This window comes from Sparus aurata, chromosome 11 (genome assembly GCF_900880675.1).
Source record: "Sparus aurata chromosome 11, fSpaAur1.1, whole genome shotgun sequence".
NCBI lineage: Eukaryota > Metazoa > Chordata > Actinopteri > Spariformes > Sparidae > Sparus > Sparus aurata.
This window is the reverse complement of record NC_044197.1, coordinates 3,802,828-3,863,775: the sequence shown is the minus strand read 5'-3', so window position 1 is coordinate 3,863,775 and position 60,948 is coordinate 3,802,828. Positions and strand designations below refer to the sequence as shown.

Sequence of the window (60,948 nt, the reverse complement as noted above, 5' to 3'; positions counted from 1 at the left end):
TAGCTAGCACACCGACAGCTAAAATCTCACCTCCAGTTTCTCGTTGAAGACAACCCACATTTTCTCATCCGGACTCTTCTGCGTTTGTGTTTTTCTAACCCTGAAGTTTGTAACTTTCCTACTGCAGGTTGTTGGCGCTGTAGCCTCCAATTTGTTTACATCTGCTTACCCACGAGATCACATGATGTAGTGCATCGTCCCCTTCTGGCCCAAAAACCTCCATAACATCTTGTAGTGTGCCATTATTTTCCAAACTCCTTCAGTTTGAGACCAGAACTGGAGGATTTCATGGCATTCAGCAGCATGCAACCAACAAAATACCCCTCGCCTCACCTGCCGGTGGTTAAAAACATGAAAGACTATTATAGAGACGGTGTTTGTCTGATCTGTTTGTTGTGCTTCATGGAAGAGGACCCAAAAAAAAGTCTCATTCTAAGGAAACAAAAACATGATTTCTAGTTTCAGGTGATTTGAAATTGGAGCTATAAATCCACAGGCTGCGTGAGGACCATCACAGCTTGTAATTACATGGGCGAGGACCCTTGAAAGTAACCGAAATACAGTAAATCACTCACTCTCTGATTGGTAATGACAACGATGTGATGAAGGGAGCAGATGATTTGAACATGTGTGCTGTGAAGAGACTTTATTCAAAATGAAAAGGAGTCGGTGGACAATTTAAAATGAATTGCGCTCTTTCTTCTTGTAAGTGCTGATTTTCTGTCTCTGATCAGGACTTCATGGAGCGATGAAAGCAGATGGTGAGCTCTCGGCCGGGCGCTCCTGTAATGACATAATTAGTGTGATTTAGATTAACAACTGAAGCACAAACGAGTCTCGGTAAAAAAAAAAACGCTAACCTACATTGCCGTGATGTAAATTAGATAAACTCAGACTCACTTCGGTGAATCCAGGCGTGTCCTGTACGATCACCACCTCGTCGCTCTCCTGCCGTCTCCTCCTCATCCTCAGGATGACCAGCATGGTGGCCACCAGCATGGCCGCCGCCACGGACCCCGCCACAGCTGTGATCACTACGGGGTTATTAGCAGCTTCCTGTGGAGCGCTTTGTACGCCGGCCTTCATTAAGCCGTCATCGGCGCTTGCAGTAGATTTGGGAAGAGGCTGCGGTACCAGCAGGTTAGAAATATCTGAGGACAAGCACACAGCGATCATGATGTTTCATAAACAGGACGATCTGAGTTTTGTTGTTGTGTGTGTTACATCCTGAACGACTCCACACCTTCCAGACTGAAGAGGAAGAAGGCGTCGTCTCCTTTGATGTAGCTCCTGCTCTTCAGCCTGCTGTGGGTGATGAAGACGCTTGTTCCTGTGCCGGAGCCTCTGTAGTAAGAGCTGCCATCGGGCTCGGTCACTTTAGAGCCCACCTTGCTGGGGTTGTCCCAGTAGAACTCAGTACCTGGAAGCAAAAAACAGATGAACGACGTCCCACTGATATAAACAGCAGAACGAGTGGACAGTCGAGCTTCAACTCCACTCTCACCATCAGACGACATCTTGTTGGGGTCAGTGGTGACCATCCGGTGCATGTTCATCTGCTGTCTGACGTCAGACTTCTGATCCATCAGCGCCATCGTCGCCATCTGCCACGGACACGGCCATTTGAGCAGGTGGTCGTTGGGGCCTGAGGTCAGGTGGAAGTAGGCGGCCACGTACCCGGGGCGGTCGCTTCTTCCATTCAGGTACACACCTACCTACAGATAACAGAGCGGTGTGAAGTACTTGTTACTTTTTCAGTCACACCAGCTAACTTAAAGGTCCAGTGTGCAGGATTAAGGGTAGATAAACTCTTCGCCCACTGAAACAGCAGTTGAACAAACAGGCTTCTGGTCCAGTGAGACATATTTCAGACTATTGGTGTTTCAGAACAATATGTCGTCAGAACAATGGACACTCATTCCCCATTCATGGAGCTACCATGAGCTCAGTTTTTTAGCTACCACCAGATAATAAAATGTTCCAGCTGCAATAATAGTTTGAGTAGGGCCCTATGATCACGGAATCGCAGAATTGGCCGATTAAAACGGAATCTACTTTATAACGCGGAATATCGCAGAATTTGACATAATTTCACTGAAATGCTGTTTTCGTGTGGAAGAGGAACGTATGTCTGGGGAAAACTGCACGGAGGGAAGCAAATCTGGGTGGCACAACAAGTCGCTGCCGCCCCCCTCCCCCACAGACTGAGCTCCCCCGTCAAACAATGTAAGCATGGCAAAGCAGTTCCCGTACGACTTGTATGCGTCAGGTGAACTGTTGTTTTGGTATGCCAACATTTACTGGATCTGCCTGAGAGCTGACATGCATGTTTTTATTCAATGAAACCCATAAAAACACAAAGTATACTGCTGTATGAAGACATGATGAAGTCAAAATGTTTTTGATGCACTTTAATGTACTGTACAGTACAGTATTGAGGAAATTTGTTTGTCACCTCAATAAATTTAAGGTAATTTCTATTTAATTTATGCACATTTTAGTCATTTACATTAAAAACACACAGTTTTTGGTAGTATACTAAAAGTAAAAGGTAAAAAAAAAAACGTGATTCCCAAAAATTAAAATGGAAAAAACAGTATTTGGGAAAAAATAAAGCAGATTTATAGGGCCCTATTTTAGCCACCGAAATCAACAGTTGCAGACTAGAAATGAAATGAAATGGATGTATTTGTATTATTCGTATGAAGGCCTCTACCTGGAAGGAGTAACCTGCCGGTGACAGGAAGCGAGGGCTGTAGGTTTTCCTTCCCACAGGCGTGGTGGCCATCAGGCCGGTGATGTTGCGGATGTGCCAGATGTGCTGCGGACACTTCATGGACGACACGTTGATGTCGTCCAGAGAGAAACCTCCGGTGGATGGACTCTTTCCCCTCACGGCCACGAACACCACGCGGGCCTTCTTCGTCACATCCAGGTTGACGTTGTGCAGTTCCCAGGAGCCCGTGACATCTCCTGTAACGTGAACAGAGAATATAAATCAATAACTTGCTTTGAGGTCTTGAGGAAATGGGTCCAACCAGAGGGTCAGAAACAGAATGTTATTTTTAATCCGCTACCTGAAATACTTTTGACGAGCGTCAGTTTCCCTTCAGAATCTCGCACCAAAATGTTGAGAACATCGTCGGCGGCCCCGCTGTTATGGAGGAAGAACTGCAGACACTGGGCTCCGGGTTTGGGGTAAAGCCAGCGACTCTCCAGGAACGCCTGGTCGCCGGGCGCAGCCGAGGCTGAGCTGAAGTGCATGAAGAAGCCTTTACCTGATGGAGAACAGAGGTTAGCGTCGGTGCTACTGTTAGCGGGGTTTAGGAGAATGTATCAGCTCAGTGTGCTGAATGTTTTGTTAAAGGCTAAGAGATAATTTTCACATCATTGTGAAAATACTGATGATGAGGCGCTTCGATTTTAATAACCAGCACAGCGGTGGATAACTTTTTCGCTGATTTATCTCTCGACAATAAAAGAAACCCTCGTTCAATTCTGTCTTATAAATCACTAAGACTTTATTATGATTCATCTTGAGAGCTCAACAATAATTTTACTGCCAGCCTGTACTTTGTACAGATTACGTCACCACAGGCGTCTTTGTTTTTATCTCGACTGATCACCGAGGTCAGTGATTAACTTTTAATTTTGAATAGCAGCTAACTTGACAATCACTCTGGAGTACACGGAGTCAGATATAAGATATAAGATAATGATGTTTATTAATGTATCTGTAGCTAAACTAGAATCTCCAAATACAAGACGACTTAAATTGAGTTTCTAACATGATGATATTTAGATATAAACGTCTTACACAATGTTTAGCATCATCACACGTGTTTGTGATGATGATGGACCGGTACCTTTGCATTGTCCCATGTTGGAGAAGTCGCTCTGAGGTCCTCCGCTCACAGAACTCAGCTGTTCCCACTTCCTGTTGCCGGGACCCTGAATCATCCCGCAGATGTTCTCCTCCTCGAAGTTACAGCTCTCCACAAAGGTAGAAGACTTGGCTGCGGAGAGAAGACACGACTGACCATCACGTTCTCTTAATTTGTTTGACTGGAGCTGCTAATTCAGTAAATATAAATAATCCCCAGGATCTTTGTCAGCATGATGTTCTGTAAAATATTCATTCATATATTCACATTATCCAAATGAAAGACTTTTGCACTTCATCCAACAGATTAAGAGTGATTCAAAGTTTAAAAAGTCCTCCTTGTAACCAGGAAGTTGACTTTTTTCCTAATATTTGGACACATTTCTGTGTAATCTATCAAAAACATGCAGCTGAAAACATCAATCTGAAGTGGAATCAACTGCAATAGATTCGATGTTCTTGGAGGAATCTTCATCTTGAATAGTTCAACTCTGCTCATGAGTCAAAGTGTTGATTGGGGCCATCTGATCAGAAGTCAGTCTCAATAGTTATTTGATATAAAACTTCTTATGTAAGAGTTTTTGAATGACATGGAAAAGAGCTGGGACACTTCAAGGCCTCGTGGCTGCCTGACACATGTTACAACAAGCTAATAAATAATGATTTATATCAGTATATGATATTGATAACCAATATATATTAGCATCAGTCTATGCCAGAAAAACTCTGACCCTTCCTGTAACTCTGCTCGGTTATTACGGGTCAAAAATCATTCCTGATTTATTACAATTTAGTTTGTAATGTATTTTCTGGAAACCGTGCAGTGTTGTTACTGACACACAACCAGGAAGGTAACCTGTCTCACTTCTTGTCTGATGGAGAGCTTGAGATCGACTCACTGCAGTTGTAGAGACGGTTGAGCTTTGTAAGGTCGCTCTCACTGAAGCCCATCCGCTGACCAATCACATCCATGAACTGGGGGATCTTGGTGACGATGGTGGGCTCGGAGGCGATGTTGAAGGACGTCTTGCTGTAGTGCATCACCGAGCCGTAGTCGTAGGGAACGCCCAGAGCGCTGGACGTTTTGTCATCGTACGTCCTGAAGTTGTGCTCTTTACCTGAGGAAGACAGAACGCCAGGACACATTCAGCACTTTGGATGCAACGACAGGATGTGCAAGCAACTCATTGGGTGTTACAGGTCAACGTTACCTTGTTCAATTTGATCCCATATGATGTTGACGTAGTCGTCGCGGTCAGCTCGGGACTGCTCGTGCCAGAAGCCCAAAGCGTGCAGGAACTCGTGCTCAACGGTTCCCAGACGATCGCAGTTATTACCGATGGACAGCCGCTGACTCCCCACATGCTGGTTACCTACAGAGGAGAAGCATCTACAGAGAGATACACAGATCAGTCTGATATTCCCTGAAGTAGCTCAACTGTATAGTCAATATTTACTCTCTTTGGCTCAGTTTGCCCTCAATCATCTCCAAAGAGAAATGTCTGGCTGATAAATCCTCAACTATGGCCACCTGGTAGTCGCTAACTTCTGCCTTTTGGTCAGTTCTTTTTTAGAGCTTTTTCATCAAAACCTGCAGCCGTCTGTGGCTGAGACCTCTGACCCTCAACTCTGTGATTTACGGAGTTTCCTGAAAGCATCCTGTGAATGCTAAGTAGCCTACCGTAGCTACAAGTTAGCTCTGTAAGCGGACTTGTTTGCACTGCTATGTTGACGGACAGTGATGTGCACAAGGGGGGGTCCTTGCACAGTCGCCCCCCCCTCGTGGCCCAATTGTTGAAAAACGCGCGCTAAAGTGCCCTCCTGAGAGCCAAAACGCACGCTAAAGTGCCCTCCTGAGAGCCAAAACGCGCGCTAAAGTACCCTCCTGAGAGCCAATACGCGCGCTAAAGTGCCCTCCTGAGAGCCAAAAAAGCATGCTAAAGTGCCCTCTTGATTGGCAAAACACACTAAACTGCCCCCTTGGCTGGTTAAAATATGATAAACTGCCCTCTTGGGAGCCAAAACACGCGCTAAAGTGCCCTCTTGAGAGCCAAAACGTAAGTGCCCTTCTTTTCGCCCCTGCCATTCAAAAAGTCTGCGCACGCCACTGTTGACGGAGGAAGCTAAACAGAGAAAAAAAAGGAGACGGTGACCAAGCAAGAGTCAAGAGACAACACTTGTCGGCCCGGCATGCTAAATTATAAGTCTTGCGTTGTTTGCTTGATGTTTGGCTGCGTTAGAAAAGTTTAAGCCCATTTTTATAGTCTGTGGTTGATTTTGCAAAATTTGTCTGACATGGCAAGAAAAACAAAAATGCATGAACATGCGTGTTTACGTCAAGATTCAAGACATCAAACTGTTGTGGCGAGTTCTGTTTGTAGTTAGCACATCACGCTGCGTTACATCTGACAAATTGTGAGAGAAACCTTGGATTTGTTTTTACAGCAGTTGTGTTGCACTCTGAGACACTTTCAACCAAAAAGCATTTAATAAGCACTTGACACATTTCGTCTATGTCCAGTTTAAAGTTTGAAGCTCACCCGCTGCCTTTGAACACGGAGATGTAGTTGGCCTCTCCGTTCCACGGCGTGAAGTCGATGCAGGTCTTCAGTCTGTACTGGTCAAAGGCCTTCAGGATCACCCCCTTTGCATTCATGTCTACAAATTGTGAGACAAACAGATGAATCATATCCATAATAACACTGTGCGTAATGTGACTGTGAGTTTCTGTGACACAGTGTCTTACCCAGGTTGTCCTCCAGGTAGTAGGGGATGGTTGTGGGCCAGCGATACTGATCTCCTATGATGGAGTTTCTGCTGGACGACTGACGGGAACAAGAAAAATCACAGGAATATAATTACAGATGGATGAAGGAGTTTTTAGTTCTGTAAAACCTAAGACTTGATAAGTTATCTCTGAATGCTAATCTGCGCAGTTAATTTCTGACTGTCTGACATCTTTCGGTAGTAGGATCGGGCGAGTAGGGAGGCACTTTCTTTTAAATATAATATATTTGTTGCATCGAGCAGACAGAATTTAGAGACAAATAACAGGTCTGAATCTTCAGATTAGCTGCAGCATTTAGTCTTTGGAGAGTTTAGTGTCTGTGCACAGAAACTTACCTCATCCTGTTCAATATCTCCCTCCAGCAGGTCCAGACCAGCCGCTGCAAAACCAAATTATATTCATTGATAAAAAAATTCTCAGAGGAGGAAATATTAAACAACAAAGCAACATAAACAATGAGCCCACAAACCTTCATTGATGTTGAAGATGTCCCAGTCAACGCCTCCGTCAACGTCCGTTTCTGCAGATGCAGAATCAATCATTTGTAATGAGATTACATTAAGTATAAAATAATCTCATTAACATAACTGATTATGACTGATTAATGAGTGCTTGTAAGTTTACAGACGCTTTGGAAAAAGTTTATTTTAATTAAAAACACATTTAGTTTAAACTCACAGACCTTTACCTAACTCATTTTCACTTTTAAACCTTTACTAAGCTTTAGCACAAACTTTATTTTACATTCATTAGCAGTTAATTATACAGTTATTAACCGTTAACTATGTTTTTTTTTTGTAGCTAATGAATCTAAAGTGAGAACGAGGCCCTTTTAAGATTAATGAATCCTTTATTATTCACGTATTATTACTTAGAAATGTTTGACCGTGTCTCATAATCTGACAACAAATGTGTTCATCATGCTATTTTTAACACTCTTAGTAATGTTAATTAACATCTTATAAGGTACTTCTTACCTGTTAACTAATATTTAATGAAGGACCTTCATATAAAGCATTTATTCCTACATTTAGATTTGGACTATTCCTAACTTTCGAGTTGTTTTGAGTGGCAGGCCTTTATTCCAAAGCTCCAGCACATTTAGCTCAATACAAACACTAATATCAAGAAATCTGAATCATGCATTCGATGCCCAAAGATCAAGTCAAAGGTGAGGAGGGGGTCTTTTAAACCCTGCACGAGTTCTACACAGGTTTTTGTGGATCTTGTGTCAGAAATTCACATGAAAAACAGAATATGTGACTCACCTGTGTCACCTGTCAGCTTGGCTGCTGCCTAGTTAACACAGCAGAAAGCACATTAATCAAACAGTGAGAACAAATATTTAAAAATGATTCACTGAAGACTGAAATAAGACTCACCAGGCTCAGGCCCAACAACACAATGATACACCTGAGCTCCATGACTCCCGTCTGCCGTCTGAGGGGACGTCGTCGCTCTGTTTTGGTTAAAGGACGGCGCTGCAGACACGCAACATTCACATGATCGTCTTTTTTATGACCCCGGTTGAGAGAGATTACACGTCGTCAAATTAATCATTAATCTAGTATTGATTAGATTATCTGAGTATTGTTACCACACTAGTAAACACACTGGTGCAGGTGCAGGTAAACACATTGTCATGACCACATTCAGGATGTACGCGTCTGTAGCCGCTACTGATGACCAGTGATGTGCACAAGGGGGGGGCAGGGGGGGCAGTCGCCCCCCCTCGTGGCCCAATTGTGGAAAAACGCGCGCTAAAGTGCCCTCCTGAGAGCCAAAACACGCGCTAAAGTGCCCTCCTGAGAGCCAAAATGCACGCTAAAGTGCCCTCCTGAGAGCCAAAATGCACGCTAAAGTGCCCTCCTGAGAGCCAAAAAAGCATGCCAAAGTGCCCTCTTGGTTGGCAAAACACACTAAACTGCCCCCTTGGCTGGTTAGAACATGATAAACTGCCTTCTTGGGAGCCAAAACACGCGCTAAAGTGCCCTCTTGGGAGCCAAATGCGTGCTAAAGTGAAAAAAAGTGGTATAAAGTCTTTTATTATCTGCATATAATCTGATAAATTGCCTCCAGTGATGTCACTCAGTTGCTAAATTGCATTGTGGGTAATGTAGTCACCAGGTTTAAAAAAAAAGGCTCTGCTGTATCGAATTTGATCAAACTGTCCAAAATGAGTCCAACAGTGTTTTAGGTGTTCAGTGTTACAGCAGCGGACTGAATTTACAACCTGGTGCCTACATTTCCCACAATGCAACACAGTGAGCCACTGAATGATATGTAGACCATTCGGCCAATCGCAGGACTAATTAAACAGCCAATCATTGTGAGACAGTGGACATAATCCCTGTGACGCCATCTTTAAAACATCAGTATCAAGACGTTACAGGCACGTTGTGTTTATTTGGTAGTAAAATCGTTCACGTAACAAAACATCTTTGGATAGAAAACTTCAAATCAAAAGTACGCACTGCTCAACCTGACTGAGTCCAGCAGAATAGGTACTTAAAACCATCAAGTCACATTTTATGTCACTGAAATATTACTGACTGGCCAACCAAAATAATGGAAATGATAGTGTCAGAGCTTCAACCACCAGCAGGTCGAACCAGCATCCGTTTGTCTTCTTTATCTTTCGACCATTTCTCAAAAATACATGTTTGTCTCTAGAGCTGTTTTTAGATTGTCTTTAAGATCTTCCCCGTCCTCCAGCTGTCACAGGCGGATAACGTGTCCGCTGTCCCTCGTCTTTGTCCTCCAGTCTTAGCCGTCTGAAGATGCCTCAGGTGTCCCCGTGTCCATTTAGAGGGAACTTCCCTTCCGAAGCTGTGACCTTCCCAGCGTTCACGTCTTAATGCGGTTCAGTCGCTCGCTCATGATGGACAGATACTGGGTCAGCTTCACCATGGCGATGATGACGGTTCCCCCGATCAAAGTGCAGCTCGGCCAGAAGAGGGAGTGGAAGACGGCGACCTGGCCGTAGATCTGCGTCATAATGGCGCTGTCCGTTCTGTCTTTGGGGTCCACGAAACACTGGACCGTGTGCTGAGACCTGAGGCGCTCAGAGATGTTCTGAACTATTGCATGTGTGGCCGCGTAGTCCTTATGGCACTTTGGGATGTAGAAGCACTGAAGGAGAGACGAGACAAGAAGAAAACAGAGATGTTGTTATATTTGTGAATAGCCGGTTGGTTCTGCAGTCGTCCAGATATAATGTTTTAGAAATCAACTTCCTTTTTCTTGCAGTGTAGTTGCCAAAGATTGCATATTACAGTTCAGTCGCTTCGGTAAGAAGATGCGTTCAAAGATTGCAGGAGGGAACAGTTGCGGAGTACCTCAGGGTTGCTGTCCTGCGTCTCCTCGTTGTGAAACAGTCGGATGACCTTCCCCGAGGAGTTGAGGCTGACGTAGACCTGCAGACACGGGTAACGGGAACCCTTCCAGCACTCTGCTCCACAGCTGTACGAACAGTTCACATCCCACACGATGGTGCAGTTCACGATGGTGCAGCTCGTCTCGTCCGTCCAGACGCTGTGCAGAAAAACACATTTGAACACGAGCATCCAACAGGAAAAAGATCATTCCTGTTATCTGAACTGTCAGTTGCTGTTGTGGCCGGTTGTTACCTGTCGGAGTAGGAGCGCAGGATGGTGATTCCCAGGACGAAGTACATCATGACGGACAGGAAGACCATGCTGAGGCCCAGCAGGATGGCTCTGTCCTCCCCTGCCCTCAGAGCTGTCACCGTCTTCCTCCTGTCCAGGACCTCATACTCTCGGATCTTCTGGTAGATGGATCTAAAAAAAAAAAAAGAACAACAGTTTGAAATGTGTTCCCTATTTCGGTCCACAGCCTGCTAATGTCTGTACTGTGTGAGTCTGTGTGTGTGTCCTTATTTTCCCAGGTGATTATATGTCCGTCTGTTTTTCTCACCACCATAACAAAATGAAAGTGGAGTGTTGAAAGATGTCGTGGCAGGTGTGACCTCATCCCAAGACCGTCTCTCGTTTTCATTCTTCAACCGAGAGATGAACTGTTGTCACTTCTCACACGCCAACGGACACGTCAGCTATTTAAAGTCCCACACACACACTTCATCTATCTGCGGCACAACTGCTTTTGTCGCCACACTTAAAATGATAAAGTGCGTCCTTTAATCTCCTCTCCTTCTTCCAGCCTCCATACGTCAACTGCAAACTCATTTTCTGCTTTCAACTGGCAGATAAAATAGTACAAATGACATTCGAGGTTCAGCTATGACTACTTATACATCTCCCACTGATCTCCTGAACAAGGTGCATTTTTACCTGTTTTATACATTTGCACATTTATCAACACATTTTTGCCGTGCGAGCCAGCATTCAGTACCTTTGGTCACTTCGGCCATCTGTGGCTTTACTTCCTGCCCACAGGAACATCGTATGTGAGGAATGAGGGAACTGCTGTCCACCGTTGCTGCCGGAGGGGATGACCCACCTGCAAAATATACAAGTCTGTTATTAAAAAAGCCTGCTGAGTCTAAAGGATCGGACTTCTGCTGTCCTGGCAGTTCAGGAGACATCGGCCAGAAATACCACAATGAAGCCCCAAATGATTTGAGGGGGTTTAAAAGGTAAACATGCTTTAAAGTAAGAGGCCGACCAGGTCTGTTGAACAAACTAGATTAACCCTCCTGTTGTCTTCAGGTCAAAAATGACCCTAAACTGTGTTGAACAGCAGAGAAAACGCCTTAAATGTTGTTTCATCTTGAAATGTTATGACTTTTCTTAAAGTGACCTCAACATTAGAAAAAGGGAAATATTGCCTTTATTCATATTTTCATGGAAGCTGTACACCACTTGGGTGCAAAGATTGTCTTCAGGTCAGTGGTGGTTCTAGACCAGTTTTAATAGGGGGGCCAGGTTGGGGCCGGCTTTTTTGTAAGGGGGCACATACAACCCGGAAAAAAGGATAAATCCCTAATTCAGACAAAGCAGTGTTTACAATTTCAGCAATTTTGATTGGGTAGTAAACTGCTGAGACACTTTATTTCTGCCTTTCCCTTCAGAACAAAATCATTGCAAGAAATCTGTCATTGTGTTATTAATGCAGACTCCCTGTCAGGGGGGCCACAGGGGGGTCCAGACTCAGAGTTACGGGGGCACTGGCCCCTGTTGCCCCCCCCTAGAACCGCCCCTGCTTCGGGTCATTTTTGACCCAGCAGTTAAAACCACAGTCAGAGTACAAAACACACACACACACACACACACACACACACACACACACACATAAACACACACACAGCGCTGACTGATCTCAGACAGAACTAAAACTCTGTGGTGCAGGTGTAGCGTCACCTTTCCACGACCCCATACACAACTTTCAAAGATCAGAGTTCAAACAGTTTCAGACACAACCATCAAAGTGTTGTTCACTAACACTTCTACATTCAGAGTGTAAACGTGCTGCAGGTGACAGAACCCTGCAGAACACAGGTCTGGGACCAGCGGGTGAAGCGGCTGCTGGTTGTTCTGTAGTGGTCGTGGTCGCCCTCTCAGGTTGCCTTGTTGCTTTATGTTTGCGATTCTTTGCACAGCTTGTTAAAGGAAGTAATGATAATCGTACCAGTTTTCTATCTTAACCATACAGTACAGTAGGTGTTTGCTGTTGATCTCACAGTCCAACATTCAGACTATGCTACTCAATCAGACAACTGCAATTGTCCGAGTATACATGCCGGTGAGAAAATCGGATTATTGGCGGGAGCATGTCATACCCGGTACGATAGGTGGCGCTGTACCCATTTCAACTAGTGGAGACAGAGCCACCTCCGGCTGACCTCTTTACATCACCAGCAACAACAAACTGCCTCGGCATTTGAGAAAGATGGCGTACGAAGAGCGAGACGAAGCTACATCTGTGTACATTTTGTATATGGTGTACATGATAATTACACAAACTAGATGCACAATGGCGCTCTTTCTTGCGGTGATTTCGGAGGAAAGACGCCGTCGCTGTCCTTCTACTTCCGGCTCACAGCCCCCGGGGAAAAAAATGGCGAGCCTGCGCAGAACGCAAAATCCGATCTGATCTGATAGAACGTATACATGCAGGAGTAATGCGACTATCAATCGAATAATCTGGGTGTTTTAATCCAAATATAAGAAATCGGATCCAGTCCGATTTTAGCCAGACTAAGGTGTATACATGCATCTTAAAAATCCGATCATGGTCGGACTAACCCAGTAATTCGGTTTTCTTGAGTGTCATGTAAACGCACTGACTGCAGAGTTTGCTCTCCTCTGTTGTGTTCAGACTGTAGAAAACATCAAAGAGGCAGAAACAACCCGGCCTGTTGTGAAGACACATGTTCAGATGTCGTCACTGCGCTGACCCAGCATGCCTCACAATTATTTACAACCGAGGCTTAACAGCTCTCTTTCATCAGTCAGCGCAGCTCTGAGAGGTTCTGGTGTCGTCAGCTCTGTTATTTGTGTGTTGCAGACAGTTGTAGGTTACTCTGTGGGCAGAGAGACAGAGCTCCCCAGTGATCCTATGATATCTGTTGAGCCGCATTATGGGAAATGTAGGCTCAAGAGTTTTTGGTGTTTGATACTAAGGACTATCTCTGCCTCTGCAGTGTTTATCATGTGTCCCTGGTTAGTCTCCTTACTACCGCAACACATACAAACGTTCCTTAATACATTAATTTTTACAGTTTTTATAATCACACATTGTACAGCGAATTAAAATAAAGAAGGTCAGCCTGGCTTTGCATTGATTAGGGAGGCACAATATATATTAGGCTTATAAATAGCGCCAATAATACAAACTCTCATTCTTAATTTCTTCCTGCATTGGTCATTTGAGAGTTTGGGGTCGTTTTAACATGTCAACTTTGTTTTCAGACGTATGGAAAGAAAACACATGTATCTATTTATTCAAAATTCCGTTGTAGACATTTATGCATATTAATGAGCAAGAATTTAATCAGATTGCATAATTTGCGTATTAAACCGTATTAGTATATCTACCAAAAAAACATCCGTAACACTATTACAGACAACTGATAAACGGGTTCATTTATTCTTTGATAATCCAGAGCAGTCTTTGGTTCTATGAAGTATCTGCACAGAAACTAATTCGTTGTGACGGTGCGTCAGCATGTCTCCCTGTTAGTGTGGAAAAACATGTGCACGTGTGTGTGCACGTGTCTTCTCTGATTTATGTGCGATGAGTGTGTTGACTGACCGCATGCCTCCATGTGCATCTTTGAGCGTTATATTTGTCTAAAGAGAGTTATCTTTGTGTCTAATGGAAAGTCTCGAGCGGCGCGCGCGCACACACACACACACACACACACACACACACACACACAGGTGAAATGCTATGTGGGCACTCTGTCTTAAACACATAACTGTCATTGCATTACAGTTTAAGACCTCCTGCACACATGGAAACCATGCTATCTCATAAAAGCTGACGTCGTCAAGGTCAGACAACACTGTGACTGAGAGCACACAGAGAAACCTACGTCATATTATACGAACTGTTGTCATACGCAATGTTTATAGGCTTGTAAAGCAGAAAAACAAAACAAACACACCTCTGACTTCTCCTTGCAGCATCCAATCAAAGCCGTGACCTTGGCAAAACTACAAAGACAGACCAAAACAAGTCTGAGGTATCTGTACTCTGCCTGAGTCCCACAGACACTTTATACTTCTACTCAACTACATTTCAGATAGCCTGCTTCTCATTTTTTAACACAATGTTCTACAGAGGACTTCACATGAAAAACAGCCTCTTCTGGCAATTTTAACTCATGAATCACCATGGTTTTTTTTTTTAATAATTTGCCCCGTCCCTTAAATAAATGTAAATAAAACTAAACTGAGTTACATAGGAAAAACTACTACATTATGTAAAAGTATATAAAAATTGAGTTTCATTACTTGCAGCTCAATAAAACAGCCAAAAATCTGAACATATAGAGTATATAAATTCATATCCCATGATGCACTGCGGCCCCAAAATACTTTTTCCCCATAAGCTAACATTGCGAAAGAAGCAGCTGTAAAATGGTGGATAAATTATTTTTAGAGTCACAACTTCGCAAAATGACTTGTTTCACTGTCATAACTTGAGCCATTCGGTCCAATAACATTTGGCAAGTCCAGTAGAGCCGCACGATTAAATTATTTTATCGCTATTCAAGCTAGCCGGGCGCTAAACCGGAAGTTAGCCGGCTCGGCGGAAGTCTCTCTAGTGCGCACGCTCTTGCTCCGGTAGTGATCGTGTAACGAAGAAGACTTTATATTTTTAAATTAGCAACCAAAGTAATATACAGTTAGTGATTAACATGTATAATCTGCAACAAAAACGTAGATTAAAAATGTTATACGTTGTGTAAAGTTACTGGGAGGTGACGTATTTCCGGTCGCGGCCGCAGCACCTCGTTATAAATTGCACATGCGCACTTCGCTCGCAGATTTTCACCGCCCCATGCCGGAAATGGACCGAAATTGAGAAAGGAGAGAAGCGCTGAGAGTGAAAGAGCAGGAACAGAACCAGCACCGATCCAGTCAGGTATGAACGATTTAAAGCACTTGAGAGGACATGAACAAGCTGTCAATCAATAAATAAAACTATTGTTTGTTCGATTGGTTTGATTTTCTTCATGCTAACTTGTTGATATCAGTCAAAATTGTGATTGTGTTTTTATTCTGAAGCCCTGAAATGCAGTGCTAATGAGAAACAGTTAACTGGTGTCTTTTAGGTTTAGCAGCAGCTGCAGCTACATCACATACAGGAAGTTCTACTTAACTGTACATTCAAGAGTCCAGCTGATGGTGCTGTTGGTTGTTCTGTTGGACTCAGAGTGAGTGAAACTGAATGGCAGACAGTCACTGTATGTTAAAATGAATGTGCTTTTGATCAGATCATTCTCTCCTGTGTTTTTCATCACCAATACCGCAACATAAAGAGAAAGTTGTTTTAGTGTATGTGGAGTGTACGGTACCATTGTCACAGTGTAAAATCCTCAAGTCCTGGACTTAATATCCTGCTAAAGTAAAAGTACAAACATATATTGTAAGGATAAAAATACTTAAGGTATCAAAGATGAAAGTACTTGTTCTACAGTTCGTCCAAATTGTACGAAATTCAACACTGCACTTCCTTTGGTCCGCAGCAACAAACCTGCCAAGTGTAACGTAGATTGGATAAACAGTTCTCGGTACTGGAGGAGGACAGACAGACAGAGAGACAGACAGAAAGAAAGATAGAGATTTGTTGACTTATAGTTAGCTTTCTTTGCCGTCTGCTGCATACATGGCATCATCAAAACAGTCATGTAGAAGCCACAATGCGTGTTCATAGCCTGCTGCTGTATTTACTGACACATAGATGCTAATTCACACTCAGGAAACCAATCTAAAGAACACTAAGATTAATAACGCACGTTTTATCTTTAGATTAGCGCTCTTGATGAGGTCACGTTTTCAAATAAACAGAACAGAAGTGGGTGAGTTCAACACTAGCGAGAGGAACCGGACGACCAAAACATGAGGAAGCTGTCGGCAGCTGGCTACTAAAACAGGAGCAGTCAACATGACGGGACTAAATATTGACCGAGGCATGCTACACTACACACAGACAGACTTAGTCTATTAAAGAAATAAGGCCATGAATGATGGAGCACCTGATGGGGTGCCTGAGTCAATATTAGCTTATCCTGTACATGTATGCTGTCTGCTGGGTGGTTGTTTCAGAGGCCGCAGAGCGCTCAGCTGCAGCTTAGCAACAGCTTTTAGCTCTTTGAAACCTGCACAGGTGATAAGATGGTCGCCGGTGGGAAATGTCAACACGGGGATTGAAGAATTAAACTTAATCGGAAATACAAACTCTATTCTGAACCAGTGGCTCCTAACAGGGGGACCAAGGAAGGAAAATCTCGGCTTTCGCTTCATACATTCTGTCAATTCTACATCTTTATATCACTCTTGAATGTTATGATTTGATTTTAATATTGTTGATTTATGTCAGCTATAACACTTAAAGTCTATCAAACGGCAAAAAAGCGACTGTTTAATCTGATTATATAAATGCAGAAACAAGATAATTGACTTGTACAATCACATGCTGTTGAATGTTATATAGATGCCACACAAACGGGTAGTTGAAGTTAAATTAAAAGTAAAGTAGTGAACTGAAATGGTCGTTCAGGAAAAGCAAAGAATACAAAATCTTCCAGAAATTGTTCTGCCCTGCTGAGATGTTGGTTCTCATAGAAATGGCAACAAATGAGTAACTACAAAATAAAATCCAACTGAACTGAACAATAACAAACGTGTATAAATGTTGTATCTAGTGTCGTAGAGGCAGACAATGGATTCAACCCAAAAGCATCATCAGCTGTGGTTCAAACCAAATATGAGGACAGAACAATAAACAAAGTTACCGCAGTGAAAACATCTGACGCTCTCCTGTAAGAGCGGAGGGATGATAAAATAGAGCTCACCTGATTTCTGACGGTGGTGTCGGACAGAAGTCGACGGTCAGACTGTCGGAGCAGTTGTCCCCTAACATAGCACCTTGCACTTTACAACACCTCCACCCATGCGCTCGTGTTTATCTTTATCCAGACTGTTGCTTCCATTTAATGCACATTGTGTTGCCTCGGCGCTTGAAGCAGCTGAAGCTTGGCAACAGAAAGATAAAGAAATCAGTCTGGACTGTTTTCTTTTTGCTTCCTGCGTCACAAACTGTCCAAATTTGAGGACGTTATGATTAAAAGAGAAAAAAAGAAATGAGACAAACTTCAGATTCAAAGTATCTAATGACAAAATTTGCTAATGGATTCTGTCTAATGAAAACGGAGGAAATGACAGGAAGCGGTCAGTAATGATTCATCGTCCGGAGCCATTCTCCGAATAATAACCCACAAGTCTTCGTGGCTAAGGTGAAAAAGCCCTGACGGAGGTGTCGGGTCTCCACAACAATGTAGATTACGTCAGCCTCATCAGCATCGGTCAGTGTGGATGTGGGAGGTGGCTGCACTCGTGTGGATGTGTTCGTGTGTTGAACATGACAATACTGATGTTCCCCAAACGCAACACTACAGTCTGGAATCCTCTCCAGCGATATCAAAAACTCCTCACATCGACTGATACAACTCAGGACAACAGTAGCTGCTAAATGAAACTTGGTAAAGCGATGACAGGCAGAGTAATGAATACTGCTATTTATAATTATCTGTAGAATGACATGACATGGCACCGATGCTGCTGTTAACTTTAAACTGGTTATGAAATACTGATGCCTTTCCTTTTCTATTCTTTCACTGGTCCAGATTAAGAAAATAGAGTCTCACAGCCTGAGGAAGGAAGCTGCTCTGTAGTCTGGTGGTGCAGCAGCAGAAGAGCTGGCTTATAATTTATCTATTTATCTTGGTTTTGCTATCGAGTCGAATGTTAATAGTTGATCAGTCGTGTGTTTCATTTTACTCAACTTTTCTTTACAGTATAATAACCTTACTGCAACTTAGTTTCATGATATAATTACTGTATGTAATGGATGAAAGGATTTGTCTTCCCTTTTCTCTGCCTGATTTGTCATTACGCTGCAGAAAAATATGTCAAAGTGAAGTTGATTACAGTTGTGGTGTGAACAGAAGAATACTGCAAATTTCCAATATCCAGTAAATCACTGCAAAATATGCAAAAACATTATAAATAATACCCAGACTGCACTGCATATTACAGTAGTGAACTTGAAAACAAAGGTATTTCTTGCAGGAAGGAACTCTAAAAATTACAGAAGTCTAACAAAGCTTTGTGTCAACATCATCTTTTGCATTACATTAATTATCTGATATGAAATAGAACTCAGTCAAAGCTCATTGTCAAAAAGAAAAATAGTATATATGTATATATATTAGGGCCGGGACTTTAACGCGTTAATTATGATTAATTAATTACACAAAAATTAACGCGTTTAAATAATTAACGCATTTTAATCGCACTTATTTTTGCACTTCGGAACGTTTCTCACTGGAAGAGTTTCAGGCGTACCAATTATACTGGAGCACCAACTAATGTTCATGACTTCAGACAACAACAATGAACGAAGAAGCAGATGAGACTGCTTTGGTTGGCCCCGTGGATGGGAAATTTTGTTTTCAAAAGCGGACGGATGGCAGCGTAGATAAGAGCATGCTATTGCTGCACTTTATGGCAAAAATTGCACTGGTCGGGGCAGCGTTTAGCTCAGTGGGTAGAGCGAGCGTCCCATGTGCCGAGGCTCTGCAGCGGACCTGGGTTTGACTCCCGGCCTGGGTCCGTTTGCTGCGTGTCACTCCCCCCCTCTCTCTCCCTGTTTCCTGTCATATCTTCAGCTGCTCTGTCAATAAAGCCATAAAAGGCCAAAAAAAATATTAAAAAATTGCACTGGTCTGTTGGTCTTGACAAAACAATGTTTTGTTGCTTAAGTTTCTGTATTCAGTCATTATTCAATGGTATACTAAAATCCATGTGAAAAAAATTGCTTCTCACTGTTCTCAGGTCAAATATTTATATGCGATAAAAATGCGATTAATTTCAATTAATTAATTACAAAGCCTCTGATTAATTCGATTAATTTTTTTAATCGAGTCCCGGCCCTAATATATATATTATAATAATAATAATAATAATATAAGTAATATGTTGTTTTACTTTCTCTTGCTTCCAAAACAAATGCACACGTTGTGCAGATCTTGACAATAGGAGGTGATCTTACAGTAGTCCTAGTTTTATGGGGCAAACTATGTCCTTTTATGTACTATGGAGATTTACTGGACTAAATCACTGTCCAGGACACTTTTCTTGCCGTGTCTGCAGTAAGAGAAGCAGCTATTATAAGACAAAACATGATTTCCTAACCCCAACAAAGTGGATTGTGTGCCTAACCCTAACCAGACAATAAGCACAGCTCTGTCGGAACTAAACTCAAAAACTGAACCTAAAGAAATCTTATAAGGTGTCCCACAAAGAAATGTACATTTTCAAAATATCCATGGATTACAGAAACACACATTGCCAGCATTAATTCTGATGATTGGCTCTGGTGTGTAGAGAAGGTTGTCAACAAACTGGTGCAGAAAGTTAGACATCCCGCAGCGGCAGATATTTTCCTCAGCAGCAGGAACTCATTCTATCTTTAGGGCGTTGACAGAAGCGAGCCAAAAGGAGTGTTTTCCAAATTTAAATTTGGTGCCTGTGATATGCAACTGCAAGCTGACAAATAAGATACATGGTCATTTTACAACGTGCAACACTTGGAGTACGAGCCGCTGCTGCTACTTTTTTCAGTGGACAGGCCAGAATCCAGATCGCACTGCCAGCCGTTATCTAATGTCTGGCAGCGTGTTCCTGAGGTCTGAAACACACACCGCCTCCGACCTTTACGATTGACGACAGACATCTCAAATAATAGCTTTGTCTGTATGAGAGTGCGGTGATTTCAGTGTTGATTGCCAACAGTTATAGCGTACTGGGTAACAACAGAGGCGTGAAAGGTGAGAAGGCAAAACAACAAGAAGTAATGACTTGATGTAAATGTGTTTTCTCGTCGACACCAGCTGTAACTTTAGCACGACTTCAGGATTCATATATATAACATGAAAGTCTACGTGTGCTTTATAAAAAGCAGATCAGACGGTGACAGGAATCACGTTCATACATGTGTTGATATTCCGTACGGACGTACACAAGTGTTGAAAAGGTCATGTGCGGCACGTCTTGTGCTGTTAAAAGAGGAACGTTCTCTGATGTGGTCATACATCCTATACCGCACACACATGCTGGCACATACTGTCCACATAACTGCAGGCTGCTGTGCATCCATTGACATCAACACACACACACACACACACACACACACACACACACGCACGCTGGCTTCACGTCAAGCAGTTCATAAGCTAAGCCACTTGTCTCTCTTTGACACATAAACTTCGCGGCTTTCCTGGAAGGCGGGACCGTCAGGTGGCGTGCTGACGGCACAGGTGCTGCCATTCTCTGAGACAGGGTTGGATTGCCACACACACACACACACACACACACACACACATGCATGGTGTATCTCAGCAGTGATGTCATGGTTCTGTTTCTGGAAGGGTATTTGGGTGGCATGTGTTTCAGTGTGCGCAGCCTGCAGTTGTCTGTTGCCACCTGACTGCGTGCCGTACAGACAGCGACTCTGAGGCAGCTGTTCAGTAGAAGTACAGCTAATAAAATGAGGCTGCAGTAAAATGAACTAACTGCAAAATCAAAACATGTGGGGTTAAACAAACTTTAACCCTCAAGACTTACTTCAACATGAGCTTCCGAGCTACGTTCAGACTTGATGTAAATTCAAATGTAACCTTGTTTTATTCTCTAAATCTCACTCTGGAGTGTTTTTGCTGTATTCTTTGCCATAAACAGCCAGTTTACCAGTTGGTGACATACGCTGAGTTAACCTTTACGCTAAAGTTAAGCGATTTCTGTCGTGCATCACATAGAGCACAAACATTTATTATGGTGTTGCACATTGATTCAATTTCATAATTGACAGAAAAATACATTTTATGACACCTTTTATTGACTTTGTCAATATTTCTGTTGAATTGTTAGCATGGGGGAGAAGTGAGGCTAAAGAGAGGGAAGGCTAATATCTGACCAATGATCGTACTTGTTTTGGAGGACACCTTTGTCGTGTTTATAACTAAATTATCACCACAACCAGAGCATTCACGATACTCAAAACAACTGCAGCAAAACAAAAAGCTAAAGTTATAAACTTGACGGGAGAGGAAACATAAACAGGCTCTGATGGAGCTCTGGATTCATCAGGGAGGTGGCAACATAATGTACCTCACCTGTGCAGGGATGCACATCGTGTCTGCTTGTGGGAGATCACTGCAGGTATTTTAATTAACATTTTCCTTATTAAAGACATATTATTTCACCAGCAACCCAGCCACTATTAATAATAATACTTTTTATGACCAGGCCACTTGATCTGTGGATTATTCTGTAGATATTTGCGATCTGCACATCAGTACATATGTATGAATAATAGACTAAGACAGTTAATTTAGGTAAGGCTCATCCCTCTCAGGTCTACATTACCTGCCACCCCTAATTATTAGAGATAGCAAAGACATCTGTATGGCCAATTTAGCTTATTAACCTCAACTTCTAAACTAATTTTGGTGCCTTCCCGTATTACAATACTGAGGTGGTAATATGAGTTCCAGTGTAGCGTCTCATTGGCTAGCAGATCAGATGTGGTTGTACTATAGCGGGAAGCCTCGAGGTGTAAATGTATGTAACTGGATGTTCCTGTGTGTCATCACTACATCTTCCAAAATCGCGGGCCTTTGGCAACCACATACAAGCAGCACATTCTTCAGGAAGCCAGTAAAATTCAAAATTCATCACCCAACACATCTTATCTTCAGTCTTTATAGTCTAAATGTCGGTCTTAGTGCTTCCCTGGACTGTACTTCTGTGCAGAGCTGTGGTGAAGGGCTTATAACAAAATGATTGATGAGGAGTACTGCCTGTACCAGAATGTGTAAATGGCAAATGGACTAAATTATATAAATAACATTTCTATAGCGTTATTCCAGTCTACTGAACACTCAAAGCGCTTTACAACACTTGTCCCATTCACCCGTAAACACACACATTTATACACTGATGGTGGAGGTTGCCATACAAAGTGCTGAGCAATTTTGGGTTCGGTGTCTTGCTCAAGGATTCTTCAGCAAGCAGTCAGGGGAGGCGGGAATCAAACCAGCAACCTTCAGATTACTGGACCTACCTCCTGAGACATCCACTTAAAATACCAGGTTTGTTTACCAGGCAAATTTGGCAACTGCAACCCACTGGTTCACTGTTTGTGGACTGCCTGACATAAACTGCACTTTCCCCCTTCTTGTTGAGGGTTCTTGTATAAAAAATAACTTTGATCACATTTCTAAATACTTTAAAGTTGTGTAATTGATTCCAAATGGCGATGGTTATAAAATAGAAATATCAGAGAGAATGAATTCAGTTACTCAAAAATGGAAATCTGTCTGAAATAACAAAAGAAAGAATGGCGGACTGGTAATTTTATCCATCCTTGTGACCGCTACCACTGTTGCACAAGAACCCATGACCTCCACTGCGGCTGCCAGTAGGTGATTCACTCCATCTCTATTGTAGCTCGTATGCCAAAGTGGGCATGATTGACACATAAACAACATAAATATAAACCCAGACATAGAGAAAGATGTAGTAATGTACAGTAGATGGGATTAGAGTTGGCTTCTCTCAGACATATTCTGCTGTGAGTGTTAGAATGAGTGTTAATGGAAGAGACGAGGAGACAGCTGCTGTTAATGGTTCAGACCAGACTTGGTGGCTCCCCACAGTGAGGTACCATTAATGGAATGATCCACACTGCTGGGAAGTCACTTTAGTACATGTAATTAAATTCTCAGCTGAACTACAGTTTACAGTAGCTGGGCGGGAATAAAGTATTTGGATATATGCAGTCAATAAAACCAAAACAAAGAGCTGAAAGATGCTAAAACGCTCAGATCTGAGATGAACTACAGAATTAATTGTTTGTTTGTTTGTTTTTTACCAAGAATGACTTGTTGCACGTTAAAACATTTGATCCATTGTCCAATATAAAATTATTCCATATATCCACACACTGTTTCCAATAAAAGGAAATATTGGTCAGCTTGTGTGTTTGTGAAGCAGCCATTCAAACACAGTGGCAAATGCGCCGGAAACATTTGTGACAGAAGAGAAAACAACAATTGACCCATTGTGAGCGAAGCATCAGTAAACCGTTGGATTCGTTTTAGCATCACCACCCCTGACAAATGACTCATGTCACAGTCATAATTTGAGCCACTCCAATAAAATCTGAAATATCCCGAAGATCCGCATGATTAAATTATTTTAACACCCTTTAAGTTAGCCCGCTCGGTTGGTGATCCAGCCCGGAACACTCTGTACAGTAATAAAAACGACCTTGAATGGACCGCATCCCAAATTCCTTCCTTAAGTACGTGTCACCAGATGATAACGCATGGCAGAATTTATCGTCTTCACCCGGGTCTTACCTTTTAGATCAAAGCCGAGCCGAGATGATAAAAACACGGGTCTACTGCCGAGTCAAATGACCCGGCTGTAAATGCAGAGTTTACACATTCCCATTGTGCACAAAAGCTGGAATTTAGCTGGTTTAAGTTGGATTTTTTACCAGTGGGAAAACAATAATAGTTACCATGCTTACCAGCTGGTCCTAAAGCTTTTGTGCTGGAGGTTTAACACTTTGCCGATTCTTCCAGCTGCAAGGCTAATCGAGCTAACTAGCAAATGGCAGCTACACTTAGTAGGAATTAGTGGTTACTTTAGGACATACTGCCCACTTTTTTGTTGCATGTATTCAACAGATGGTCAAGAGTTAACTCTGCAATATACAGCAGAAACATCAAGCCAATGAGGTTTAATATCACCACAACATTGGCAAAGTTAGCAAAATTACAGCTAACATAAAAAAAAAAAAATATGGCATCGTTTTCATTTCATTGATTGGCTAAGACAGCTGTTACACGTAAGGGCTTGAATTAGTGGAGGACATAGTGTTGGACCTACTCTTACACCAAAGCACTTATATCAAATTCGTCTTTAACTTCTTAAACTTTTGTGCAGTGAAATCAAACAGCTCCCAAACACCAAAATACCATCAGATGACTTTCCCACCTTTCCTCATTCGGTCAAACTGTGTAAACGTACCTTCAAATGCTGCTGAAGTCACAAAGTTTCCTGGCCGCAGGTGTTCATTTTGCAGTTTAATCCCGTGGCATGTTAAGAAGTGTCCTCTAGGCCGAGCCAACAAGTGATATTGTGTCTATCAGGGACGGATCAGCCCTCAGCACGCCTCCCATTCTGCAGAGTGCAGTCTGAGGGACGGCCATAATCTCCACACTGCCCCTCGAAGCTCACACTAATCATCAGTGCGTGATGATGGGAGTCTGTGGGAGTCGGGGGAGGGAGACGGTGTTTGATGTGGGAGGGAAAAAGGGAGAGTGAAAAGGAGGAGATGACAGACAGAGGGAGGAAATACATTATGGGGATGGATAAAATAACACACACACACACACACACACACACAATAAAGCAGTTTAAAGCTGCAACATAAAACTTATTTTTTTATTAAGCACTGATAATAACGCCTGACTGGCAGCTCAAAGTGTTGGAGGGGAACAAGCTCAACAATACACCTCATGTTTTAAGTTCTAAACATGTTTTAGGTAACTTTTTCCCAACTATGATGTAACATTCAAGCAAAACAATGAGCTGAAAGACACTAGAAAAGGGAAGCGATCTGCAGGATATTTGTGATGTATGATAATTTTTGTTTGAGTTTTCACAATACAACATAAGCCAAGTTTCCATGAAGCATTTTGAAGAATATTGCATCAGAAATTTAAACAGAAATGGCAAAATAACAAAAACTTCACTGATTTGCAAAAAAAGTTTGTATGCTTTTTGTGTTTTTTGTCTTTTGCTAATTGAACAAATTTGCCGATTAAACTCTGATGTAGCGAACATTCAACATACGTGACCGATCAGCTGTTTCCGCTGTCTGCTTTATAATCACTGCAATCACATGTAACATGGCCGATGCTAGCTGACATGCAATAACAGTTGCAACTTACCCTATCAGAAGTCATTCCTGAAGACCTCTCTCTATTTTGTCTCCTGGTTTGTTGACCTCTAGTCTCGGTTTACTTCCACATTCACGCGTGACGTAGCCACATAGCCTTCAACGCGACATCCTCTGACGGAATAAGGCTTCACGTAGCCCAGTTCATACACTCAAAACTGTTTATGGAAACACACCATGTTCACATTCTGATATATGTTATTTTTTGGGTTTAAAGTTAAAATTCCCTCGATGTTTTATGGAAACATGGCTGTAGTCCTTTTATTCATAGATGGCATAAAGATATTCTTTTAAAGAAACTGAACACTGACCACCACAGAAACATCCTCCCTTCTATCATTTCATCTTTTTGCTTTCTGGGAATCCACCTCAAGCTCAAACAAATCAAAATATTGTATATTACAAAGACAAGCCCACAGTCTCAAACTAAAAGATGAAATAGCACAACAAAGTATGAAAGGCATCATTACAGGAGAAAATTAGATGTGTTACAGACGGAAGATGCCAGTTTAAAGACAGTGGATCCAGTACAGAGGCGATTTACAGCAGCTCGGATCAGGAACATGACGAACAGTCGGGCATTCAGAGTACGTTCTCGTCTTTATCTGTAAGTTGAGGATTTATTTGGACCAGAACAGAGGTGACAGTGGAGAGACAATCGGTCCGCTCGTCTTCAGGTTCTGCTGAACCCTGATAACGACCCGTTCATTTGAACCAGGTGTGCTGGAGCAGGAAAACATCCACAACATGAAGGGTAAGAAGCCTCGAGGACGGGGATTGAAGAACTCACCACTAAACTCTACTGCCAGCTGTACACACAGCGACCTCTAGTGGCAGACAGCTGTTGATTTTTACCTCCAGTGTCTGTAGATCCTCTATAGCTCTCTAATTAACACACAACGTGGTAATTAGTGAACTTAAAAGGTGCTGATGAGTGAGTTTTGTTTGTATGTCTTTACTTTAAGGCTGTGCAGTGTTTCCATCTGCTCCCAGTTTAGTCTCCAGTTGAACTACGTCAGCTGTCTCGTGGCTGTAGTTTCATATTTAACAGATATTTAGACATTTCTACCAAGAAATACATGAGCGGACTGATGATTGTGGATAACATCTATTGTTTTTCTGTTGTTTCAACTTACATTTATTTGTCACTACACCCAGAGAACCTATGAATGACTTTGTTTGAGTCTCTTCTTCACGTGTAGTAAACCAACATGTGCCAAAAAGATTATTAAATTCTTCAGTGTTTAAAAAGTTGACGTGATCAGACATACGATCTGATGTCGATGAGTTTAGAAACAGGTCGGTGTTCTCACCCTGCGGTGTGACGGGCGCCAACCTTTTCTGAAGCTCCTCTGGTGAAGCGTGCCGGTGCCGTGCTCACGTGGACCCGTCTGAAGGACCCACAGGATGAAGTACAATCCAAAAAGCAAACAGTGAGAGAGAATTGGAGGAAGTCGAGGGGCTTTGCTGACTTTCCTGAGCGGGCAGCAGCAGAGATTAGACGTTTGTAATCCAGTTCACGCTGTGATTCACTTCCACTTGTTGAAGGCAGCTGTCGACGTTTACCTCACGTTCCTTCACGTCGGACTTTTAAAAAAACACATTAGAGATTTTTTAAAAAAAGGGCTTTCTCACAGTTTATTTTCAGTCATATACAAGTGTTATACTTCAGGTCATAATAAGCAGCGATGAGGAATAATTATCTTCTGTCATTCATGTGGGATATGTACGTTAACTTGGCATCAAGTTTGTAGTTTCCAACTGGAGATTTAAGCACATTTAAACCCTTCTTTTCAAAATTCACTTTTAGTTTCACTTTTACTCACTAGAATTGTCTTTACTGCCCTGAACCCGACAGGAAGATCTGCTCACACCACACAGGGCCAAGAGTCTTCAGCCATGTAGCAGCTCTGTTAGGCTGTACAGTGAGTATTCTAACATGTTAATGATTAACAGGTATAATGTTATTTTATTTACCAGCTCAGCTTTGCTTGTAAGCACGAACACTAACCAGAGATCACAACTGATGTGAATATCATTAGATTTGCAGCTTTATAAACTGAAGTAATGGACAAATTACATTTTCGACCTGATGATGGCGCGATTAGGAATCAGGACTGTGTGAACCGTATTTAATGGCAATCCAACCAATAGTTTTTAAAACCGTGGCCTCAGATCCAATTTTTTAAATCCGATGGCTGATCAGATAATCTAATGTAAAACTGTACTACTCTGATGCATCATTGAATCTGCAAAGTAACTAGTAGTAAGAAGTAGAGGTGCAATATTTGCCTCCTGAATGTAGCAGAGTGGAAGTATGAAGTACCAGAAAATGGAAATACTCATGTAAAGTACCTCAAAAATGTACGTAGGTACGTTCCTTCACTGGTTATCTGCAGGACTGATGTACGTTAATCCAGCTTTATAAATAATGTTTTCTTCTTTTTATACCCTCACTTTAATATCATTGCTTTTCTCAAGTCACTGAAGTGTTTTTATTGCATTTACACACACACACACAGATGTTAACAGACCAAACACCGCTGCAGACTGACCAGAGACCAGTTTTTATCAGCGGCGCTCCTGACGTTAAAAGCTGCATCTGTTACTCAAACATGCCTCGATGGGAAACGTGTTCATTCATCAGGGTCGTCATGTGAAAACAGGGTCCATTCAGACTGCAGTTACCTGGCCGGCACCACCAGGTGGGAGCAGAGAGGTGATCTGACGCTCAGGTGAAGATGAAACATAGGTTGTAATCATGAACACGGTCCAGCAGGTGGCAGTGTGGAGGTGCACATGTCAACACGGAGGAGATGGTGTTTGTCCATAGGAGGCACTATTTCCTTAACCTTCACTATTCTCTGTCTCTTTCACACACACACACACACACACACACACACACACACACACACACACACACACACACACTCAGGCAGTGTTTTGAAACTGGGTTCACTCAGGGCTTAGCTTGGCATCCTATTTTAGAACTCCACCCTTAACAGCTCTAAATGGACTTAGTGACTCCACCCCACCCCCATCCTGCTGCGAGACCATGAGTGTGTATCTGAGTGTGTGTGTGTGTGTGTGTGTGTGTGTGGAGGTGGGATAAGACGGGGAGAATTCAAAGGTCCGAGGAAGAAAGGGATAGAAATGTAGGTCATGCTCGATAAGGAGAGACGATGAAGAGGAGAGGAGAGAGCGGAGACGAGAGGGAGGAAGACGGAGGAGGGCGAGAGACACGTCGGCCTCTCAGAATCCCTCATGAGTCCGCTGGCAAACGGACAGCAGGAACAGAGAGAGAGACGGAGAGGAAGAGAGACGCAGGGAGGGATGAAGAAGAGCAGAGCGGCGCTGAATCGATCACAAGTGTGTGCGCGAGTGTGTGTTACCCAATCGACAAGAACCATTACATTGGGATGCTCCTTCCCTCCCTCCTCTCTCTCTCCTCTCTCCCTCCTCTCTCCATCCACAAAGAGGTGACCTAAATACTAAAGCCGCCAAACTGTTGGAGAAGAAACTGCTCTCTCTCTCTCTCCCCCTGTGTGTGTGTGTGTGTGTGTGTGTGTGTTTATGGTAAACGTTGCATCAGTCATAAAGCCATAGTGCTGCAGTGCAACGCTTTATTCTCGCCCGTTGGCATAGCAACCGGTGAGTCAAACGAGGATGATCAAAGAGGGCCCTGATTACCCAGTCTGTGTGTGTGTGTGTGTGTGTGTGTGTACATGTCTTGTGTGTTCACCTAACACACTGTCAGATTTACAGCATATTATACTGCGTGTAAGTCAACAGTGTCAAAAGGGGCTTGTACGTGGCTTTTATTGTTTATCTGGTTATGTAAATTCTAGTTTATGCTGTTTTTATGAATGTCAGTAGTGTGTGAGAGACGCAGGAAATGCTTCACGACACAGTCGTTGTTTCTGATCGTCCTCGTCTGTGGTTAAGGTTTGGCAATGTTTTCGAATCACTACTGGTTTAAGGTCGGGGGCAAGATTGTGGTCGCGGTCAAAGGGGAGAGTGTGCAGCGTTCTTTATCCGCCTGGATTGTTTTTTCACACGAGCTGCCAAGGTTCTGAGATATCAACTGTTTGCTTTCTCTCAAATATAATGGAACTAGATGGTAATCGGCTCAAAGCAAATGGAGCAAATAACAAAGCAGTGGAGAAAAAAATGCATTTGAATGACTCGACAGCAGGGTTTCTTTCCAGAATTCATGTCCCAGATACTAAAAATAATCGACAGGAGAAGGAACAGCACAGAAGGACGTTTGCATCTCACTGAGAAGACGTTCGTGCTTGTGACGGCGAGGAATGAGAAACATTCATGGGATGTAATGTTAGCTAGCATAGTTAGCTTACATGAATGGACGTTTTTTTTACTTCAAGGTCCAAGGTGATTTTCTTTGTCGTTGTACAACAGAGGTATGTATGCTGAAATGAAAGTGTGTAAGCGTCTTCATGCTACACAAATATAGAACAAATATACAGTTTATTTAGACGCAAATACACAAACATGTAGTTCATTTTTTTCAAGTCAGGGTGAATGTAAATAGCAGCAACAAGACGCTGATCATAATACAGTCGGCATCTTGATATTAGAAGTTCAACATCAGGTAAACACTGTCCATCAGCTTTGACTGGGACCAAGCATCAATGACGTAAACACCGAGTCCTCATCTACTGGTCCTCGTCCTCGTCAGCTCAGAACACGGTCCGCCTGCTGAGTGCAACAGCTCGATCCGAGATGTTGTGGTGGAGACAGGTCTCTGTAAAGATGTGGGCACAACACTCCCTGTTGTTTTGCCAGCCTTGGTCCCATCTGTCTACTTTCCTGCGCCAAGACACTAGTCAGGAGCAACCTGAAGATGCCGCGGGCAGTGATCAGTAAATCCACAGCTCTTAATCCAATGGTAATCAACGTATTTCTGTCAAAGGTAAAACAGTTTCAGCAATAAAAAATGCTTCTGCTCAAAAAATGAGCAGAAGTTTCTGAGCAGTTCCTACTTGAAACTGGCCTCGTCTCACCGGTATCATCTGGCAAACAAAATGCTTCAAGTTGCTCCGCGGTTTTGTCCAACCACATCAAAAGCACAAGCATTTATAGATTTAAAAAAAAGAAAAAAAAAGAAAAACAGCCATAAGGGTCTTGTGCAGTCTGGTTGGAGGGATTATCCCGGGATAATTGCACACGCTTTTGTACGGTTTCTCCTTGAGGCCATTCATGGTTTTTAAACAGAAGTAGCTTTGTGCGGAGTGAAAAAGAGCACTTGAGAGAGAATTTTAAATCCTGCAAATACCTGCTGTGCTCGTCAGATTGTTGCTTTCAGAAAGTAACATTTAATGCTTCAGACAGGGAACCTGATACTGGCTAGATGGTCACTTTTTCAGGGGTTACTTGCAGCTGATGGAAGAGTCGGAGTCCAACAATTGTAAATTCTCAGCTACATGTCATGTTTATGTGCTGTCCTGTGGGCGGGAGGAGAGCAGCACATGGTAACTGTGCCAAGACCGACCCCACTGGAGCAGTTACAGGAGTAAGTCAAGGATGGGAGCTCGTCAATGCATTTGATACATAAATTCCCTCTCCGGCGAAACACTGATCATCTCTTTAGCCTTTGCTTCCTGTACATCTGTTTTTGTCGACGGGACGCAGCCCCGTAGTGCCCTAATAAAAAGTCGCATTCAGATATCTTGGCCGACACGTTTGTGAACATCTGCACAAGAACGCCCATGGACTCGTGCAGATGTAGAAGTATGTTTCAGGATTAAAATAGCTAAGGGTTCATTAGCGCATACTTCTGCCTCTGAAACATGTGTGCAGAGCTTGTATACAGTTCCAAGTATACAAGCAGGCTAAACGCCAATAACTATGGATTGAGGGGGAGCTAAAATGTCTTTTATATCTTTTTAATGTGCTTTAGTCCTTAAAATGTTTGGATGACAGACACTGTTCAGCCTCCATGTTACTAGATGCTCCTGCTTTTCCGTTAGCCATGGCACATCTAGCTAGCTTAACACATATCAAGTTTGTAGATGACGTAGCTAAACCTGTCAGTGGAAAATAGAGATGGAGATATCTTCTACAAGACTGAAAGAACTAGGCAGTATTTTGGTTGATGTGTGCGATATTTATTCAGTTTGAGAATCCCACAATCTCAAGAAAGCGTTAACGTTAGCTCAAGTCGGCTAGCTGACTTGACTTGGGCTACAAACGGTTTCTGTTGCCGGAGTGGCAAATATTACGTGACTGATTGTTTTCCATGTAGAGAGATAACGAATATGCATCTTATTTTGAGATTGATATGTCCCACTACATGAATATATCCACCAAACATGACGTTAAACACACCCTCTTGTGTAATATTGCTAAATTTAGGAACAGTACAAGAATCTCTTCAGTTCAAAACATTTCAGACATCACTGATTATCCGTCGCACATCGTCTATTTATGGTTTTATTTAACAGTGTTGGATCACAGTGTTCCCACGACTGTACATATCAACATCATACCACTGTGGCTCAGTAAATCTGCCTCGCCACTAGACTTTGTGGGCATAACGATCGTCTGTTCCTGCATCACTACAGACAACATCTAGCAGACCGGAGACAATATAGATGGATTCAGTGGCGGCAGCAGTGCTGGTTGTACGATGACAGGCAGCTCACGGCTTTTGTTACATCTCATTCTCCCTGCAGTCGCTCTACGCTAATTACAAAACCCCAGAGAAATCCTCCTGATCAAGTGTTTATCGGACGGTTCACAGTCTGTCTCAAGTCGAGTAAGCAACAGAAAGCCAGTAAATGAGGAAACAGTTTGGTGAAAGGCAACCGAGAAAAAACAAACCGGTTCATTTCCTTTGTCGGCTGGCTGAAGTGTGTGAAATGTAATATAAGGTGTGTGTGTGTGTGTGTGTGTGTGTGTGACTCAGTATGGGGGTGAGCTGAGTGTTACAGAGATATATATATTTATATACATATATATTTATAACAAAAACACTGTCAATTCTCAGAAACCACAGAGCTGGTTGCCATGGGAATGCTGCAGGGAGCTCCTCATCCTCCCACCAATGGGCTTCAGCGATTTGTTACCGCGGGAAACCTGGCTTGTTGCCTAGGAGACCAGAGGCTGTGTGCTCACGGATGGAGAGCTGAGAGTCGCAGCTCGGCTCTTACTACTGATGAAACGCCGTGCTGAGACACAGACGCGCTGTGTTTACTGGCGTGCGGGGGCAACGTCGATCTGCTGATCGCAGTCTTTGTGTTACACAAGCGTAGGTGAATTGTACGGCAATCGTACAATTACAGATATTCATATAATGCAGTAAGAATAAGAAGCATTACTCATTTTGCATTCATTTTGTTCTCAGTAGACAAATATGTTATCCAAACCTGAAGGCTCGCTGAAACCACACGAGATTGTTGTGATCGTAGAAAGTTGGCGATAATTTCCTGAGCACCGTATTCACATATTCAGCAACTGTAAAGACGCTACCGTTAGCGCTCAGCCACTTTCTAGCAAACATGACTGTTTGATAGTGTTGCATTTATTTAAGCGTTGAAAGCGGTTTAATGCTAACGGTTGGCTAATGAGTCATCATGTTGTTGACGATGATGTTTGTGTACAAATCTGGCCTGTGACCCCTCCAGATGTTCACGAGATGGTCTCTTCCGTTGCTGAATATTCAGGAGGAGAGTGAACGGATAACGATTTGGCAGATTTTCTACATTTATACAACTCGTTACCTGGATCACAGCAGCATAACATTATCCCAGGATTCAAGCCTCCCACTCAGAGCGTGACGACAGAAAAATGGCTGCCGTGTAAATGTGGTCTATCGGGGGACCGTGCGGCTCAGAGAGTAACAAATTTGTTGCACAGCGTCAACGACCGTATTTGAAATAGTTCAGATGATTGATCTTGTGGTGGAAAAATGCCATCACTAGAAACACAGGAACCCTTCACTGCACCTACAGGACTTCCCTGAACAGCCAAAACCTGGTTCCTTACGACATGATGTCATCAAACACGACCTAATTATGAATTATCGTTTGGAATTAAAGGCAGTCTGGGTCATGGGTGATTTAAACCCGTTGCTGCAACTACATTTACACTGATCTCGCTTTATAATAATGTGATGATGGATGTTATGAATAACAAACTGTCCCAAAATAATATTAAAAAAAACATTAAAAGATAGTGAAGTTTGAAAAACACAATGTCACAGCAACTCTGTCTCTCACAGATTTGGGCGACAGAAGCTTCCAGGGGAGCGTTTTCTGCGAGATTTCACATTTAGATGCAGCGTGAAGAATGAAGAGCAGAGAAAGTATTCAAACACATGATGAATTATTGATAAGGGAGCCATCTGGAGATGCAAATAACCTCCTACTAATTCACCAAGGACATCACCTGAGAACACGCCAGCACTGCATTGCAGAGGGAAACATCACACAGTGTAGTAAAAGACAGTGAAAAACTCATGACCTGCTTTTTTTTTTCCTCCAAACTTCAGTATGTCAGCGTCCACCTACACCTGCAGAAGAGTTTGTGACTCTGCAGCTGTCGAGGAGTTCACTGAATCATGACGACTGACTGATTAGAATTTATCTCTAGAGGTGGAATTATTCAAAATGTTTTCACTGAAACTAGAATAAATGTTAGTAATGTTCGTTTCTGCCAACACATCCTCGCACACTGTTAATAACACAAGTCTAAGTTCAATTGCTGCCTTTAATATTTGAAAATACGTCGTCTTTTAACGTAGGATATTAAGTTAAATCAACGACTGAAAATAAAAAAAACTATAAACCTTAAGTTTATTCAGCTTGAAACAAATCAAGCTTGTATATTTAAGTTAATTTAATCAGAAAAAAGAAGTTGATTCCACTAAATTTAAACTCCCAGGCGACATATATCACCATCACCAAGTGTAACTGGACCTTTTTGTCATACGTTCACAGTTTGGTTAGGTTTAGGAAAACATCCTGGTTCGGGTTATTTATGCAACCTCAGTTTCAAACAAACCTACGTACGTAACTTAAGTGACATCATGTGCGTGATGTAGCTTAACTAAAAACGTACCATTAGTCTTTGGTTTCAAATGGGACATGAACGTCTTTTGAGTGAAAGTCTTGTTCTTTCACTTGACTTCCTCCTCTGCTGCTGTAATAATCACTACGGCCACTAGAGGTCACCGCCTAACAAGGAAGGTAAATACAGGTGCTGCTTTCTCAGTCGACCTACGTGGGCGTTGTTCCTCTGATGAGGACAGACTGCTAACGGTCTTTTTTTCACAGCCGGAAAATGTCCCGCGTCGCCTCGTATATATCCAGCGGTTTCACTCTTACAAATGTTGAAACGCCATCTTGACCAGTGGTCTCTCGCCACCACCACCCTCCTCCTCTTCACATGTAGGTCAGATCTGATACATGTAACATATTTTAGTGATGTGCTGCCAATTTTATCAAATGTTCTTTGACAAAAATGCGTTTTGCCTTTTACAAACTACATTCTTGAGTTGTATTTTATAATAGTGTAATTTCTTTTTTCATTTGGAAGCTTTTGTACATTTTTAAAGCCAGAACTTTGAGGAATTAATAAAAAGAAAGCAAGCTGAAACAGAACTTGATAGCTTTTCTGTTTTCCAAGAAAGAAAAGAGAAGTTCAAACCACCGGTCGTCACTTCTCAACACGACCCGACTGCATTAGTAGTTTCTACAGACTTCAAATAACTCTTTAACTTCTTCTTTTACACATTGTTGCATATTCCCTTTTATAATAAAACAACCCAAACAGCCCCTAATTGAGTGAATCCTCCGTGCGCCCCGACCCGTTATCAACACGGTGACTCAACTAAAACCTTCACACTGTCCAAACTGCTGAAGTGTTTTTGATTGCGTTTGAAAAAGCTCACTTCATCCTCCAATGTTGTGATGTTTCTCATGAAGTGGACCACAACGGACCGCAGAGCGACGCAACACAAACACGCTGAGTGCGTTACGTAACGCTCAATCACTTCTTCTGACACACGAGGTTAATAAAACGCCGCCTCGTGAATTGTTGGTGGTTTCATCCATTATTTTGCACCACTTAAAAAAAAAAAAAAATACGAGAAAAACACTTACCAACATTGTAAAAAACTGTTCCCGTGTTTGGAACATAAACGTGCTCATCTGTGAAATGATCTATTATGAGCTCCAATAGGAACAGAATCGGACCTGGCCTTGATAAAAAAAAAAATAAAACAGCCTGTGCATCCGTGTCGTGCAAAGTCGTATGTCAAGACTGATTTTGGCGTGCGGCACTTCTGTTTTTCATCTTCACAAGAGAAGGAGGTCATTCTGCTCCCCTGAGTGTTTCCTCTGCTCTGACACAGACTGACAGGAACATAGGAGAGGGGGGAAAGGAAAGGAAAGGTTCTGCCGAGGCCCGATCAGCCCAGAACCCTGCAAGTGAGCATAAACCACTGAACCGGATATTTAAAAAGGGTTTCTTTGTGATCTGATGGAGACGCTGAATGACGGAGTGTTTTTTTAAAATGTCTTTTAAGGGAAATATTCAGAATGTTTTCTCATCTCAGGTCGTCAGATACCAAATGCTGCTTCGTCACACAGCTCACGCAAGGAAGTCGCTCACATCTGTGTACGCACCGACTTACAAACCCTGCTCACGCAATCCAAGCTGCACTTCTTCTGCTTCTTCTTCTTCTTCTTGGCTTGGTAATAAACGACCTTTTCACTCAAAGATTCTGTGGATATATGAGCTATAATTAACGATGTGATGTGTCTCTATTGTGATGTTGTCATATTGTTACAGGCTGATATAGTTCAAGGTTATGACGATGGTGGAAGTGGAGGTGGAGGTGGCTGTAATCACCTGGGATCCATGTGTGAGTAGTTAATTGTCGCTGTTGCTACACCTCCAACCATTAAAGGTCAACCGAGGTCATAAACTACTTACAGCCTTTTAGACTTCACTCCACCCTCGAGACTGTAACCGCGGCTGTGGGCTTTACAACAGGACGTGACAGATTGATGGAAACGGCTAATGATGCTGAAGCGGAGCGGCGCCGGGGAAAGCTGTCCAACACCGTCTCCTCCTCCTCCTCCTCCTCTGCGTCGACCTCCTTCTGGCTCTCCGCCCGCCCTCCTGTTGAATATTTCAGGTTATCACTAATGAAGGAAGTTATCTGTCTCTCACTGCGGCAGGAGCTTTAAATAGCACTGGAACATCAATTCACCGCTAACAATCTCTCCAGAGCTGAAAGAGAGAGAGAGTTACACAACCTCATCGACTGGCCCCTGCCGTGATCCTAAAACAGAGAAATTAATGGAATTATTAAGCATACGAAACAGATTTGAGCGCTTTTGTGTGAACTTCCCCCGACTCTGTGATAATGTTCACCACGAGACGAGGACGGAAACCAAAAGGGAAAGTTAATCACTGTGAAGCTGTGCTGCAGTTCAGTGAGGAGGAGGCGGCGGCTGCTGATGAATCGCGCTCACACTCAGATCATGAGAGCTCAGATTTGAATCCCCGCAAAGATGAATATCTTTCATCACATCGCCTGACGCCCCTGCAGGACAGATAATTAGACAAATTGACTTTAGAAGGGTTTTTTTTTTTTTAGAGTGTGGCGAAATAATTTCACACATGTAAGAACTGAATGAAGAGGCTGATAAATCACTCAGTCAGTGAAACAAGTGAAAATGACATGTTGAAGATGAATTATTGGAGTTAGTGTTGTCTGCCACTGATTTAATGGAAGTAATTAAGTTTATTAAAGCGAAACTCTCGCCAAAATGCAACCTAGGGTATTTTTGTAAATGTACCCGGGTCAAACCTTCATGTAAAAGCATAATTACAACAAAGGCGCCACTTTTAAGATTCACCGTGTTTTCGGGTCAAACTCATTTTCAATGGGAGTGCTACGGGCACTTTTATGCTAGCATCAAAATCTCTATTTTTAAAACGCTAAGAAGTATCGACACAACATGAAACTTTGCTCGTAGTATCACCAGGGTCTCTACACATGAACACGAGCATTGAGAACATTGTTTGTGTACACAGAGTTTACTAAAAAGAAGGTTTTTGAACAACTCACGTTAGCAGTAGCTTGTTCCGCTCGCCGCCGTCCTGCCAGCCGAGAAGTGTCGATCTCAGAATGTGACGTAACATGGAGGACAGTTAAGGTGGAACTACTGTCTTCCGGCAACAACTATTCACGCGAGATCTCACGTGACTTTTCCGGCTTTTGATTTTACTATTGTTTCTTATATGAGGCTCCTTTTTTAACTTCAAGGTCAATATTGTTTTTCGCTAACGACAAAACAACAAATTATCCTGCATTTATATGGAACTAAGCTTTAGGAGCGTTCCACCTTAACTGTCCTCCAGGTTACGTCACATTCTGAGATGGATAACTCCTCGGCTGGCAGGACGGCTGCGAGCGGAACAAGCTACTGCTAACGTGAGTTGTTCAAAAACCTTCTTTTTAGTAAACTCTGTGTACACAAACAATGTTCTCAATGCTCGTGTTCATGTGTAGAGACCCTGGTGATACTACGAGCAAAGTTTCATGTTGTGTCGAGACTTCTTAGCGTATTAACAATAGAGATTTTGATGCTATCGTAAAAGTGCCCGTAGCACCTTGAGTTTGAACCGAAAACGAAAATACGAACAATCTTAAAAGTGGCACTTTCTTCATAATTGTGCTTTTACAAGAAGGTTTGACTTGGGTACATTCACAAAAAAAAGCCTAGGTTCGCGTTTTTGCAAGAGTTTCACTTTAAAGTGGTTCCTGGTGGAGTTTTTGACCACAGGTGGTGCTGTGGAGCGATGTTTTGAGGCGCAGGTCCTTGTTTTGTTTGTATTGTGCGCTGTTTTTGAGACTCTTTTATGGTACATTCCTGGACACAAAAAAATAAAAACACTAAAAAGATGATTAACATAAGATGCAAACCTCAACTGTAAAAAGCCGAGGCAGCGTGGTGGTAAACAAAGATGTCAAAAGAAATCAAAAAATCCTTTCGGTTTCACATCTTTCTCCACCAAACTAGTGCTCAGAAATGCATGAAACCAACGCAGGATTGACATTAAGTAGATCTTTTCCTATATCGGAGCTTCTGGAGGAATAAACACCCGGAGTGACTCTGGATTCTGCCTTGTTCTGAAGATGTTTACTGATGAAAGGAGAGCTCAGAGTGTATTTCTGTGGATATAAAGTGGCCAAGCAACACTTTCAGGTGGTAGCGAGAGGTTAGAAGAAGAACCGGAGTCTCTGGTGAGTGCTGAGTTGAGTCAGTGGCTGAGCCGAGTTCAAACACTCTCCATGTTGCCTTTGTTTGCTAGCTTACATCATCTGGCGATCAAACTCGAACATACACAATATGTTCGGCTGAAATCTGTTCTGTAATGGAAACACTTGGCGGACAGTTGGACCTGATCCCAAAAACTGATCTGAGGATAACTGGACCTGATCCAAAATGCACTGAACCCGAACAGACCCAAACAGAGAGAGAACACCGACTTTGGCAGCAGCACGACGCATCGACCAATTAACAAGCAGGCCCGGTTGAAAAGGGCAGCGACACGCGTCGATTTTCCAAACACACGTCCTTGTTGGATGATTATGACAAACAGCCTGTGATCAGAGCTCAGCAGCAGACATATTGATACACAGATCCTGATCTGCAGCAACACCGCGTGAATCCGCTCCACCCAACACGACTGAACAGAATTTGGAGTTGGCTCGGATCAGGTCCCTGGTTAGTTACCATCACCAGAATCCACTCCAACAACACTGAGCGCTTCACAAGTCAGCGTTCATTTTGAAACACATTTCATTTTCTCTTCCCCAGCTCTCCCTCCCTCCCTCCTAACCTTCAGTTTCTCTCCCTCTCGTTTCTCCCTCCCATGAGAGAGAGAGAGAGAAAGAGGGTGAGAGTCTTCAGAAGAGCTCAGTATCCAACAGAGACGAGAGTCGGAGAGACAGACAGACACATGGAGGATTGCCAGCCTGCAGAGATAAAGGCAAAGGCAAGAGAAATGAAAAGACGGCGAGTCTGCAACAGACAGATTTCCAGAAGAAAAAAGAAAATGGGGAAGATGATTAAAAGAGAAGCTCGGCTGCATCAAAGTTCAATCCCAGTTAAAACGCCAAAACCAAGTTCAGTGGCTCTCTGTGAACTCAGATGCCCCGATTTCCTCTTTTCAAACTGCGCTATAATCTTCTGCAGTTAGTGAGCAAACGTGAAGGTTTACGTGATTTCAGTCGGTGCGCAGGTTTTACAGCCGGTTACAACCAGCTGGTGGAGGAGCGGCACTCTCTTAACAAAGTACGACACATTAAATATTAATAATGTTTTTGCAATAAGGAGGCTTCAGTCAAACCCAGTAACAACAGCTTGAATGTGAAGGCTCGGTCATTATTATGCATGTATTCTCCGGCAGTGTTGAGCATGTGTGTGTGTGTGTGTGTGTGTGTGTGAGAGCACTCTAGGCTACACTCCTATTTATAACTGACATTGGCAGAGTTGCATAAGGACACAGCAGCACATCAGACTGAGGAAGACAGCGAGTCAGATGCAGAGGGAGAACACACCGGCAGCGACCGACGGCTCGTAAATGCCCCAGTTCTACTTTAAACCGTAGACAGACCGGCAGGAGGCCTCGGGGAGAATATGTAGGGTTGTAAACAGCGAGTTGCACGTATGATATCTGATAAAACCAACCACGTATGACAATGTGGAAACACGTATGTAGCAAGACGACGCACTCAACAGACGTGGACGTGATGTCGTCTTGTTTAACGCCCAACAAAACCCACGACTACAACCGTGTAGATCCCAAATCTCAAATGCTAGCTAGCGTAACACTCAAAGACAGCAAGCGTAAAACATAAATATCTATATACATGTTTTTACGTTACGTCTCCGTCTAGGCCCGGTTGCTGGTGACTTCCTCGTGGTCCGAAAACAAGTGCCAGGCAGAAACCAGTCAGCTAACAAGTCCACGTTAACTACGCTAACTCGCTAAAGGTAGCTACTCACTACAGCCGAAGATAGCTACAGCAAAGAGTATAGTTAGCAGCAGTTAGCGGTTATGCTGCCCCATATATTTTTCTTATGATACTATCTTGCATGTTATATTTTTAATTAGCTCTAGGACAATATTTATTTGTAGTACTTGCCTAAAAGTAAGCTAGCTCAGTGTAAAGATTCACAGTCATGATAGCAGCTAACAAGGAAGCTTGTTTTCATCCAACGCTGTTATTTGCAGATGAGGACCGTACATTTTTATGTTAAATATATGTTTATTTGTGGTTCCATATTTTTATGTTTACAGTTAATTATGTCCAAAAATAAGGTGGCTAACTAATGCTAGCTTCCATAGCTCATCTGGGTCGTATGGCTTGAAGATAGCGACATGAACTCGTGTGACTAATGCAGCTTTAAATGTTGAACAGTTTAACAGAAAGTGTTTCAGAGAGACTTGATGAAGCTGACGCGGTACAATCCAAACACTTAAGTGCATGAAACACTTCTCATCCGTCTGAACTGTCACACTTATTCAATGTCAATAAGCAATTGAGACAATCAGAGCAGCAACACACAACACATGCTCGCATACAAATGAATCCTGCAAGTAAATGTATTGAAAGGTAACCCTGCTTGAAGTGTTTAAAGTGGCACAAATTGAAGGATGTGGACTGAATATGGTGCAATACATGAAGGAGAGTAAAACATTTGCACAACTGTGGATCGACAGATGTGCAGAAAACCAGCGGTCGACTAAAAACTCCTGCACAATGTTTGAGCACAAAGACCTCCATCAGTTTATCTTCCTCCATCTCCTCGAGATAAATTGATGACGGTCTTTGCTGCGCCGAACATAAAAACGTTGTTATTCAAATTCACTCTTGATTGCGAGTGAGATGAACAGTGTGTGGGAGTTTTTTGTCCTGATGCATAATAGATAACATGACACAACAGTTACACTCCATCCAGTGAATGAAAGGTAGCCATAGAGGGAAAGTGGTTTTATTCCAGTGAAAGAAAAATGGTTTTGTTCTCTGTGACCAATCGCAAGTTTGTCGGTTCTTCGTGACAGAACAAACAAAGGTACACCGAGGTCCAGTATTTGATGATGACTAGCTTTTTATTCCTCTGGTCTCAGTTGGGACGAGGATGAAATGAAGTGAGTGTGTTTAATTAAGGTCCCACAAAGGAGCACGAAATGAGGAAACCAGATGCATCTTGAAATATCTGTTCTACATTCAGAAAACACAACTCCACGTGCACTCAGAGGATTCTGTCTGATGGCTTTATAAATGTGTTTTTAATACGAACGATACGGGCGTTATAAGAATTGTTTTGGTCAAATCCATGTGTAACAATATTGGTTAAAGCAATGTTTGTTCCACAGCTTGAAAGTGCGTCGAGGCTTACACATCAGCTGCCGTTATCAACATCTGGTGATGGCTGCGTAAATAAGGAATGAATTTGGGAAAAAGTTTATTTAAGGATGTTTTATTGCTGGACACAGTGTTGAGCTGCGTTCATTTCTATGAAAGCTGCTCGGTGGTGTTTTGAAGCCAGAAAAGCTCGACGTCCCGGCTGTGAAAACATCTGGATCGCCAGCTAACTTCTGGTTTAGCGCCCCGCTAACTTGAATGAGGATAAAATAATTGAATCGTTCAGCTCTTCTAGACATGTTATTGGACATCCTGTGTCTCAATTCAGGGTCTCTGCATCCTTCAGAGGAGCATTTGAAGGCCAATCACGTCATAACGCCGCACGAAGGCTGTCCCAATCTGAAGGCTCCTCCAGATTCTCCTTGTTTCCCTGTTTTTGGAGGATGCGCCGCTATTATCCTTCGTAGCCTCACATATCCCAAGATTCTTTGCGCGCCAGAAAAAGAAGAAAAAAAGAGAGAATATGGCGACAACGCGTGGCGCAGAAATCGTCACCTATGGGTAAAACATCTGGTGACGCAACCAGGAAATGCTCCAAAGGCTAGACCGTCACATTTAACAACGGCTGACGAGGTTAACAAGGTCTCTCTGAAGGACTCGCCTTCAAAGACCACAAAGGCCGAGTCCTTCAGAGGACGCAGACCCTGAAGCCACTCTTCTCTCACATTGAGTCTGTTGATGTTTTCTCTTCTGTTACAACTGTTTTCCGGCGCATTCGTGACATGAAACAGATCGGCTGCCTCACCTGAGGGAAGTGGGAATGGAGTAAATAGGTGATTTTTGGGGGGTTGACCCACGTTTTTAAAAAAAACCTGTGTAGACCCGCTACGTTTGGTGGAAAAGCGGCATTAGCTTCTGGCACCACTCCTTCTAACACCAACACTCTCTCGGCTCTTCAAGCCCCCAGTTCGATTGATATGCTGTATGAATTCAACAGGTGGCTGATTCTTAACTACTGCACCTTTTTAAAAGAGGACGCTGAGCCTCCACAGAGCCGTAACTGTTCAGCAGTGGGGGGTTACTGTCAGTGTAGTTTGTCACTGAGCTTTAATGGTCCCGCGGTGTATTTTAAACAGCACAGACACTTCAGGATGATCATAGAAATACTGTATTATAGGACCACTACAGCGCGTCTCTGTGGTCCTCTCTACACACTGATATCTGTCACTTTTATCATGACGGTGACACTGTAAAGAGCAGAGAGGCTCAGATATACTATAGATGTCATATAATTACATCACCAGACTGACAGAAGGGCAGAGACTGAGAGGAAAAAGCCACAATCACAGACCCGTCTGCTACTTCAGGACCACAACCGGACATTGATTTTTATCGATACGCAGCAGAAGTTAGGCCGCTGATATTTCAGAGCCACGGTCGAGGCCATTAATTGTAAATGTCACAAACCCTCAGGCAGATGCAGGATCAGCGAGTTGGGCCGACCAGACTATTCAACACAACAATCCCTCCGCTCGCTCTGCTGCCTGGAGATTGCAGGTTAACGAGGAGTTTGCCTGCGTGCTCACGTGTCCACAGCGTATCGACGGTAGAAGTCAGAGCTCGCAGCGGGGCTACTTTTTTTTGTTTATCTGTTTTTTTGGCACGCTGAGCAGGTTGGAGGTGTTGAATGAAGTCTGTCGCCTCTCTCAAGACATCAACTGAGCAGTGAACTCGCCTGAGGTCGTTGCAGTCGCCTCTGTCAGCTCCTGCCGGCTCTGTGACCTGTGTGTGCAGCGCAGGATCTCGTAAAATGAAATACCTCGCACAAAAATGTGAGACGGCACAGAAGGAAGAAGGTGTCGTACATGTGGACATGCAGCGTGGGAGAGTTTGCATGTGTGTGTGTGTGTGTGTGTGTGTGTCTCTGGTGGTTTGTATGGCGAGTGCGTGCACACACAGTCCGGAGCGCCGCTGTTATCTGTGCAGCTCCGGTGTTAATCCCAGGATCAATAACTGGAACCACTCTTTCATGATTGCTTCACAGTGGCCTCGATCTGTCACACGACATCACGTCAGTGTCAGCACACACACACTCACACACACACACACACACACACGTTTGTAAAGGTTTAGCGAGAGGGCACGCTTTGAATCACGCGATATAAAAACACAGCGGGTAGTCGAACCTTTTGGCTTTATTATCAAATACGAGTCGTTTTGATCTGTTTGTGTCACTTCTTAAAAACCCACTTTGTCGTTTTTGGAGAGGAAATTCAAACTTAACTATTAATGAGGTCACAAAACAAACTCATAACTGCATAATCGAGCTGCTCTCAGAGCAAAATGAGGTCCTCAGAACTCTGTATGAAGCTATTAAATGTGTCGGGGTCCGCCACATGTAAACAAAGTGGAACAGTATAATTTGTGTCGTTCTTGTTCAGGTGAATTTCTGTTCAAATGAGGGTCCAATGTATGCGTTCAGACGTCCGCGTACCTCCGATATGTTGCAAGTCGTACACACAGAACCACGTGTCCACAGCATCCGGGTCGGTCTTCACAAATGTACTGATGCTCTTTGTCAGCTTCACACCAACCTTCACTGTTTCCTGCTGTTTTCTGTGCTGCAGCATCTTCAAAGGCACCTTGACAGTAATAATTGGCAAGAGCAGGTTACTCGTTCACACACACACACACACACACACACACACACACTTTCTCTGGCAGGATTTAATTTTCTGTCTTGGCGCCGGTGCAACTTTCAAGTTCTCCAGCACTCACATAAAACGCCTTTTTTTTTTAATTTACTCTCTTGGACGGAGTCTGGAGAGAGAGAAACCACCTGGCAGGAGACGCTCTATCGTTATATATGCTGACAAATCTAAAAAAACTAAACTGATAAGAATCGGTGGGAAATGAGTAAAAGGCGTCGCAGAGGCTGTAGAGAAAACAATTCATTTGTCAAGTTGGACCAATTACAGGAATAGTTTTTAGGCTTATTTGCTTTCCAAGAGTTGGAGAAAAATCAATACCACTCTGTGCATTACAGAAACAGAAATAAAAGTAATCTTTTTCTTTTTTTACTCATCGAGAATTTACTCCATAAATTCCATTTAAATGTGATTGGATGAAGTGACTCGCTAACACCATCCCACATTTGGCTGTTGGCTCGTAGGTTGTGGTAGCCAGCAAAAATTATGGATAACGAGGCTGTTGACTTCAAATACTTGCTGAATACGAACCTAATACCATGCATGTTGTATAGTTCTGTACAGGCACGATGGTACCAAACCTGGCAACGTGACAGTGATGACCAGACTCCTTTCTTTGCGCTAACTTTCCCTGTCGCTACAGGAAACAACCACGACAACCTCTGAGCTAGCAACCTACATGCTGAAAATGGCAACCTTCGCTAACCTGGTTGCTAACTAAAAGAATGTAAACAAGCTAGCCTTTCTGTTGAGGGGGTTTAGCCATTTTAACGCCCTACATGCTAAACAGAGTCCCCCCCGACACTGTCAGGTCCGCTGCTACATCCTGGACTTTGCACCGCCCAAGACAACTGTGATTGGTTTAAACAAATACAACCTAGCCGGAGTGTTTTTCCACCTTTACCTGAATGAGTGTAGCCGAACCTTCACTGAGAATTCTCTGTGAAGACAGGCGTGGATAGAGTTAAGCTAGCTGTGCTGTCCCAGGCTTCCTTGTCCCTTTTATGCTAAGCTAAGCTAATGGCCTCCAGCTAAAACTCTGCACTTAGTGTAGATATAGATGCAGTATCAGCCTGCTCATCTTTTGACAAAGTTACCATCAGTTTTCACTTTTGGGTTTGACTAACATACTCAAAGTAAAGACAGTGAGTTTGGCCGCAGGTGCGTTTCGTGTCCACTAATTAAGAAACTAATGAGGAGAACATTCCATCGTTTTGCTGAAGTTTGTTCACACAGAGCTCCACACAGCTCGGTCCGGATCAGATGGCCTCTCTGATGTCATGGCGGCTGAAGACGGGCCAAACAGCTGCAGCGGCGCTTCTCGTTTTCATTCCCCTCAGACTTCTCTCTCTCTCTCTCTCTGTGGCACGGACATGACGTTTGTCAGCAGGGGAACAAAAACGGAGCTGTAGCCCCGGACGAAAAGTAACGCCGTGGTGAGCGAAAAGTCAACAGCCTCGCAGGAGCCTGCAGCATGTTCAGATCCTCTGATATAATTCAAGGATACAAGCCGATGCACAAATGTTAAACACGAAATGGATTTGGTGACAGTTTGCGTTAGCTTAGCTTCGACCTCAGAATAAACCTCGTCTGTCGAGATATAAACTCACAAATCGCCCGGGTTCTGTCACCTAAACCCACCTTGTATTGAAACAGACTTGTCACTCCCGGCGCCGAGCCCATCTGGACCTCTTTCACGTACCAACTCTGCTTCACACTCGCTATTTCTGGTTCTCTCATCCTGTATGCTTCTCCCCCTCTGCCACTGTTTATCTCTTTGTGTGTGTGTGTGTGTGTCTCAGCTCTTGGCCGCCTTCCTGCCGTTTCATCATTAATTCATCCAATATCTTAATGTTCCTCCTCTTCCTCGCCTTCGCATGGCCTCCGTGTCCCTACCTCTTCAGCCACCCACTGGCTCCCCTCCATCTGCACTCCTTTAAGATTGAAGAGCTTCTTCTTCTTCTTCTTTTTGCTTTATTGCCTCTCGTGTCAATGAGTTTAAAAAACAGATGACTGAGAAATGCTTCTGGGGAAACGGGGGAAAGGCTGTTTGGATCGCACTCTTTCTGGACTACAAGGCTTTGCTGGAAGACTTTCTACCGTACATTATGTAATGAATGAGCAGCTATTTATCTGTGAAGTGATACATTATGAGTCACACGGTTATTTGTTCAATCTTTTCATATTGTGGGTGTAATCCTGACATAATATTTACATTCGGATGCTTGTATAATACCAAGATGATAAGATGTGTGTTTCCCTCTCAGCAGACACCGGCATGTTCTGTTTCATCTCTCACTGTATGTTCGTATGTTCATATCTGCTTGGTTGAAACACAGATTTTATAGCGTGCTGTCAAACTTCGCTCTGGGTTAAATATTCTCTGGGATTAAAAATACAGCGGCAGAGGGGGAGAGCTGAAGCTGCGAGGTGAGTTTGTGGTCACCGCTGACGACTCGCTGTCATGAAAAGTGACGTGATGAAATAAAAAGTGTCATTGGGAACGAGGCCACCGTGAAATCAAAACAGACAGGGCATTAAAAAAGTCAAGAATGAAGCGAATGACAATAAAACTACAGAAGTGAGACATTTCATCATAATGGATGAAAAAAGTTCAGCATTATGTTAAAGTAGAAACAAAAAGACTGCTGATGTTTTCATTATTCTAGTTATAACATTCTGCAAACGACATTTACTCACTATGATTATGCATCAAAGCAAGAAAGTCGTATCTATTGCCAGTTTAATAATATAAAAGGTTGGTACAATCTTCTAGAAATGTTTTGGGTTGTTGCCTGTTTGAAGAAAATCCCTGAACATCCTGACAGGAATCATAAATCAGATGCAAAGTTACCTGTCCATCACATACGTACCTGCCTGACTCACCTTTTGTACTCATCGCCTTTGACCAAAGTCTGGCAGACGGATGTATTGCTGAAGCTATTAGCGAGCTAGTGGCACAAGAATGAAAGAGAAAGTGCAGCCAACATTTCTGACAATGCTAACATACAAGCATGACAGCAATGAGTACTAATGACAACAACAATGTCTATTGTTTACATTCTTTATGACAGTTTAAGGTGTTTGTCTCACATGTGAGCGAGACATTAGGGAGAAACTGAGCCAGCTCTTTAGCAGCTCGCTAAGTCAGTAGCACAAAGCACACAGGCCCTGACCCACTGAACGAGTGAGCAGCAGCAGCAGTGACGGCTTGTTGTTCAGCCGCTAACTGAGTAGCACAATACACACAGGCCCTGAGCCCAATAGAAGAAATGGTGCTGTAGAAACACACTCATCTAGCGGCTAACATTAGCACAAAGCACACAGCCCCTGACACATTGAACAAGTGAGCAGCAGCAGAGGTGGCGGACTGTCATTCAGCTGCTAACTAAGTAACACAAAACACACATCCCCTGAGCCCGATAAAAGAACCGGTGCTGTAGAAACACACTTGTCTAGCAGCTAACATTAGCACAAAGCACACAGCCCCTGACCCATTGAACCAGTGAGCAGCAGCGGCAGTGGCGGACTGTCATTCAGCTGCTAACTAAGTAACACAAAACCCACAGCCCTTGAGCTCGATAAAAGAACCGGTGCTGTTGAAACACACTTCTGTAGCAGCTAACATTAGCATAAAGCACAGCCTCTTTCAGCAGCTAACGTTAGCACAAAGCACACACCCAGAGTACGGTAAGTGTCACACTGAGCAGTCTTTTGGACTGAGGTACCTTCGTAACGGCTATTTTGCTTGTGTTTACATGATTGTGGCTTCTTCTTCTTCCGCCTGTTCTGGGTCTCCAACCGACCCCACTGGCTTTTGGTGCAGATACATTTAAGGGACGGATCCAGGATTTTATTTTTTTAATTTCTTTTACATTGCGAGACATTTTCGTTAATTTCTCAGGAAATAATGCATGGATTTTGAAAAATGTTGGCGTAGTAGCTAAAAAGGGGACTGCTGGGCCTTGGCAGAGATACGGACTCTGCTGAGTGCCATCCCAGTTATTAATAAATTAGCACCAGACCAATGAATCAGCTGAGCCAATAAACAGTATCGACATGAGCTTATTGGAAATATGTCCTCGCTGCTGGTGAACACGTCAGTCCACGAGAAGAAGCTGCAATACGGACATGTCTCACAATAGATCGGAAATATTAGAAGCCGATCCTCTTCCTCTGAAAAACGTTGAATCTTGTGAGACAGAAAGAATCTGAGAGCTGCTTTTGTATTTTTCCCAGAATGACTTTCTTCAGATGTCGCCAAAATGTAACAGTGTGGCCTGTAAATGTGATTAAGGTCAGGTTAGGATTGTGGGTATCAGCAAACAATGATGTTACTCATTGTTGGTGTTGTAGTTGTGGATAAACTGGAGCTGCATACGCGTGCGTGTCACTGCAACACATTTAATCAGTGTAATAATACTAACGAGCACAAGCTAAAAGCCCTCAAGTATTTATTAGTGAGTCAGAGCGTTCCAGCGTGAGCTGTCGAGACGGGAAGGAGGGTGAGAACGTAATGTGAGACTCGGTTTTCACACCATTCAACTGACCTTGGCGCTGATTATCTCGCTTTGAGACAATGAGATGAGAAATCAAGAGAAAGGATGAAACACAGAGTTGGATTACGATCTCTCCTAACACAGTTTCCCAGCCGATGCTTTACGGGACACTGCGTGTCCTCTTCAGCGTGATTCACCCCGAGGTGGCTGCTGTGACTTGTCTGTGGTAATGACAGGCACTAAAGTCGTTATCTAGTTTGTTCTTCGATGCATAATTTAGTGACAGGCCTAAACATGTGGCTTTTAGAGTAGTGAAGGTTAAAGGCTTCATCCTCTTCAGGCTCTTCTTTATTGTACCTGCGTTGAACCTGTTTGTTGGTCTCTGTCATGGTTTGGGGATTATGGTTCAGTTTTTTGGTTGATTTGTCCAGCTCCTTACAAATGTGTATCCCACCATGTTCCCTCCGGTTTTTACTCCTTCTTTTCTCCCTCTTGTTGCGTTCAACATTGTGAAAATGAGTTTGAAAAGAGTTGGAGACAGACCGTTCTGTAACGCTGTATCTAATTCAGGCCGGTAGTTTCGTTGTACCGGTGCAGCATCACATTTTTTAAAAAGATTTACCAACTCTTGGGGAACACAGCGAGAGAAAGTACGAGTGGTCAGGCATCCGATCCAGCAGCTGGAATCCGTAGAGAGGTAATGTTCCTCCCTTCCGTGGTTATTACCTGTTCTTTCTTTTCCATTTTTTATCGCGTTGGCTCTTTTGCTTTAGCACGGTGGATCTGGAATAAAAACTATTACTGTTGGGATGAAAACACTGACTTTTTGCGGGTTTAAGGGCATCTGACGGCCTTCATGTTCATAGAAATGATTTATACATGGAGAAGAGCGCAGCACAACAATGATTCAACACACAGGACGGCAACTTATTCATTTTTCATGACCAAACACTGGCCTTGTTACTCAACTGACCTCAGTCCAACCGATCGTGTATTTCTCTTTGCTACAGCTGAATAAAACCCCAGAACATGCAAGACGTTAAGGCCGGGCGGTCTTTGACCAGAGAAGAAGTCCCTGCTGGTGTTTGAAGACTTTATACAGTAAATGTTTTCACAGAAGAAGAAGCTAAGGGAATTAGGGAATCATCTTTCAAAGAGATAATATGTAAAAATTCTGGATGAACATCGAAAAACAACAAGACGTTGGTTATATAAAATCGTATATTTTGAGTCGTGATCTTACATTTTCCCAAATGTCTCCAAAAATGTTAAAACCAAAAGAAATCCACAAGTTTTCTCAAGGTAACAGTGTGTTTAATGTGGTTGCCTTTTGCTATAACTTTCAGGGGAGGGAAAGTAAAATGTGGCAGACATGATGCATGTAAAACTAAAACGCTACCTCAACATTTGTCCCTAAGAAGAACCAGATAGATTCTCATCAGCAATGGTAAGTTGTGAAATGTTGTTTTCAGCACCAGCAAAGTGTTTTTTGTTACTCGTGTGAGAGTTTATTCACGCAAAACAGCCAGAGTCCTGTTGATTAGCAGTTAGCTAGCTGTAAGCAACGCACTGAAGATGAGTTCCCTCTTCTCTCTGTTACGTTACGTGCACAAAGTAAAGAATATTTCTGCTCCAACACGACTAAACAGTCAACATTTCGGTACATTAACACCGGACAATGGAGGCCTCCTTTAGCGGGTCGCTGCTGCAGTCAGGTTGAGAAACAGGAGTGAAGAAAGATCCACTTTTTATTCCCGAAATTGGGATTGGATCTGGATCAGAGCAGAATCCTATGCGACTGGGTGTTTATTCCTCCAGTGTGTCTGACTCTGTACTCGACTCTCTCCACCAGCGCTGACAACAAATCCCCAAGCACAGACACACATCTTTTGTTCAGTTTTGACACCTAGCGGCAGAAAAAGCAAACCAGAAGTGTTATTGTGACCTAGCAGATCTCAATATGTCACACAGTATGTCTAGAGGGCGACTCTTTGTGGGCGAGGGATTTAGAGCGCCGACCATGAACTGGTTCACATCCAGCCAGGGGACCTTTGTTACATGTCAGTAGCTATTCTCTCCGTTTATTTTCTGCCACCTCTTCACCGTTGCATATCACACTTAAATCGTAAAATGACAGAAAAACACCTAGAATTTAAAAGAACATCCAAGCACTCCGTGTCCTTTGCATGTCATGGGAGTCGTCTCAACGCGGGGAGTCATACATAATGGAAACACACGGATGTTTGGACCTCACGTACAAAAGAAGTGACGGCAGTAGCTGCATGCAAAAGGTGTAAAAAGGGTTGCTTAAAAGGGAAGTTTAAAGCACGCACCACCTGGCCAGAAGCGTATTTTCTGTTACCGTCGAAACAGCTGAAAGTGTCGAACGATTCAGTCATTGGAGGGAGGTTTCAAGTGCCATCACACACGTCGATTGGAGCACACTGAGGCCTTAACACTTATTTACAGCATCGCATATGTGGATCTCCGGAAAACAGGCAGGAGGGAATCGAACGAGCCTCGCTGCCAGCCTCTAACCCTAACTAGCTACGAGGGCGCCATAATTGGTTCTCATAAGGACACAAATCCAAAGTCTGCACGCAGCAGATGCCCCTCTCTCTGCTGAACCGGGGATAATATGAAGCTATATTAAGGCTGATAATAGCGCAGGTCTGCAGTGCTGCCGGTCTTGTCTTCCTTTGCCTGTTTGCACAGATCTATAAATAGCAGTGCTGATCATGCAGCGCAGCCTGCCTGTTCTCTGCAGCACACACTCGTCTCCTCCATGTTCGCCCTCCTATTCGCTCCCATCCACACTCGTTTTCTCCGACTCCTCACCCCTCCTCCCCCCCGCGCTCTCATTTCATCTCAATTCTCCTCATTATGCTTCCCCTCACTTCCCTCTCTAACCGCCTAATTTCTCTCCATGTTAAGACTCCGCAGCCTCACTCTACGGCTAACCCCGCTGATACTCTCCATCCACCTCCTCTGTTCATTTGGTCGACGCTCCCTCCCGTCTTCGTACCGCTCTCTCTCTCTCTTCCTCATTAACTGTTAACCCATCCAATCACTTCTTTCATCTTCACACAGAGGGGTGGATGGATGGATGGATTGAGGGGCTGATTTAATGACGGACTGTACTGCAGTTGTAAAACCCACAGCAGAATCACCACTGGATATGGAAAGTCCAGAGATTCCTTGCAGACAAAGGTGCCATAAATGTTCACAGTCAGCCGCTCACTCCCCAAACTCACAAGCATAAAGTAATAATGTAGAGAGAATGATAACATTACCCAGTGAAGCTCAATAAAGGATTGATTGTGATGCCGAGGTGGGTGAGATTTGGATTTGTGTGTTATGTGTGCCTTAAGCTACAATGCTAACTCGCTAACGTTAAGAAGTTTCAAATTTCCCTTGTTCATTTCTTTAGTTTAGCGTGTTGGGATGCTAACACTCTCTTATGAGCCCCGAACACAAAGTGCAGCTGAGGCTGATGGGAATGTCAATAGCTCCGCTGCTAATTTGGACAAATCTCGATAATAATAATAATATTAGAATTGCCCTGATTGTGCACCTCACAGAAGGACACCGTCATCACCATATCCGTCCAATAGTTGTCGGGGCATTTCGCTCAAAACAACAAATGCCAATCTCAAGTTGGTGCAGATGGATTTTCAGGGGATCATCAAACTCATCGTCCTTCTCTGGATGCGTCTGGACGAGTTTAATGGCAATCCATCCATTACTTATTCAGATATTTCAGTCTGGACCAAAAAAGCGAACTGACCCGACTGAAAGGCCGACATTCCCATCATTAATGGATAATTTCAGAAATCCATGTTCCTGCGTTTTCAGTTTTGCCTGCTTAGTTTAGTGTTTGCTTGATATCAGATGTTGTCAGTTGGGAAGCCGTTCTGTCCGTCTGTCTCTGTGGCCTCAGTACAACCCCTGACTGCTCACATATGTTTTCTGTTCTCTAATTTTAAATCAGATTATTTGCTTCACATCATGTTGTCTTGATCCGTCATTAACCACACCCTGTGAGTCACTCCGTCTTGGCAGAAACATTGTTTGTGTCCATTAACTGTGTCAATATCTCATATTTGTGCTCGGGGCGCTCATTCTGTTTTGATGGTAACGAAACACACCAAATATTAAGGTCACTGCTTTCTGTTTTTTTGTGCCACACGGAGCTGTAACAGTTATATTAGTGAGCTCACGTGTGCTGGATGCTGAGAGCACTCCAGATGAATACTACTCGTGTCTCGGTGGAAGTAGTTGCTGGTCCAGAGGGACGTTATCCATTAACCCTGACCCAGCACTCACTGTCTGGCTGTCTACTCTGCTTTCTATCCCTCTTCTCACATCGGCCCATCCCCCAATCCATCCATCTATCCATCCATAAGTCCTGCACTCGCGCTGTATGTTCCATTTCCAGGAAATAGCCACAGCATCGTCCCACGAGTCTTAACTCAAGCTATGCTGCACATATTCGCTCCCCTCAAGACTTCCTCTACAAACCCATCCAGGAAAAACAAAAACATAAAGGGTATAATGTGAAAGCAGCTTATAACGAACCATATATGGCATTTGTTGTTTGGTGGCGACCTCGAGTGATGGGAGTAATTATCAAGACAGCAAAGGAGACAGTCAGGAGGAGGTCAGGGTGGACGGATGCCGACCTTCATCCAGAAGACCGCTGATCGCGTCCAGTGTGAAACCAAATGTCAACGATACGGCAAGTCACGTACATAACGTTGGATCGTCCGTAACTAAATGTACATACAGTATAGAACATATTTATGATTTCCTGAACCTGACAGTGTAGTTTTCTTGCCGTAACCTAACAAAGTCAAAGTCACAGGTGATCTACCTCTTCAGTCTTTTAGGAATGGGGATGTGTTTTCAGACTCTTCCTGATATTCCTGCCCATCTGTCAAGAACCTCACTGCTGCAGTTTGGATTGATTACTTTAATTACGATTCGTTTTGATAATGTTTTGTGGGATGATTTCAATACGAGGGGAATGAAAGCGATTTAACAGATATCTTACACGTCAAGATCTGCTTACCCAGAGGAACATTTTACTGCTCAAAGCTTGCTCCTTTATGGCTACGGAGCCGTAAAGGAGCTCAGTGAGAGTTCTCATTTCAGTCTCGTTGTAGTCTTTTTTGGTCTCAAACATTTCTCATTTGTTGCTCCTAAAATTCCTCAGGAGCAATAGGTGAGACTTGAGACTTGAGACTTAAACCTTGCTCCTTTCCAGCACTGGGGAGACATTCTGGAACTTCATTGAGAGCTTGGTGAGATCTCCTTTGAAACTTACAGGGAGCCCAAGTTGAGATTTTCTGCACCTGTTTCTCAGGAGAAACAATTGAGAAACAGGAGAAATCAGCCACAGCCTCACTTTGGTCTCACATAGATCTCATAGTTGTCTAGGAGAAATGAATGAGGCACTACTGAGATCTCTTTTCCAATTTTAGTTTCCTCTGGGTACAGCTGTTTTTCAATCTGTCACTAGAAAACTTTTCGTTGCCGGCCAGACAAGTCCAGTGCTTTGCACTGTTGTTTGGGAGGTTGACTGGTCTGGAGATTTATTCCGAATCAGGACGACATCCAGGTATTTTTGGCACACTACATGTTTTTCTTTTGTTTGTTCACTTTCTACATTTTGGCCTTATCAGTGTGTACAGCCTGATAGTTGGTGGTTTCCAAATACATCTGATGTTTTAAAGGTCGTATTTGTAAGAAATGTATGAGAATTGTTTTGCCTCATTCCCAACTGGGCAAATACTGACACTTTGGGATTGTAGTTGGGGTCGGCTGCCATCCCGAATTGTCGGTATTGGACGTGTCGGGAATCAGACTGGACCTTTGTGACCATTGTGACCTGGTTTATACTGAAGCAACATCAAGCTCAAACTCTACATTTCACCCGTCAATCCGTTCTAAAAACCGCCCATACATACCACCATATCTCCACTGGTGAAGAGAGTCGAGACATATTTATCTCATAATGATGTTATAGATTCATATCACACATGTAAATTCTGTTTTTCTTCCGAGGCGGGTTCTGACGAGGCTGCTGCATGACTTTTCAATGACATTTATTCATAAGCATCATCTCAATTTAATAACTTTGAGTTCTTTATACGATCAGTTGCATTATATGTCCCCGTGATCCTCATTTGTTTTTATTTGCAGCCCTTTTCCTCCGTTACTATACCGGATATCCAGCTTTTCCCCCCAGTGGGAACCATTAAACATTCATCCAGTCGGATCCCATCCATCCATCCATCTGTCCGTCCTCTTTTCTGTCACCTCCTCCCTTTATCTTTCTCGTCTTTCGCCCCTCTTGTCTCCACCCATCCCCCTCTTTCCTCTTTATCAGACTTCTATGATTTGTTTGCCTCTTTTCTCCTTCCCGTCCTCCGTCTCACGGCTCCATCTCTCCTTATTATCCTCCGCATTTATTCAATACTCTTATCCATTTCCCGCCCTCCCTCACACTCCTCCTGTTTTATGAGGACATGCACTTAAGGGAATCACTTTCTCCGACCATTTATGCCGTCCTTCTGCTCACACACACACACACACACACACACACACACACACACTTTCTACAACAAGCTCCTAAAGGACGACAGTAGCTGAGGACATCAGGCTCAACATGGTTAATGTATTGCATTTACATAACTGTTTGCATTACAGTGTTTGCTTCAAACAGCAGTTTAGATAGTTTAAATGGTCTTTTGCTGAACTTCTATTGGTTTCAAAGGATAATTTCATCATCGCATGATGTAACTACTCTTAATTTTGTCTGCTATACCCATGAGAACTGGATTCAGCACCACAGGTGGAGCCCAGAAAGGTTTGACCTCCCTGTTAAATCCTTTTCGTCTTGGGATCTTGGGCCTGAGAGACTTCCTGTTCAGCTCTCTGCTAGCTTGAATTAAACAATGGTTTAATCATGCGGCTCTTCTCCACTTTCCACATGCTGTCGGACCAAAGAGATCGAATCCTGATGGTGAAACGTGATATTTTGCGGGTGTTGTTACTGGGGCAATGCCAAGATGGCTGCTGAGTGGCAAGACATGCCTAAAGGATGATGCTAACACCAGCTAACATCTGGCTACTGTCTTCAATAGGTGACAGCACATGACTCTGCTGTAGTCTCCTGTTCTGATTGGCTGCGATGGAAACAGGACTTCTAGGTGAACATGGTCTTTATTCCGGGGCGACTCTATGACAGGTTGAAGTGAAGGTTTATGGAGCACGACTTGCTTTTCTTTGGTCAACTTGTCCAAGCAGCACTCGAGCATTGAGAAGTCGGCCTTGAGTTTGAAAGATACGAAGAGAAAGAATCAACTTTGTCACTGACCTCCATGTTGGTTCAAGATCAGCACTGTGCACCTGAACAGAAGCAGCTGTAGGGATTCGGGAGAGACACTGAAGGCTGTTTTTACCTGTGAAAAACCATTAACTAATGTTCCACACTGCAGCAGATATGAGTCACTGTGATTCACAGGATGTTTTGTATGTTTCCATGACCAATAATTGATGTGAGCAGAGTTGATGTTAGGAAAAAGCTGAAATCAATAATTATTATCTAAAAGACGCAGGAATGACAACATCATAACGCAGCCCTGTAAAAAGCCTGAATTCGCGTTTTTAAAGTTCGACTTCGGATCGATCAGAGATATGCTGTGCTGAGACATATTTCCAGAACTTACGAGGTAGTCCGACTTTCTCGCTCACTTTCCCATCAGCTTGTTACTGTTCTTTGTCTCTTTTAGTCTACAAACGACCACGATTAGTGATTATCATCCTCTCCTCGTGGCGTTTGGTCTGAACATTGTTCTCATGTTGACGTTAACTCTTCCAGCCGTCCTGTGATCATCCAGGCAGGTGAACGTCTTTACTGGCAGAGATGGAGATACATTTGGACTGCTCGCTTTCATTTGCCTGTTTCATTATAGTTCAACCACAGGCTGATTTATAAATGATGTTAGGCTACAAAAATACCTTTCAATTACAAAAACAACCAAAGAAATGGTAGCCTGTGGGTAAAGATATTGCGGTACAGACCTCAGGGTCCTCCGCGGTATCTACAGCGGCGTTTGTATGCACGTAGAGGCAGTTTTGTGAAGTTAACAGTCGCACCTTTGTCATTGTTATCATGGAAATATAGCAGCCTGGGGCTACACTGGCTGTTTTCTGGGCTTTAAAGTCTGAATTAGATCATTGTACAACTCATACTGATTGTTAAACGTCTGCTGAGTGACTCATTGGGATAATTGGGAAGGTTGAGAATGCATGTATAGAAGCATTATAATGTTCTTAAGCAGTCTCACAACAAAGAAAAGAAAGAAAAGTAACAAAGACAAAGTAATTAACAGTACAGTCCCATTCTCCACCAGCTCCGAGCCATTCAGGATCCAGAAACTCGCATATAGGGCTCATTATTTTAACTTTATTTTTAAAATGAATAAAAAAAACATCATTTATTGGACTTTCATATCAGGAGTGGTGGCGACGTTGTAGGCAGAAAGGCCCAGTTGGAGACTGTAGTCCAACATTTGTAAGTGTTATAGGCGTTAAAGCAGTCATCACCTGTTTTTTTACATATCCAGTCCCTCTTGGATCGCTTTGGATCAATTCTTAAAACTTATTATAAATATATTGTTTTTAAAAATCAAACATAGAGCTTGTTCTGACACTTTTTCATACCGCGACTTTCTCACGCGAGATTATGCGCGAGGTTTTGACCGTTCCGGATGTGCATTGTATTAATATGTAATGAGGCGCGCGTTGATTGGCCGCAGGAAGGACAGAGCCGGAATGGGGGGCGAGCCTGCATGCACACACAGACTCCACAACATAAACAGCCCCCTGTCATGGCGCACACACTAAATGACGAACCTTACGGAATTCAGGCATTTATGTACGAGCCGGAGTCGGAAACCGAACGGGAGAGTGAAGAGGCAGAGACGGTGGAAGAGACACGTTTACAGCAGGACGTCTCTGAATGGTAAATTCTTTTTTTTTCCGTCTTCACACTCGTGTTTTACATGTAAGACCTGAGTTTTAATGCTGGCGGTGACGATGTATGGCGTGAAAACGACAGAGAAATAAGCAGATTCGGCGTGCTCACTCTGGCTGAGGACGGCTGTGAGCCGATGCTTAATATGCAAGTAGCCTCCTGTGGTAACGTCACCACAGGAGCAGAGTCAAAATCTCGTGCTTTAGGAACGCGCACTACTGTGTGCTATTCCTGTTCGGAAAAAGAGCCAAAGCGAAAAAAATAAGCCACTTTCAAACTCCAGCTTTTCAGGCAAGTTTCAACAGAGGTCCAACACCAATATGCATGATTTAACGAGAGAAACTGCGATTTCCGGGTGATGACTCCTTTAAAAGCCAGGACCTCGGTACAATTTCCAGCCGGGTTGAGGCGACCAAAACTTTTCTTCACTCTTACCAGGTGGATTTTGTGCCTAAACCAAACCAGAGAGAACATTTTCCAAGAAGAAGTGTAAAGTTGCAACACATCCATCACTGTCAACATTTAATCTGGCGATTGAGTTTGAGATCTTGAGAAATAAGGAGCTTTTTAGCACGTTCTCCCCGTTTTTCTCTTCACCGTCTATAACACGAATAATATCTGAGCTGTCCGTCACAAGAACATTTTGTTTACTGTGAATCATCAGGAAGTCATGAATGTCTTTTTGCAAGCTTCAACTGTAGGAGAACGTAAATTGGAGGTAAAAATAATTTTCTCTGCAGAGTCTGATGCTAATTCTTTATAGGTTTTCTCTCCTTTACACATTTCATTTTATAGATTGTTATTATTCAAATATGTATGGTTTATGAAACAGCGTCAACAGATGAACCTGAGTTCAACCTCACACTGACATTTATTTAAAGAAAGAACTATTGAGCTGTATATTCCTCCATTTGCAGAAAGACGTCACCTTGCTGACCTCACACGGTTCACACTGCCTGAACTCTGACCTGCAGACTGAACCATTACTCAGCCACTTTGATGGAAATGATGGGAGTGACCTCTCGCGCTGGAGGTATCGATTGTTTCTCTCCTTGTGATTGCATCCAGAAAAAAAACAAACACATGTTGATGCATACATGGCTGGCACTCAGTGATTTATATGCATTTACACAGAAACATGCTCATGTTTGGTATCATTTACAGCTGACAGGTATCACATATCCTGCTGCTGCCGATCAGCTGCAGAAGCAGAAAAGACTTGAAAGCTCTGCCTGAACCAACACGCTGCTGCTTTCACTCAGTATAAATGGTTCATGGACTGTATTTAAAAAGAGCTTTCTAGTCTCACCGACCACTCAGAGTCTTTTACAACACACGCCAGCATTCACACACATAAGAAGTGCTTAAAACAAGTGGAGCAGAGGATTTAGGACGACGTGGTTTCAGCTCTGTATTAAAGCAGACTGGTGACGGTGTGGCCAGTCACGTCACGATCCAGTTATTCTTGCATTTCACAATAAGAGGGATCAGATCTTTGGCAGGAGTCGACCTCCATGAGCGTCACAGGCCGTATTAATTATAATTTTTGAGTGACTGCGACTTTGCGACACTCTTTGATGGCCTAAAATGTAGCTGAAGTCCAGCAGTGAGGTTGTCGCAGCTGGTGCCGCTAATCTAGCACCAGTTCGGACTTGTAGGTAGTAACATGGGTTGCTAACGTTAACCCATAAAGCGCCGCTAGCGGCCAGGTGATGAAGCGGTGTTCAATGCGACGACTTTGTTGATGGTGTGAAGTTCTCCATAAGATATTTGGGAGAAGTCATTGTGATAATAACACGGTAGGACTGCCACCGTAACACAGCTGACGCCGCCATATTGGAAATGTCCGAATGGCGTCCAATGAGTCTGAGATTTGAGAGAGATTTTCAACCACTACTGGGGCACTTAAAAACAAGTGTAGGGGTAAACTTCTCTCTAAAGATGCCCTGCAGGGTTTTCTTGTGAACAAACGAATGTCACGTTCATACTCAGCGTTATCTTCCTCACCGTCTGACGCATCGACGTTTTAAATCCCGCATTGTTTACATTCCCGTTTGTCCGCCCGCAGTCTCTTTCCCCGACGCGGCGTTGTACTTTTTTGCGTGTTACCGCCACCAAAATGTCATCGCGTGAAATGAACAGCGTGACAGGAATGTGTGTTGCATCACCCACATGCTCACGCACGTGCATGTGCGTCCTCCTGCACGTGCACGTCCCCCCCAGAACAACAACAAAAATAAAGAAAACACACACACACACACACACAGACACACACACACGGCTTCAGAGTGCTGCTAGTGGTCGGAAATGTCACCGGGGGACTTTGTTTAGTGGTGCTGTTTTCATCTGCCTGTTCCTGTGAGACAATGTTGGCCTAAAGTGACCTCAGCCTTCCTCCTCTACCTCCTCCTCCTCCTCCTCCTCCCCCTCTACACTCAGCAATTCATTATCTGACCCAACCAAGCACACAAGCCCTGATTCATTTTTCTCCCTCTCTCCCTCTCTCAGCTAAACCTCCCCCACCACCTCCTTCAGCCCCACGCCTGCCTGCCCATAATTGTTGATTGTCCTTTCTAGTTTGTGCCTGCAGCGAGCTCACGTAGACGCCCACACACACACACACACACACACACACACACTGAATCTTTATCTTTTTATAGCCCTGTCTTGTTAGGCAGTGAGAGCAGATTTCTCCCCAGTGAACAGTAAGCATCTCCTGCAGCCAAAAACTGCTGTGTTATATAACTTGGGACTTGAAGTATGCCACAGAAGTATGAGCAGTTCACTCCGCAGCTCCTCCCTCGTTATTGACGTTCTCCAAAGATGAGATTCATGAATGTTAATGGGGATGCTTATTTGTGCTTTTTAG

General features: G+C 43.3%; 2 protein-coding genes across 4 annotated transcripts; both read right to left on the bottom strand.

Moving 5' to 3' along the window:
- Positions 1 to 629: 629 nt before the first annotated feature.
- LOC115590939 (meprin A subunit beta-like) lies at positions 630 to 8,182 on the bottom strand. The gene is made up of 15 exons (XM_030432433.1): positions 8,054 to 8,182; positions 7,940 to 7,967; positions 7,141 to 7,191; positions 7,007 to 7,050; positions 6,630 to 6,708; positions 6,424 to 6,541; positions 5,095 to 5,273; positions 4,783 to 5,001; positions 3,867 to 4,016; positions 3,078 to 3,278; positions 2,717 to 2,973; positions 1,505 to 1,715; positions 1,244 to 1,420; positions 901 to 1,151; positions 630 to 783 (listed from the first exon to the last, which is right to left on the bottom strand). Exons 1-15 carry the CDS (start codon positions 8,093 to 8,095, stop codon positions 739 to 741), a joined length of 2,052 nt encoding a protein of 683 aa, XP_030288293.1. The 5' UTR covers positions 8,096 to 8,182; the 3' UTR covers positions 630 to 738.
- Positions 8,183 to 8,888: 706 nt separating this feature from the next.
- On the bottom strand, positions 8,889 to 24,870 carry s100p (S100 calcium binding protein P). Of its 3 annotated transcripts, none has more exons than XM_030432504.1 (5): positions 17,176 to 17,597; positions 11,043 to 11,150; positions 10,301 to 10,471; positions 10,010 to 10,205; positions 8,889 to 9,803 (listed from the first exon to the last, which is right to left on the bottom strand). In XM_030432504.1, exons 1-5 carry the CDS (start codon positions 17,241 to 17,243, stop codon positions 9,519 to 9,521), a joined length of 828 nt encoding a protein of 275 aa, XP_030288364.1. In that variant the 5' UTR covers positions 17,244 to 17,597; the 3' UTR covers positions 8,889 to 9,518. The 3 variants fall into 3 exon arrangements, with proteins under 3 accessions (XP_030288364.1, XP_030288367.1, XP_030288368.1); XM_030432507.1 differs by lacking the exon at positions 17,176 to 17,597 and adding an exon at positions 24,482 to 24,870 and having other exon boundaries at positions 8,890 to 9,803; XM_030432508.1 differs by lacking the exon at positions 17,176 to 17,597 and adding an exon at positions 14,260 to 14,379 and having other exon boundaries at positions 8,890 to 9,803.
- Positions 24,871 to 60,948: the final 36,078 nt, after the last annotated feature.

Bases quoted from the DNA above. Each gene is read 5' to 3' on its own strand.
- LOC115590939 (XM_030432433.1), bottom strand. From the start codon at position 8,095: ATGGAGCTCAGGTGTATCATTGTGTTGTTGGGCCTGAGCCTG. The intron at 7,968-8,053 runs GTGAGTCTTATT...TGTGTTAACTAG, and splicing joins TGTTGTTGGGCCTGAGCCTG to GCAGCAGCCAAGCTGACAGG. The intron at 7,051-7,140 runs GTTTGTGGGCTC...TTGGTTTTGCAG, and splicing joins CATCTTCAACATCAATGAAG to CGGCTGGTCTGGACCTGCTG.
- s100p (XM_030432504.1), bottom strand. From the start codon at position 17,243: ATGTTAGGGGACAACTGCTCCGACAGTCTGACCGTCGACTTCTGTCCG. The intron at 11,151-17,175 runs GTGAGCTCTATT...TATATTTTGCAG, and splicing joins ACACCACCGTCAGAAATCAG to GTGGGTCATCCCCTCCGGCA. The intron at 10,206-10,300 runs GTAACAACCGGC...TTTTCTGCACAG, and splicing joins CTGCGCTCCTACTCCGACAG to CGTCTGGACGGACGAGACGA.